The 69,348-nt window shown below is 55.6% G+C and overlaps 2 protein-coding genes across 4 annotated transcripts; one reads left to right on the top strand and one right to left on the bottom strand.

Annotated features, from left to right (window-relative positions):
• Nucleotides 1-17,108: 17,108 nt before the first annotated feature.
• Nucleotides 17,109-18,029, bottom strand: SPRY3 (sprouty RTK signaling antagonist 3; the record flags this gene model as incomplete). The annotated part of the gene is made up of 1 exon (XM_080624973.1): nt 17,109-18,029. The coding sequence occupies one exon, from the start codon at nt 18,027-18,029 to the stop codon at nt 17,109-17,111; it is 921 nt and encodes a 306-aa protein (XP_080481099.1).
• A 16,950-nt stretch (nt 18,030-34,979) lies between these two features.
• Nucleotides 34,980-52,256, top strand: LOC308224753 (trimethyllysine dioxygenase, mitochondrial). 3 transcript variants are annotated; one of them, XM_080624936.1, is made up of 9 exons: nt 34,980-35,018; nt 35,973-36,062; nt 39,314-39,488; nt 40,381-40,557; nt 41,288-41,567; nt 42,611-42,730; nt 45,400-45,636; nt 48,141-48,279; nt 49,433-52,256. In XM_080624936.1, exons 3-9 carry the CDS (start codon nt 39,320-39,322, stop codon nt 49,562-49,564), a joined length of 1,254 nt encoding a protein of 417 aa, XP_080481062.1. In that variant the 5' UTR covers nt 34,980-35,018; nt 35,973-36,062; nt 39,314-39,319; the 3' UTR covers nt 49,565-52,256. The 3 variants fall into 3 exon arrangements, with proteins under 3 accessions (XP_080481062.1, XP_080481061.1, XP_080481063.1); XM_080624935.1 differs by lacking the exon at nt 34,980-35,018 and adding an exon at nt 35,801-35,859; XM_080624937.1 differs by lacking the exons at nt 34,980-35,018; nt 35,973-36,062 and adding an exon at nt 36,576-36,655.
• The last annotated feature ends 17,092 nt before the right edge of the window (nt 52,257-69,348 follow it).

Below are 69,348 nucleotides of genomic sequence, written 5' to 3'. Positions count from 1 at the left end.
AAGGCAAATACCCACTTTGCTAAGGAGTTCTCCTAACACTTGGCACACCCCTGGGGAAAAGTGATGCTAATCCTGCCCCATGGGCTATTTCAGGCCAGGATGGCCTAGTTGCCATAGCTGCCCTTGCTGGTTCTAGATCTGGAGATGCTCTTATTCTTCCTTTGGTGCTCAGGAGAGGACAAATATCATACTGATCTCTAAGCCCTGCCCGTTCTGACCTGGATGCCTCCACAACGTGCAAGGCCACAAGTACTTTGGACATCCATACCCAGCTCCCAGGCTGCAAAGAGGCTTCTCCTGGCCAAGATTTGGGGAAACAGCATCCAGTGCTCCATCAGTAAGAGCCAAAAGGGTCCCTTCTCACATCCCCACCGGCACACAGCGGGGCTGAGCTTTCCCAGAGACACCAACAGCCCCAGTGTTGACCAGATGAGCCACCAATTCAAGGCAAGCTCTGAGCCTCCATCGTGGTGGAAGAGCAGAGCACCGTCTGCAGCACTCAGTCGTCCGGTGGTGAAGTCTGGCCAGGCTGTGAGGAGAAACCAAAGGGGACTTCAGACTAGAGCTTTGTCTTTCCATGGTGACCATCCTGACCCTGAAAGGTCCTGAAAGGGAGAGATGGATCAGGACATTCCTGGTGTGTTGGTTTTCCCTGCCAAAGGTCCATATCCCACATCACTGATATTCATGAGAATACAGCAGCATTTCAAAGTTTGAGAGACCAGGGCTTTTGCATCCCTACAGAATTCCACACGTACAAAGCTGCTGGGAATAACCAGGCACTGGTGATCTCCGCGTGCCATGAGGGCTTTGTGGAGCTGTGCTGCCAGCCATAAGGATGAGCACCAGCCCATTCCTGATGTGACCTAATGCTGTGGTGTTCTCCACTCATGTGACAAACAAGCTCTGGGCCCACAGTACTCCTCCATGTCGAAGGGGCCACTATCTTCTGCATCTCCTCAAGCGCTTCCCTGCTCCGGCCATGGGCAGGAAGAGGAGAAGAACACCACATCCATCTGCGAGCACACAGGAACTCAGAGAGAGCTGGAAAAGAGCTCTCCAGGCTGGACAGGCTGCAGGGCAGCAGGACACACACCCCTGTGCTCAGGAAAGGAGCCAGGGAAACTTTCATCCCCATGGCTGCCCTGGATCTCCATTTTACATCCCATCTAAGCAAAGACACTTCACCTTCCTCTTGGTCTGCTCTCACACACCCCACTCCCTCCAATATCAGCTGTGGCATATGGGAGTGGACTATTTAAGGAATATGCCCAATAACATTACAATTACTTACCATAAGAGCCTCATGCTTCCAATAATAGCCCAATGTTCCAGGCATCTGTCCAACACACTCAGAGGTTTCTTACCTGTCCACTGCAGCATTCGTATCCATCACACTTCCCAATGGATGTCTGGATGATCCACTGTAAAACTGCAAGGCTCTGAAGACCTAAAAAAGCTGCCACATCTGTCTGCAGACCCAGAAAAACTGCCACATCTGTCTGCAGAGGGGACAGTGGTGAGCAGGACCTTCCATCCCCACTGCAAGTCATTTGCAGGCATCTGCAGTGGGTTGAAAGCAATCAGTGTTTTTTGGGAGGCAACGGCAAGACCAGTTCACCTGGAGCCAAAGCAGCTTGGCTCTGGCTGGTGGCATCTGCCCAGCTTTGACTGCAGCCACTGCTCCAGCACGGTCTCTGGGTGGCACAGATGGGAGACGACAACGAAGGGACCCAACCAGATGCCACTCTCACCTCCTGACACTGTCACTCTGGTGCTGGAATGAGGCAGAAATGGACAAATGGAGTAAAACCAAAAGGGCTCATAAATGTTTTTCTTGGTCAGATCCCACGAGCCCCATTAGCAATATCCGCAATGGCTTTTACAGACCAGGCTGGGCAGCCTCATGTCTTTCAAGTGTTCCCAGGGAACAGCAAAACGTCATGAGCACAAGTATCCTGCTGAAAACAGACTCTCCGATAGGAAACCATGATTGTTCAGCATCAAAGTTACTTGTGGGCTTGGGAAACAGTTTCTGAGCAGAGGAGATGGTGCAACAGGATGTGGGCATCTCATCGTGCTGTACCAGTAGACAGTCATAAGCGCTGGCACATGCCCAGCAGTCAGCTCCAATTTGTTTGCACACAAGGTTTGCTGGAAAACTACATCCAGGCATCCAGTGAATAAAAATGATCCTGGCCCAGGATCACGGGCAGGGTTTGCTGAATGGCAGAGGGATGCTGAATTATTCACTCGGCACCAGCAGAGCCTCAGAGGTGGAGAATAGGGGAGGAGGATCACACTGCTGCTAGTCATGTTGTGCTGTCAGTTCTGAGCACTTCATTCTCAGGGCTGTGAGGCTCCATCTGCTACTAAATTTCCCACGAAAAAAGGGAAGGCAGCATTCCTGAGCACTGACTGCTCATGGTACAGCAGTGCTAGCACACATTCACTGACATTCATGAGAAGTACAAACCCAGGGGGAAGCGCAGAGTGGAAGGGATAAATTTCCATTTAGAGTGTTCCACCTACACAGATGTAGAAGAAAACAGATGAAGGCACAAAATCCCAGGCTGCTCAGCCTGTCTGGCACACTGGAGAGGTCAGTGCAGAGGGCAGATGTAGCATAACCTGCTAGATGTGTCACTGGACTCCACAGCCAGGCACTTCCCTGCTCTTCCAAGCATTCAGCAGCTCTCTTTCTCTCTCCTCTGTCTCAGTTGCTGAGCTGTCTCTCAGCCCACTTGAATTCTGGATGGTTTTAACCCTGGCAGCCAGGGAAATGACAGTGTCTGGAAGGTGATCAATGCTACAGAAGGTCCTTGTTCTTAGTAGGCAACTAGAAATGCTCAGAGAGAAGACGTGAAATTGCTGTTGGACATTCACAGTCAGATGCTTTGGTGTCCATGGTGGAAGTGTTTGTGTGGAACCACATGGTGACAAGGCTCTGGATGCATAGTCTGCATTTGGAAGCACACCCGGCCCTGCTGCAAACCACACCAAGCAATTCATTCTCTCAGGAAGCAAATGGAGGAGACACATTAAAAAGCAGAGAGGCACATATCCCCGCAGGCAGAGCTGGGGAAGAAGATAGAGCACCTTGGCTGGGTACGAAAGGCTCCAGGAGAACAAAGGAAAAGAAGGAGTCAATGAAAATCAGGTGGGAAAACAAGCTCATGGATTTGTCCATAGAGCCACAGGCTCCCAGCACTCAACCGTATGTATTTGGAGGGGGGGTTTAGTAAAGACAGAGGTGAGAGCACCATGCGTCCTTCTCTCCTTACATGGCCCATGCAGGAGAGAGGAACAAAGCTGCAGTACTGCCAAGTGGAGTCCCACAGGGCATTGCATTGCTGGGAAGAGCTGGAACAAGCACAGGATGCCTTGGGTAAATCCATTAACCAAGAGGCTTCTTCCTTTTCATACCTTTTTCCTTCAGGCCATGTACCTTTCACTCTCAGTACCGCTCTGGAGATCACAGAGGCTGCCATTCCATGTGGAGATGGTGAGGGAGCTTGAAAATCCAGTTTAAGGTCTTCAACCTGCTGTGGCTTGGACTTCTGACAGTCTCCTGTTCCTCTGGCAGACACCTAATGACTCCTTTAGCATGTGTCTGGAGCTGAGGACCCATGTACCACACACGCTACACAGAGTCAGCAGAAGCAAGGGATGAAACCCAGGCAAAACTATGAGGGAGAAGGGAAGTGACAGGGGCACAGAATCTCTCCTCTCAGGAGCCTGCCCCTCTTTGGGACAGTTGACAAAGCCCATAGGGCACTCTCCAGGTAAGGCACTCTCCAGCTAAGGCACTCTTGCCCTCAGCCCTAGACACAAACAGGGATATTTTCCCTGTCAGTTATTCTCCATGTCAGGCTCATCCACCCCATTTCTCTCCCTCTGAAACGCGGTTAGGTTTAGCCTGAGCATTGTGGGGTGTTTGATTTTTAGTGCTTATTTATCTCTGACTCGGCACAGGCCATCCCAGCATCCCTTTATCTGTGGTGCTCTTTGACCCCCGCGTGTCAGGGGTTCAATCTGGTACGTTCCACTCTTTGCCCCCACTTAATTCTTCTTTAGCTGCTCGCCTTTTGAAAGCTGGTGCCATATGCCAGCCCCAAAGAGCCCTGATCGATGCTGGGGGACCACGTCCCTGTGACCTCACAACCTGCACTGCAAAGGGCAGAGCAGAGCCTTGGCCATGTTTTCAGTGCGAGATTTCAGCTGCATGGCTGGAGGGGGAGGGAGAGCTTTTCTTTCTTACTTTTCTTTCTTACTTTTCTTTCTTACTTTTCTTTCTTGCTTTCTTTTCATGCAGCTCGGTCCAGGGGGACAGCAGAGCTCCTTCTGCCTGTCCACTCCTCTGCCTCCGTTAATGAGTGGGAGCAACAGAACCACTAAGAATTGGGATGCCCAAAAAGGTAACATAGAGCAGCAGCACAGCTCGGTATGAGACAGGAATTGTTCATGCCTGTCCCGGGACACCTGGTTTCTCTTCCCCAAACCTCAAGCCTCTGGCATGGCTGAGCCCCTGCCCTGGAGAAGGAGTCCCTGGGAAGGTGCTGCAGACTCATGGATGGGTGCACATCCCTGCCTTGCACCCCACGTCGCAGGCACAGTGGTGAGATCCCATACCCACCACACTGATGGGCTGTGTGAGCTCTGCCTTCACCAGCTAAGGGCCACTGGATATAAAGCCACTCTTTTCCCAGGCACAAACCTCCACTCCTCTGTGCAAAAGAGCTTTCTGCTCTGGTTGCTTTCATTTTTAGAGCTAGGAGAAGAACAGATGACAAGGGAAAAGCTTGTGGTGTCTCCTTGGGACAGCAGGGCTTTGCTGGTACTGCTTCCAAAGGCAGATTTAACGCAGATTAGCTTCAGCAGAGAGGAAAAGCCTGCAGTTAAGTCTAAGCCCAGATTCCTTCCCCAGTAATGACCAGCTAGCAAGGGTCTGCAGGATCTGCTTGGCTTGCTGCTGAGGGTCCTATCCCCATAGCATTTGGTGCTAAGTCCTGGCACAGCAAGGCTGCCAGGTACCCTGTGGCAGAGCCAGGCAGATGTCCTATCTCCCCATCCGGACACACCAACACGCTGTGTCCTTGGGCAGAGGTCATGCACAGTGTCATACCCATTGCTGGGAGAAAGCTATGCCCCAACACAAGCACCAGACCTCCAAGGGGTGCGGAAAAGAGCACGGCCAAGTCATCAGCCACTGTTGTGCAAGCCAGGTATCGCCTCATCAGCCAGTTCCTGGTAAACATCCTAGTTGCCCAAGGTGCTGAGCGCTTCCCAGGTGTCCGCAGGGGGAGGGGGGGATCAATCCACAGCATCCATAAGGAATGGAAAGGACCAGAGGGGTACTTTGATTGGTGTGGCTTTGGCTGCTGGCTGAAGAGTTTAATTCCTGGTGTCAGCACCAAACCCAAGCCAGTCCCATGCAGAGCTTTCACCTCACCTTTGCTTTCACCTCTCTCCACGGGGAGGCACAGTCCGTGCCAGGCTCTGTGAGCCTTATATGCCATCAGGAATAAAAGCACTTGAGAATGATCCTTGCACAGTGCCAGTGTGGGGTCAGTGGCTTGTATATGACCCTCTTAAAGGACTTTTGGGGGCATTTTTGAGCTGGGATGAGTTGCTGCCCCCACCCCTTACCCTAGCCACCCAAAGCTCCATGGAGTGAGAGCACCACATCCTGGATATCCCCAGTGTGTCCGGGTTTCTCCCTGAGGCTGGAGAGCCAGGAAAGCCCCACTTGTGTCAATCTGCAACCCAAGTGTTTGCCCAAGGGGAAGTGTGACAGGGCACCTTACCCTTGCAGGCAGTACCCACTGGTGGCGAGGGGAGCCCATACCCTACACAGAGGCCACTGCTGAGCACCAACTAATTAACCCTTCTGACAGCTCCCATTAAAAATAAAGGGGCCTCAGGTCCCTGCTGGAGTGGCCTATTTTACACTTACATCTCCTTGGCTGCGCCACGGCTGCTCAGAGGTGGTTATTTCAGGAAGGGAACGCTATAGATAACTGATCCACAGCCAGGTGTCACGTTCCTCATTTATTTCCAATTACCGTGTCTCCTGAGCTGCCTGGTGTCAATTCATTTGGTCACCTCCGTCCTGCCACTCCTCTCTGGGGCCTGTCTCTGCTGTGGTGTGATCTCTCCCCGGGGGCAGGCTGTTATACAACAGCTCTGCTTCTCCAGCTCCACCTTGTCCTTGTCTCCCCGGGACACCCCTAGCTTCATGCCCCTCATCCGAGTCACACAGAGTCTCTGGGAGCAGCCATGGTGTGAGAAGGCAAAGAGAATCCCAGGCTTTGGGGGGGGATCTGCTCCTCGGGATGCCCATTGCAGTGACAAGCAGAGGTAGCAGAAGTGCCCGGCACGCTCAGCCACAAAGGTTTCCTGCACACCTCCTTCCCAGGAGCATCTGGCAAGTGCAAGGCCCCTTGAGCTCCTCTGTTCCTTGGCTCATTGCTCTGAAGCTCATTTGCCCCCTCAGCTGCTGAACATGGGGGCAGTTTGGGTGTCTACATGTGCATACGTGGGAATCCAGAACCTCCTGGACCCTCATTTCAGTTTCCCTGTGCTTTGTGCACACACAGGGATGCCTCAGTCCCCTAGTGCAGAACTTGCTTCTCCTGGCCAAGACCTGTGGTCACCCTTTCATCTGGGGCAGCAATGTCCTGTTGGAGATGCACCCATAGATCCAGGCCAACACCACTCTGTAATCACCGGAGCACAAGAGCCTGGACAAGCATCCGGATAAGGTGGTTTGTGCTGGCTCATCTCATTCTCACTGTGGACTCTGCTGTCACCTTTTTTCTTCATCCTAGCACCACCACCGCGCTCTGCCCCTCCAGCAGCTCTCCCCACAGCCCACCCAGGGCTGCCTGCTGGCTTCCTGCCCCTCCATCCATGCCCACCCCAGTCCTGTCTCCCTGTAACAGAGGGGGAACAACTGCTGAGACAGACAGCACCCTGCAGAGAAATGGGGACACTCCTGACAGGAGACTCCAGCGGCATCAGATGTGTCTGGGAGAGACAGCCTGGCCCTCCTGCCTCTTGCCAGAGGATCCCACCCAGTGCTCTGTGATTTTATCCATCTGGACACCCCAGACATGTGCCAGAGATGGCAGAAAGCTTCAATGTGCAGAAAGGATCTTAACCTGGGGATGATGCACAGAGAGTAGGAGGGACAGGAGCTTCATTGTCCAGCTTTAGTCCAGTCACTGACATGCTCTTCCTGCTGGACATCTCACTTCATCCTTGGCAGCTACTGGGTGCTGATGCCCCAAGCTGCAGGGCTGCTGGTCTTCCTGGGGTTACTACCATCCCTTTACAAGCACAACCAGCAATGTGTCAGCCCCTGGCTCTGCAGCCAACTGCATTTTAAAGCTCTCCATTGGTGTCTGAAGAAGCAACACAACGGGCTGAACTCTTCAAATCCAAATCCACCTATGCCTAGGGCAAGTCCAGACCTGCAGTGTAAGTCTGATCTCTCCTCTAGCTGCACCTTCTCACAGAGGAGCACCTTTAGGATGAAGTATCTTCATGCTTCCACTTCTGGGCACCTTTTTACCTATCTGAGCTGCTCTCAAGTGTGCCCTGGCATGTCACTGCTCCTGCTGGCACTGTGGGGCTGGCAGGACTGGTGACACGGGCTTGCTGGTCTGCCTGCTCACTGTCAGCAGCGTGGCCAGCTCAGTGCTGCTGGTGGCAACAGCAGGAACCAAGAAGGGCATGATGTCATCCTCAGATCCATCGGGAAGTTTTCAGCAGTGATGGCTGGAAAAAACCAGCATTTTTCCTGTGAAAAAGGGCACATTTGCTCTGGTTTCAATGAGAAAGAAATAAATAGAAAGCCTGGTAGTGACTGTCCTTAATTGATTAGTCATTTCTGCAGATGATAATTGCACATCAAAAGACTGAGATCCTACTGTTTCATGCAAATGTCCTTATGAATAACAGCCAGGCACAGGGGAAGGGGATACAGGAAATAAATCCTCTAGAAGCCACCCAGGAGGATTTGGAGCTTGAGTTTCATTCCAGGAAAACAATTTTGCTCTGCAAAGAAATACCCTCAACATCAGCTACTTCCCAAGGTCCTAACACTGGAATGGACCTCCTGTTCCTCCCGCTCCCTGTGCATCATCCCCACTTCAAGATCCTTTCTGCCCATTGCAGCTTTCTGCCCTCTCTGGCACATATCAGGGTGTCCAGGCTGGGTGTTGGTCTCCAGGCTGTGATGTCTGGGGTTGAACCACCATCTCCTGGGCTCACATGAGAACCCCCGTGTTCACTGAATTACTTGAGCGTGGCTGCTAGCCCTGGTGTCTGGCAAAGGAGGCTTGTGAGCATGACTCAGTCAGCCTCCAAAAGCAGCCATGAAAAACAAGGACCTGCTGTGAGCTGCATTTTGATTTCTTAGCCAATCTCATGATGTTTTGCAGGGCCAAAGCATGGGGCTGTAAGATCAGGGCAGCCCCAGGAACTCCAAGCATTCCTGGGGGATTGGAGCAAACTGTCCATCTGGCAAAAGGAGATATTGCTGGGGTCATGGGGAGCCTCTTACCTGCAGAAACCAAGCCCCTGCATCTCCAGGGCTGCAGCCACAGCATGGATAACTCTTTTGCAGGTGTCACTTCTTGTTTGGGGGAGTTCAAAGGCTCCTCAAAGGCCACCCTCACATCTGCCCCCTCACTGGCACGGGTGAATCCCTCCAGGGCTCCATTTCTCAAACATCACTGAGCAGCTCAGAACAGAGGTAGCAAAGCAGACCCTGGGGTAACATCGGACTGTGCTCTTGTATCTGCCCAGAGCAGAGCAGCATTGGCTCCTTCAGGCCACATCAGTGGTCTGCAGAGCAATAAGCTGCCCTCAGCACTACAGGGAGGATGACTATCGCCAAGGGAGGAAGTGTTCATGGTTGTGGAAAAACCATTCTGTAAATCCCGCCAGCCTAAACTCCTGCTCTAAAGTCCCTACAGTGACAGCAGGGAACTAGATTTGACCTTCTTCTACCTGGTGCTACCCAACTTTGCACTCCCAGGTTCATCCATATCGTCTTCAGCGTGGGCTCAAAACCTGCTGGCATTTAATCATTCCTTCGTTTCCTTGTCACTGCTACTGATGAAGTCACTGACCAAAGAGCACTTTGGATCCTCAGGGTAGGCTGAATTTCCTTGCTCATCCTGCAGCAGCTGGGTTCAGATCCGCTACCTTCAGATGTCTCCCGTGTGGAGGGCTGTCAAGCTCCTTCCTTCCCTCTTTGTAGTCAGTGAGGAGAAATAGGCACTTTCAGGGCATGAGTCATCTGACCTATTTAGCCATCTTAGGGAGAGATGAATGAGTCCTTGAGAGGGCTTGTTTCTTTCCACTGTCTAGACAGCCAATCTCTCGACTGCAAACACCTACCCCTGCTCTCCTGGAGCACACCAAGCACCCTTCCCAGGCTGGTGAGGGGTGCTGGCTTCTGGTGGGCTTCCAGCACAGGCCCAGGGTTGGATCATACCTAGATAACCTCAGAGGAATGCTTGCTCTGAAGGCAAGGGAAGATCTCAACACCGTAAGAGTGGAAATCCAATTCTGGACAACCTTCTCTGCTACTAAGGGAGGATTTTGTGGAGCTGAGCTTGCCCTGACCACACTAGCCCTAGGACAGGATGCTCTGAATAACAGCTTGCTGTGTCAGCCAAAAAGGAACGGGGATTGTTATCCTAGTGCTGTCACCAGCTTACCTGGGGCCTCATGCTCTGCCATGGGGGCACAGTGTGCTAGCGCCTGCGACACCTCTGCCTGATCTTCATAAAAGTACAAAATCCCAGACTGGGTTGTGCTGAAGGGAGCTTAAAGCTCCTCCAGTTCCAACCCCTTCCACTGGAGCAGCTTGCTCCAAGCCCCTGTGTCCAACCTGGCCTTGAACACTGCCAGGGATGGGGCAGCCACAGCTTCTCTGGGCACCCTGTGCCAGCGCCTCAGCACCCTCACAGGGAAGCGCTTCTGCCTGAGACCTTAGGAGAAAGCCCAGTTACTGTCACTGTCTGAGATTCCTGGGACTGTAATGACATTTTTTACATAGAAGAAAAATGTCTAAGCAAGCAATTACCATCTCTTTTAGATAATCATGGCCCATAGACCACCTACCTGTGCTTCTCTGCTAATCTCACAAAACAGTTCAGCTCCTGAGCTCAACCTTTCTCTACAGGGCCACAGCTGATAAAGATCCATAGATGTCAGTAAGTTTCAGTGGCATGAACTGGTGAGGACAGGGAAGGCTTGGGGAGGTGGTATGACACAGACCAAAAGGCCTCTAACATAGAAGAAGGGTGTGCATCTGGGCATGAAACTGATTGGCTGTGTCCAAGAGAGGGACTTTGGCACTGAGAAGAGCCAGTGGGTGACAAATGGCCTAAAGTCATCTTCTGTTTGAAACGGAGGGGAGGAGTGAGTCACAGCAGGGGTTGGACTCACATCTGTACTCCACAACCCTGAGGCAGATCCTGAGCACTGGAACGCATTTTGGAAAGCATGCTCTGCTACCAGCAATGGCACAAACAGGACTCCAGAACCAGTAAAAACAGCCTGAGAAAGGGTTTGATGGTGACAGACAAGGAGAATGCATGTTTGTAACCAAGCACAAAGGTTGAGAGGGCTCCTGAGCACAGGTCTAGCTCAGAAAAAACAGCCTATGATGCAGCTGGAGGCAATGGGTTCAGACAGAGCCAAAGGGCTCAAAGGTGCAGGCAGCAAATTCAAATGGGAATAAGGGATGTGCCACTAACCATGGGGTTCATTGGCCACCAAAGCTGTGTGAAAAGACTTAATGCTCTGGAAGTGCTCTAATAAAGATCCCCCATCGTGAGGGAAGAGCTTTGGTGAACAGAAGACAACTTGAAGCCAAGAAGTTGTTACTGGGTACTCTATGTGCAGAAATGCATCAAACTGCCCTGTATTATGCACTGGGAGATCAGAGGCACCAGCCTGATCCAGGACCTATGGTGCTATGGCCCAAGTTCACCCTTCTGGGACTAAACACATGGCGGAAGTGGACGGAAGAGGCAGCAGTGCCCCCCCTGCAGCTCCTCCTGCGGACTTTGTCCATTTGCCTGTGGCATCACCCCACCTCTTCTGGCACAAGCAGAGGCTTTGGGAATGTGTTGGAATCTCTGGAGTGACTGAAATCCCCCAAATCTCTGGGATTTCTTACGTCAGCCACCCCCTGTTTGCTCCTGCCCTTCATTCCAGGAGCCTGCCCTTCCTTCGGGATCTGGGACCGCTGTAGCAGGGAAGCACATGCTGAGATGTTTGAAGCTTTCTGGAAGCATCAGGAGAGGGCTAGGAGTTCACACTGATCCTTCCACACCCCATCCCTGCCAGCAGCATCCTGCAGCCAGGAAGAGCCCGGCCAAAGCAGGAGCCTGGGTCCTGCCCCTGCCATCGCAGACACAAGAAGGAGACCACGTTCAAAATTAATATGTATTTTTATTGAATAGTTGCTCTAAGTGGGCTTGTGAAGCCACCATAGAATTACTTCTGTCATCTCAGCAGTGGTTCAGTAACAGTTATCAGCTTTGCGAGAGAAGAAAACCAAACAGAAGAGGGTGCATTAAAATAAATAGGTTATTTTTTTCTTATCTTTAAAATAAACTTTTCAAATAAATACTTTGGGTTGATCGGGTTGTGGGGTTTTTTGCTTTTTTTTTTTTTTGCTTTTTTTTTTTTTTTTTTGCTTTTTTTCCCTTAGAGAGTATTGTCAAAAAACAGCCATCAGGTTATAAACATATATTATACCTTATAGAAAGGAACCCAAGTGAAGACAGCAGGGAGGGATCTCTTTATACACTGTACAGAATGCCTTTGTACCAGTTCAGCGGAGGATTAGATCCTTCGGTTCTTGGTATGAGACTCTTCCTTGAAGCCAAGGGTGATCCATCTTCTAAGGAGAGCTTTGTGCTGAGGACACCTGTGGAGGCAGGAGGCAGCTTGGCCGCTGCTGGTCCACAGGGTATCAGAAAGGGCTGAGGAAGCTGACAGGAGATGATGGGCAGAGGGGAATGGGATGGGAAGTGGAAAGGGCTCTGCTGGGCCAGCTCTGGGATGACCACACACCTCCTGGCTGGAACAGAGGGTATAAGAAACCTCCTCTCCCCGTGCCCAGGCCAGCTCACCATGAGCGGTTTGGTCCTGCTTGTGCTGGAGCCCTTTGGGGTGCTGCAGGAAGGTGCAGTAGGACACAGGCCTAGCCAGAGGCTTGGCACTGCTCCCCCTTATCTGGTACTTGCACATTCACCCTGCCCCACGAGGTGTGTGATCTCTTCCCGTCCATTCATCCATCCATCCATCCATCCATCCATCCATCCATCCATCCATCCATCCCCCTCCTGCCACAAACGGGTGTTGGGGTGGCGTTCATCCTTCATCTACTTTCCTCACGTGCTGATCACAAGAAGTTAAACCTTCCAATATCTGAAGAGCTCCCAGTTTCCTCCACCCAAGGGCCAGAGATGGAGCAAACTAGCGAAGTGTGTGCTGCAGACAGCAAGTTGGGGGCACAGTGTGCTCCTCCCCTGTGCAAACTCCTCACCTCTCCCCTCATCCCTCTATTGCACTCAAGCAGCCATTTCTAAATGGTTATCCTGTGCTTTGGCATCTTTTGGTCAATGACACTTGCCCATAGTTTGGGATTCACACATGGGGATGTGGAAGAGCAAACTCAATGGGATTTTATGGGAATCTGAGAGTAGTGTCCCAAAGAACTTCCCTCCTGTTCTTTGAGGTACTTGGCTGGCACCGATGTTTCTCAGGGATGGGTAGACAGCAGCCCAAGGACCATTTCTGCCCTTCGACTAGGAGGGTTGAGGAGCTCGAAAGGGAGGGAGACTCCACCTTGGTCCCCAGTGACCCCTGATCACCAGTGCAGGGGCCAGTAAGGAAGGAGGGGAGAGCAACCAAGGGAAGCCCCAGAGAAAGCAAGCACCAGCAGGACTTCTTGTGCGGATGGAGCTTTGGAGATCTGGGCAGGAAAAGGAGGCTCCTGGATGGGGAGCAGAGCAGGGGGAGCGCAGGTCCTGCTCAGCACCTCCTGCCTCCTGCTCCTTTGGCACCCAAGTGTCCCTTTCCCCATCTAAATCCTCCCTACATCCCTGCATGTTTCCCAGCAGAGAAGCCCCCATCCATTAGAGACACACAACATGAGAGCCGTTCCCTGGCACAGTGGATCCATCCCTGTCAGCTCCCAGGGAAAAGGGAGGACTTGACACACGACTCTCCCAGAAGAAAACCAAGACAGACACGTCAGGACAGAGACAGACCCAAACTGCCAGGACAGGCAGCTGCAAACAAACAGCCAGAGCAGATGTGATGTGACTCACTGCAGGGTGGGGCAGGAAAGGGGCTCACAACCCCAACCAGAGCTGCAGTCCTCTCTGAAGGGAAACCAGACTCTGACAGCTGGAGATGGGGAGAGAGTGGGATGGATCTGTTCTGGAGGTGTTAGGAAAAGTTCAGGAGAAAAGGCACGATGAGAGGCTCACCACAGCATTCCTGACACCAGATGAGCTCTGTGAACCAGAGCTGGCCTCTGTGGAGAGCTTCTCCAAATCCTGAATTGCCCTTTCTGTCAAGAGCAAAGAATGGGAGCTGGATGAGACCCCTCCAGATGGAGTGGGAAGCAGTAACCCCCTGTGAAGCTACTGCCCCTGTGAGCAGGGTAGAAGCCAACAGCCCTAAACCTCTCTAGCCCATGCAACCACAAGTCCTGGATGTGGCTTTGCATTTTGAGCTCAACACAGCTAAACCAAAGCCCTGCGCTGATCTGACAGCCCTCAGTGCCCATCTTGGGCTCTCCTCCTCTCCAATTCCCCTCCTACATGGCCCCTATTTCATAATAGGTATCTCACAGGTTTTTCATTTCTTGGAGGTGAGACACTCGGGAGACGTGGTCGGACTGCTCAGCCCTGCATCCCGCTATGGCACCGTTCCCTAGGAGAACTGAGGCTTCTGCACTGGCCCAGGAAAGGCCCATTAGGTAGAAGGATACTGCAGGAATCCTGGCCTGAAGGTGAATGTGCTGCAGGAGCAGCACAGGGCTCGGCTGAGCAAAGCTCTGGGGAGTAGGTGTGTGGACACCCATCTCCTCATCCAGCAGCTCCAGCACCTGGGGGAGGTCACCCCATGCCTGCATGACTTGGGAGGCCATGAAAATGATGCAGCTTCACATGTTGAGTCATTGCACCATCAGGAGAGGAAGCAACGAATTGCAGAGATACAGAGGTGGTAACTAAATTTACAAGTAGGATCCATTTAAAAAGGAGGAGGAAAAAAACCCCCAACCATATATCAAAGTAGAACAAGTTGGAAAATTCTGTTCATTAGTTTTCTTCAGAAAGTTTCAATGAACCATTTCACATTCTCATTGGAGTGAGACAATTCCTCAAATCCTCAGTGAAAAAGGGACCTTTTATTTCCCTAAAACCAAAAGGTTTAATTCTTCTAGGAAGAAGGACTTGTATCAGCACAAGCAGAGAAGGGAACTGAGTGCTCAGGAGGAAGGGTGCCTCTTGGTAGAAGTCTCTCCCCCAGGCATCACTTGGAAGTGAAGAGCCAAGCAATTACTGGCATATGGATAAATATGACTGCAATATATAAGTGCTGCCACAGGGACATGGACTGAGCTTATGGGGGTCACACACCTACAGGACATCCTCTGAGAAGGTCATTGCCCTAAACCCCAACCCATTGCAGAGTTCAGGGCTGGCCACAGAGGGCATACAAACCACACAGATGTGGCCCTCTCTGTTCTTCATGCCAGGAGATCCTCACTACAACCTAGAGCATCATCCTGAATTTCCCACAGCTTATGGAAGTGGTCTCTCTCCATCTTTGGCCAAAGGAAGCATCTTTCAACGTTCGCCCTTGGGCTCCAGGTGAAACCAGGGTGAGGATTTCAGTCATGTCCCCAACATGCCTGAGACACAACCCCACACCAGGGCTGGGATTCATCTCTCCTTCCACAGGGAACCTCGACTTCCAGTATTTGGGTCCTGTTTAAGTTGAGGGAGACAGGCACCATCAGAACATCATTTAATGAATAATGTTTTCAAGGGGGATGAATCACTCTCTGAATCTGCTTTTCTCTGCAATGGAGGGAGCTTGGATCAGCCACAATTTTCAGACAGCAAATGTATGGGAAGAGGAATCCCATGATGAGAGCCTACTTCCTCGCCTCACCCCAGAGCCAGCAGTAAATCCTACCCTCTCCCTGCAAAGCAGACCCCCCCCCCCGGACAAGCTGTAAACCTCCTTTTCCCCCTGTCTCAACTACCTGGGAACTAGAAGTCTAGGATTAGCAAGAACCATACTGGGAAATCATCTTTCAGCATGCACAAGTGTACCAGGAAGCCAACCCTTGCATCTGTCACCGTTCACAGCAGTATCATGAATATTATTAGTAATAGACCTAGCCATCCTAACGTTATATTTCTATATACAAAAATAGATTCATAGAACTCTACGTGAAGAGGTTGCTGAGGGAAGGCAACGGATGAGCCCGGGGTGGCAAGGACTTGGAGGAAGCCAAGGGACATGTTGCATATATTTCTCCAGGGAATCTGTTTGCGTCCCTCTACTCTCACACCCTTTGGAGGAGGGACCAGCAGGAAGAGCTGAGCACTGGGACATCCTCCCAGCTTCAGCTCCCCTGGCCAATGGGCTGGTGGCAGCAGGGTCACTCCCGACAGCTGGCAAGCAGAGATGGGGCTCAGATCAGCCTTGGGGTCCAGGACCAGGAGGAGCTCCCTGTAACTGCAGCAACGGGCTGGGCTTCTTATCCTCACAGCAAGCAAAGCACGAAGCACTGACCCTGAGTCAAGTTTCCTCCTGGTCTGCAGATGGCCCAGCCCCAGGACTTAGTTCAGCCCCATCTCTGGTTTGCCACAGGAACACCCTCAGCAATGCCTCCAGGGTTTGCTCACCAGCATCACACTGGTGTTGGTTTTGGTGTGACACTGTGCAGCAAAAAAAGTGAGGGGAGGACTAAAAGGCAACTTCAGGGAGGCAAAGTTGGGCTCCCATCTTCCAGGCCCCATTTTTGCCCTCTGCTTCCCTCCAGCCCAAAGCAGGAGGTGCCAGAGTCCCCCCTAGGCTGTCCCCCAAGGCAGGTGCTATCCAATGGGGCTGGCAGCGCAAGCACAGGGTGCATGCTTGTGTTTGTGATCTTCATTTTGTTTAAAGTGAATTCAGTGCTGGTGGAAGGTACCAGATCGGGGCTCTCCGTGCCTGTGGCATCGATGGAGCGGGGCAGCAGCTCCCATCGCACCGGGGTTTGCACCCTGGAGGCAGCCCTTCAAGGCATTGAGAAATGAATGGCAATTTCAACCCAGCTTCTTGTTCTCTGCCAAATCCCATAGGGGACCTTTCCCTCACTGCAGTCGGGCAGAAGCGAGTGGGCTGGGCTGCCTCCTATAGCTCCTTCCCCTGCCAGAAGGTTTCTAAAGCTTCCCACACCTTCCCTTCCTCTTTGAGACAGAAAAATACGATGCCACCTCATTTTGAAGCTAGCTTTCTTCTCTCAGAGGCTTCCAAGCACAGATGGAAGTAGCTGCCATTGACGGGACCCTGCCTCACCCCAGCCCTTGGGGAAAGCAGATCTCTAGCCACGTGAGAGCAGAGAGGCCACCCAAAAAAGTGCTGGAGAAGGAGGAAGACAAAGAAGAGGAGGTCTGGCTCCTGGAGGACTCTTGCACAGGGCATGCATTGACCTGACTTGACCCACATCGGGAAGGACCTCACCATGGGGCAGTGGCAGCTCTGAAAACCCTCCCAGAGCAGAGTCCTGAGGACACCCACACACACACCCTCAGTCTTCCTTCTCTTTTCCTTTCCTGGTCCCTCCCCCGCATGTGCAAAACCACCACTGCTCCCCGGCAGGTGCCAGCTCCTCCGGGCACCCCTCTGTGGGGCCCCCAGCTCACCAGTCTTATTCCCAAGGGGTTATGGTGGGTAGGGGGGGAGCGCTGCAGAACAGAGGGGTGCTGGAAGAGGAGGGGGATGGCGAGGAGAGGAGGAGGATGAGGAGGAAGAGGAATAAAGCCTGCTTCTCCTCCCCGGGAGGGTCATACCGGCTTATCCAGCGTCTTAGGGAAAGGTGTGCCGCTGGAGGAAGAGATCTTCCTGCAGACCGTGTTAGTGTGGCTCTGGCAGCGGCAGCCGGGTCGTTTCAGGCCGTCGTAACCCCGCTGGCAAAGTTTGAGGCACCCCAGGGTAGGAAAGTAGCAGCAGAGGCAGGGCATGAGGATGGAGAGGAAGCTCATGGCAGCCCAGCGGGTGCAGCAGGACCCCGGCCCGCAGGAGCAGGGGTCATCGGCGCAGGTGTCCTCGTCATCAGTGGAGCAGTGGTAGAAGAGACCCTTGACGCAACAGAGGCAAGTCCCGTAGTCGAGGAGGCTCTCCGGGGAGCAGAGGCAGCGCTGGTTGCAGAGCCAGCAGGAGGGGAGGCTGCGGGCGGCCGTGCAGCGTCCGCACTTGCAGCGCCCACACTCCTCGCAGAGGAAGAGGTGCCCAGGATGCAGGGGGGGCTTCTCCACCACCCCCTTCAGCGGAGACTCCTCCGCTTTCAGCTCCCCAGCCCGCGGCTGCGTCCGGATCAGGGAGTGCCCAGAGTGGGAAGGCGTGAGGCTGCTCAGGAGGCGCTGGTCGGAAGCCGTGGTGCTTTGGGAGACAGAGCTGGCCGTGCTGGAGTGGCTCATGTGCTGTTGCAAAGGTGGTATCTGGTGCTGTTGGCTGTGGCTGCGGTGCAGGTCCTGGAAGGTGGAAGACACCAGGCGGTCCTGGGACCACTCTTGCTTGTGCGGAAGCTGGGACAGGGATGGGTTGGAGTGGGCTTGCTGGAAGCACACAGCCGGTCTCTCCACGTAGTTGTTGCTGGCACGGATGGAGCGGATTTGGTCAATGGACAGGACCTGCTGGAAGTCCTCCACGGGTGGGTCCATCGTCTCGTCACAGCTGAGTTCAGCCACACTGGAAGAGAGCTGCATTTCCAGGAGTGAGGAGTCCCTGCGGCATCAGGGCACATCTACAAATCCTAAAGGATGGGGCAGGAAGACAGAGAAAACATTTGTGTTACATTCTATAACAGATCCATCCACACAAAGCCGGAAGCAAAGGCTGGCTGGAAAACTCCTAATGAAGTTATTTCCAACAGTCAGACACCAAGTACTTCTGTGCCTGGGGACACTCAGGCTGGACACAGCCAAAATCTGTTCCTTGACCCAGGCGGTCACAGCATCTCCTCAGGTGTCTCATGTCCTTCCAGAGGATTTGCCACCCCTTGCCAGCACTGATGGACCCCATCCATCCTTCCTCTCCTTCCCAGGGGAAATGCCAGCCCTCTCTGGAGGACGAAAACTTGAATCTGTGACTTATCCAGAGCCACTGAGAATTGGGAACAGCATCTCCTCCAGAGCAGGAGATTTTTTGGGGGTTTCCCAGTGCACCCGGAGCAGCCTCCCAGTGCTGTGCATAGGGTTGGAGGGGAGCTGGACACTGATTTCAGGCAGTTATCAGCAACAAATTGCAACTAATGTGACACGTGTTGGGCCAGAGACAAGCCAACCCCACAGCTCCCACTGCAGCATCCCGCTTTCCCATGCACACCCAGGAGCCAAGTCACCCCCTCAGGAACCCCGGGAAGGACAGGGTTTGGTTTCTCCTTCACCCCAGCACAAGCAGAGGGGAAGCAGGGAAAGCAGCGCTGTCAGCAGGCAAGCCCCAGCCTGCTCCCTGCCCCGAGGCTGCCGTGTGTCTGCTGCTGTGCTCAGGAAACTGCACTTCCTGAGTCTGCAGCACCGGCAGGCGCCTGCTTTATCCCAGAGGGAAGGTCCGGACTCCCCGAGGGCAGTAGGGCTGGGGCAGGGAGCACCCCCGTGTCCTACAACTCCCCCCACAGCAGGTTTGACCTGATGGCGTCGGACCCATCACCAAACCTGGGCTGCCACCAGACCTCTCCGCTGGCGTCTGGTGAAGCCTCAGTGGGGCTGAGTGAGGAGAGGGGCAGAAGGGCTCTCAGTGGAGCCACCTCTCTCCCCTTAGGATGGATGGAGGGAGAAGCTTGTGCTGCCCACAAAACAAGGCAACCAGAGCACACGGAGGATGGAGCCATTCTGCATTCCAGACCAGCCCCCCAGCACTTCCAGCCCAGATCTCAGTGTCGGATCCCTGCTCTCCGGGCACAGCCAGTTTCCCCAGGACAAAGCCATTCTCCTCTGGCAGATCAGATGAGTGATCCCTCAGTGACACGGACACCTCTTGGTGCCCGGGCCTGCAGGAAGACGCTGTTTCCCTGAGGAAGCTCCCCATGATCAGGCAGTGCTGGAGCCTTTCAAGTAGGTGAGGGGCCACAGGTAGAATCTGCTCATGCAGCAGAGAAAGGCAGAGGGAAGATTGATTTTCATTAGCCAGGCTGACCTTGAGAAGCAGGCAAAAGCAAAGGCAACTTACTTTGACTGTTCAAGCAAGATCTCATCTCTCCCATTCCCCTCCCAGGAAAGAAAAAGCAATGGATCTGCTGAGATTTGGGATTTTCCTGTGCCTGAAGCCCACCTGTGCCCCTCCCTTTGTGATTCAAATGAGATGCTCACCCCATCCAAGGAGAGGCAGGCAGGCAGGGAATTAGTAGGTCTCCTGGGACACCCACAATAGATTTGGATGCTGATTTCTTTACCACTAATACCAAGGTGAATTGTGAGGGCAGAGCTGACCCGGGTTGTGAGCACACTGACAGGATGGGAATGGGCCATGAAGGAAAAACACCCTCCTGTGAGTTGCTACCTGCTGCCACTGAGCTCCTCACCTGGTCTTACTAAGGCACAGGCTGGTGACCTGAAGTCCCCTGGATCCCTGAAGGGATATGACCCATCTTCATCTGCAGCTAGGACTACGCAGGGGGGAGCAGAGAGCAGCCTCCAAGGGTTCCCAGGTCCCTCATGACCCAGATCCCACCTCGGGGTGGGATCGTGTGGAGGAAGATGCTGATTCTACCCACAGAGGAGCTGCTCACAGCTGGGTGTCCGTCCCCTCTAACCTGTGCAATGAGATTCGGCAGCACTTGGGCATTAGGGCTCTGGCAGCAAAGCCCCATGAGGCTTCCGTGTTGGGTCTGAACCAAAGTGTGACCCAAGAGGCTAGACTGAGGGTCCTGAGATAAAAATCAGCCCGAGGGCAGAGCCACCACAGCCACCCCCAGCCCTCTGTGCAAGACCTGGAGCTCAGGACACATGCGGACACCCATGAGCTGGGCTTAGAAGGAAGTGCACAGGGGACACTGTGGGGAGGAACAGAGCCCGGGAACAGCAGGCAGACAGAGCTGGCAGTCGGGCCATGTAGTGTCTGCCAACCCTGACACTTAGGATCTGAGCTTGGACGGGTCCTGGGCAAGACAGGTCCTGGGAGGACCCGCAGCACTGAACCAGGGCCCAAATGCTCCTGGACCTCCAATTTCCACGTGCAAGGTTTGGACATGGACCCAGATTTGCTGGCTCAGGGAGGCAAAAGTCCCCGAGACCCAAGAGGACGTGAACCAGAGGATCTCTGGGTCCTCCAGTCCAGTGGAATGGAGGGAAGACAGAGTGAATACCGGAGCGGGGACCCCACTGCTGCCTTTAACCCCGGGAGCCCAGTGGCCCCCAATTGCTCCCTGCTCCAACCAGTCCATATCCCAGTTCCCAGTGGGAAAGCCACCCCCGGGGCACTAATGCACCCCCGGCTGCCTTGCTGCCATCTGAGGAGGCCGGGGCAGCGTGTCCCCAGCCTCCTCCTCCTCACACCCTGCCTGCCAGGGTCTTGCCAGCCCGGAAACCGGGCGAGCTTTATGGCCGCTGCAGCCCAACACATATAATAAGTTCGTATGATAGTGGCCAGAGCAGGGATCGTAAAAGCAAATGATTTACAGGCTGGGGTGGCTGCGAGCCGGGGACGAGGGGCACAGGGCGCCCAGGTGTGAGGAAAGGAAAGGGATTTTTCCCTCCGGAGGGACTGGCAGGACCATCCCAGTGTTGCGGGGAGCAGTGGGGCGGTGGCAGGACGATGATGCCCCAGCCCCGGTTTGCAGCAGCCCACGCGTGGGTCGTATCCGGCGGCAATCCCCGAGCCCAGCCCCTCCGTATGCGGGCCCTACAGCCCCTCCGAGCAGCTCCGCACAGCACAGCCCCGCACAGCACAGCCCACCTCGCGCAGGAGTCGGACCCGCAGCCCCCGGCACCTCCTTTCACGCAGCCCCCGCCGTCCCCGGACCCCCGTCCCCGCCGTGCCCGCACCCCACTCGCGCTCGGGACGCCCCAGCCCCGCTGCCCGCTCGACCCACGCCTGACTCCGACCCACGCTCGCTGCCAGCCCCAGCACGGACACCCCACTCGTGCCCCGTGCCCCCACCTGCACCTCACCCCCACAGCCCCACTCGCGTCCGCTCCAGCGCCCACCGCAGGCCGCCCGTGCCCAGCCCCACGCGTGTCTGCGCGGGCGAACTCACCCCGCTGCCGTCGCCGGGGCCGCCGCCGGTCCACGCGCCCGCGGAGCGCCGAGCGCTGCCGGGGCAGCCCCGGCGCTGCTTAGGGCTGGGGGCTCGGGGCCCCTTCGCCGCGCCGAGCTCCGCGCCCCGGGCACCGGGATCGGGGCCGGCAGAGCCCTGGCGGACGGCTCTGACTCGTCCCCAGCGCCGGCTGCGAACAGGGGAGCGCGGAGGACGGGACGGAGGGAGGGATCCACATCTCTCCCTCGCTCCGCCGCTGCCTTCCCGGAGCTGGAGCTCTTAGCGCTTACCTAAGTGGCGTCATCCCGCTGGAATGGCACCGGCCCATTAGCAGTCCCACAGAGCCCCGGCATCCGCTCCCCAGATAATGGCTGAGCGGAGCCGGGAACAACGCGGAGCCTGCAGGCACTATTTAAACATTTCCGTCTGCCTCGGGCTCCGCTTCCCCCCACCCCGGACCCGCCGCCCCCTGGCCCCTTGGGACATCCGTGGGGCCAGCGCTGGCTCAGGAGGCTTCGTGGGCATTGAAGCTTGGTCCAGCCCGATGGGGTGGGCAGAGGTGTGGGGAGCAGGTTTGGGTGCCCAGGGTCAGCATCTGCTGTTGGACGCTGTCACCTTGAGGAATCATTTGATCCGCACATAGGGGGGGAATGGGGGCAGCCACCATCACCCCTCACCCTTCCCGGGCATCTCAAGAGGCATCAGTGGGAGCTCAGACGTTGCCCACCCCCCATGCGATCAGACAGCCTGACTTACACCAGAACCACCTCCTCTGACAGAAGCTGAGGTGGAAAAGGGGCTGTTCTGCACTGAGACCCACAGAACTATCCCACACGCATCCCATTCTCCCAGAAACAAACTCCCTGGACTGAAGGTCCAAACTGGACTTGGATATTCTGTCCCAGACATCTTGCTGTGCTGCTGTGCACGCCCACCTTCCGCTGCTTTCTCTCTTCTCTAAGGCAATAACCGCTGCTTGGGAGCACCAAGGATCCTTGTGACCTCCCTCAGCCCCATCCATAAATAAATGGGACCTGGTCTGATGATCCCAAAGACTCAAGGCCTCTCCTTGATGACACTGGACATTGGCATGGACTCCACTTGAGCTCCCACCCTCACCTCTGGCAGCATTTCCAGATTGGTCACCCATCCTTTCTGGCAGCATTCACTGGGTGAGCAAAGCGATGTTACCAGCTCAGGACAGGTTCAGAACCTGCCTTGAGAAGCGAAGCTGAAGCCATCAAGCCCTCACCCACCCCAGTAAGTCCCCCCCAGCACAGGACCCGGCTCCTCAGGGCCTGGCCATGCGTTGTCAGTGTTGGTTGCCGATGAGCAGCACAGGGGCTGGGTGCATGAAGGCAGGGAAGGGATGAGGAGCCTGAACAAGGGTGACAAAACCAGTTCTGCCACTTTTTGCTCCACCGAATGGGTACAAACCAGGGTGATCCCACTGGGCTCAGCAGCTCCCTCCCAGCCGATGCCAGCAGAAGCACTAGAGTCCTCCCCAGCAGGGGCCAGCGACTCCACTCTCCTTCACGGTGCCCAGCAAAGCCCTTCCAGGCTCATCTTTTAGGCATTTCTGGGCTGGGCAGCTCTCCATCTCCCTTGGATCCCACCAGAGATGCTCCTCCAGGAGTTTCTCCAAGAGGAACGCATCCCTGAGAGCATGCCTCAGCCTCAGCTACAGCCCAGAGCCTTCATGCCGCATCTCTGTGCTCCCACGAGCCCCTCCTCTTCTCCCCATCGCTTTCAGCTTCATCTTTAAAGGTGCAGAAAGGAGCCGAGTTGCCCAATTCCCAGCGGCTGCCAGCTGGTTACGAGCACCTGACTCCCAAAACCCATGTGTGACGTCCTTCCCTTATCCCAGCTCAATTCCCAGCCCAAATCCATCACTCCCACCTTGAGGTGCCGGTGATTCAGGCTTTCCTTGGCGGGCTCACAGCATCCCCGGCGCAGCCTGCGTCGTGCTCAGCCAGCGCTGCTTTATTCCTCACCCGCTGCCGAGGGAGGGCCAGAAAGGCATGAATGCAGAGATACCGAGACAAGTGGGAGGGTGGGAAGCAGAGGGAGAATAGCAGCCTCCTGGTGAGTTATTGACCGCAGCATCCCTGAGGAGGAGGGCTGGAAACCTGAATGCATTTGCAAAGCAGAAAAGTTCAGACACGCTTCCAAAGGAAGGGTCTGGGATGGAGCCTCCAGCCGGTGTTTGGAGGGTTTGGGGCTGTTGGAAGAGGGATGTGGTGTCCTGCACAGCTGTATATGTTGGAGGAAAGTGTGAGGCTACATGAGATTCCCGATAACCTCTCCCTGCAGGAGCGATCATCCAGCCCTAAGCAGGGATTCAACATCCTTCCGCAGCTCTGGGACACCTCCAGGCATCCATCCTGCCTCTGCCCCTTCCCAGCCACCTCCACCTGAGCCAGCTCCTCTGGACTGGCCTTTTGAACCTGTTCCACTCCTCTTCCCAGCGTGAATCCACCACTTCTTAACCCCTCAAGCACCCCTGGGGTCCCGTCCATAGCAGCTCCCCAGAGTCCCACCCTTTGCCCTTACTCTAGGGGCTGTCAGCTCATTTCTTACCTGGGGCTGCTGATAGCACTGAGATACAGGCACTGAGAGGGCAGAGCATCCTGGTGTTCCCAGCTCCTGTTGCAGATCTCTGCCCTGAGGAGCCCTCATCCCTGTCAATTCCCACCAATTCCTCCCTGCCCTGCTCCTTTCTCTCCTCCTGCAGATGCCCAACACTGCAGAAACCATCTGGGGAGTCACCACCTTCCTTCCCCTCCTCAGCACACGTTTCTCTGGATACACACACACATTCACAAACCAGAAAGCGCTCACTCTGGAGCCTAGAGAACTTCAGTTGCTTTTTTAAGCAACCAGGAGAGCTCAGCACTGTTTTCCAGCCCTCTCCAAGCCCGAGCACCCCTGATCCCACCAATGAACCACTGTGGATGGGGAGGAGAATATCCCAGTGTGAGGCTGAGATGTCTGCTCCTTCTGATGCTATTTGACAACCCTGGGCACTGGGTGAGGGAGAACTCACCTTCAGCTAAAGATGATGCAGGGAGGGGAGAGAGAAAAGGGGAGGATAAAGAGAACATGTGATTCCCCTGACTCAATCAGCCAGAAGCAATGAGGTGCTGGTGCTCTCTAATTTTTAGATTCACACATTTGAGGGCCAGAGGGGACCATGATGCTCATCTGGCCTGACAGTCTGTATTATGTAAAAGCCACTTGAAGCCAGACAGTGCCACCAGCTTTTTAGAAGCAACAGCAAGCACTGGGGAACTTATAACGACTGTGATTCTCCCAAGGTAGAGGGATGTGTGAATCCCAGCACATCCCAGGTATAGAGGAGGTCAGACACATCCACCCCAGCAGGTTCCAGCTGAACAGGCAGCAGCACTGGGGGAAAGAAAACATTATTTTCCCTTCTGTACCAGGCAATTCCTCTGCCCAGCAAAGAGGGGTAAGCAAGCATGGAGGAAAAAAAAAAAAAGTCACCCCTTCCTTGTGATTTTCTTTTGAACCTTGCCTGGAAAGGGGATCCCAGCCCCGGGGTGTCTCTTGGCTGCTTTGGTGTAGAACACCACAGTTTGCAGCTGTGCAGCCTTTCAGCAATGGGAGCTGTGCCCAGCCCTGAGCCAGATCCTGAGCTCCTCACTCAGCCTGCAGCACCGCGGAGGTGTAGTCATTGACTGCAATGTGAGTTATTTCTCTGAAGATGGAGCCAGGCAGCATAAAACATCAATAAAGAGCTCAGGATGCATCCCTTTAATGAGCTGAGATTGTAACACGCTGACGGAGCTTGCCAGAAGCTGCCCATTCTGTCAGGAGGAGGAGATCCTGCTGGAGAAGTGTTAAGTGGGTCCTGCTGACTCATTGATGCAGATGGCTCGGGCCCCACACCAGCCAGGAGGGGGAGAGCATCCAGCACAGGGGCTGAGCTGCTGCCCCGGCACGAGAACGCAATGGACGGGGCACATCAAACCGGGTTTCACTTCATTCTCCATGTCTCATTGAGTACAGTGAGCACCAGACATTGGGCAAAGCTGAGGTGCACCCACAGGCTCTCTGTGCTCCCACGACAGCTCTTCTTTGACAAAACACATTTATCCCTGCAAGATGCCCTCCCCAAACCCACATCAATGTCCCAGCAGAGGAATCAGAGCAAAGGTGTGACTCAAGCAGCAAGTGTGGCTCCAAACACGAGGCGGAGACCTCAGACCTGAGCTCCTGGGGAACCAGAGCATGGAGATAAAGCTGGATGGGGCACTGGGGGCCTGCCATTAACGTGTTTCATAGAACTACAGGCTGGTTTGGGTTGAAGGGATCTTACAGCTCATCCAGTTCCAACCCCCTGCCACAGGCAGGGACACCTTCCACTAGAGCAGCTTGCTCCAGGCCCCATCCAGCCTGGCCTTGAGCAGGCAGACAGCTCTGGTGATGGATCCATCACAGCCATCCAGCTGCCTGGAGTCCTTCCTTTGGGAGGCAGAGGGCACAGAGCTGAAAGCTTCTCATTCCCATTAGGAGCAGGTTGCCTTTGCTGAGCCAAAGCCTGAGGTCTGTGCAGGGTGCTATGGGTAGGGATGTGTATTTCCCCATGCAAACCCCACTGCGGCACCCACCATGGAACCAAGTACCAAAGGGTTTGAACCCTCTGGACCCTGAGCACTCCCAGAAAGCCCGTGGAGTACCTGTCCCTCTTGCCAGGCCTGACCCTAAGTCCACAGGACACAAGCTTTTCATCCACCCTTTGTCTGTAGAGCACCTCCAATCCCCAGCACGATGGGATGGGATGCTCCCATCACTCTCTTCTGTCCCCAAACCCTCAGAATCATCTCTCTCCCTGGCTTCCATAGTCCATGCTCCCTGGGATGCTTCTGCACTACCCCGATCTTTCCTGGGAGCAGTCACCAACTGCTGTTCCAGGTCTTCCTTGGGCTTCCCAGAGAGGTCCCAGCCTGCGCTTCACCACATGCGTTCTCCTACTCGGCTCCCCACAGACCAGCCAGTCCATGCCCCCAGCAACAAATGTACCTGACCCGAGCATCCTCCCTCACCTGGGTACCACCTTCCTGCCCCCACCGAGCCCTCTCATGTGCACTGAGCATCACCCATTCCCTGCGGATGGAGGTGGCGGATGGGGAGGGGTCAGCTCCCCCCATGGGCACTTTGGGTTCCCATTTCAATGTCACTTTAACTGGAGCGGGTGTGCAGGGATGAAAGGCTCCGTATTAAATTGCCAATCTGATCACATGCTGCTGGGATGTGGCCGTAGCTAAGCAGCACCACCCCCACAGCCACTTTTTTGGCTGGTGACTCCTCTGCTCAGCGTAAGGCAGAGCCGCGAAAAATGGGAGAAACCGGGGAGGAGGGAGGGGAAGAAATGAAATAAATAAATAAAAGCCTAAGGTGAGTCCTTGTGAATGTCAGGAGCTCTTCGGTGTGACAGTGATTCTCCCCCTCCAAACTCACTCCGGGTGAGAGCCAGAGAGAGGGTTTCATTAGGATCTGGTAGCAGGCTATTTTCAGAGCTGACATCCTACCCACGGCTAAAAATAGCAGGTCCCCTCCACGCAAAGCAGGGTTTCTTCTCAGTTAAACTTTAATAAACCCCAGCAAGCCTCAGACCTTGCCTTCACCCCACACTTTGCTCCCTGAGTTGCTCCAACCCCTTCCATCCTCCCTTGATTCCCCACTTCGCCATCCCTCATTTCCCAGCCTGCAGGGGCCAGAGCAGATGTCACCATGGCAGGGGTGGTGGAGTAGAGGGACAAGGTCCCCTCTGAGCCAAGCACAGCATCAGAGGGTCCCAGCCTGGTCTGGGTTGGAAGGGACCTTAAAGCTCCTCCACTTCCAACCCCTGCCACGGGCAGGGACACCTTCCACGGGCAGGGACCCCTTCCACTGGAGCAGCTTGCTCCAAGCCCCTGTGTCCAACCTGGCCTTGAACACTGCCGGGGATGGGGCAGCCACAGCTTCTCTGGGCACCCTGTGCCAGCGCCTCAGCACCCTCACAGGGAAGAGCTTCTGCCTGAGAGCTCATCTCAGTCTCCTCTTTGGCACCTGATCCTGCACACAGCTCCAGGGGCTTGGGGTGTTCAAGCAAAGAGCAAGAGCTTGAGGTCCCCGAGCTGCTGCCAGCACAGGCAGGGAGCCTTGAGCATCCCCCTGGAGCCCAACCCATTCCTGGCTGCTCCTTGGAGTGCCCCAAAAGGAGGGAGCAACCACCCACAGCACCCCAGGAAGGGTGAGGGGCAGAGCCAGCCCTGCACAGCCCAGGGCATCACCCCACTAAAGGCTTTGGTACTCCATGCCCAGCTTGGGGGGGTTACAGCATGAAGCTGTCCCATCTGCAGATGCCCCCAGTACTTGAGAGCCAACACACATTTACCTCCATTCTGTGCTCCTCCTGACCCCAAATCTTCCCTTTTCTGGTCCCAGCACAGCTGAGTCCCAGCAGAGGGTGCAGCCAGTCTGAGCTCTGCTGCTCTTAGAATGGAGCCGAGGTTCATCCATAGATTTCTTCCCGGCTCATCCCAGCTCCCAGAGCAGCCGGGAATGGAGCATCTGGGAGCATTCCCTGCACTGCACCCCTGCGGGGCACAGCCTGGCCCACCACCGGGACACGCAGGGTGATGGGGACCGGTCTCACCGGCTCAGCCCAGTGCCCACCAGCACCACGGGCTCCGTCTGCCTTCCCCTCGGCCCCGCGCCGGCCCTTCGGAGGCGCTGGCCGGCGGCCAGGCAGCCATTTCCTGGTAATCTAATAGCTGCAGCAGATGAACTGGAAATGCATTTCCTGCCACCCTGCTCTAAAGTTGTTATTAATGTAAGGGGAGAAGCAGAGCTGGCTCATGGGGACCACAGCGGTGCCTCACTCGGGCTGCAGGGAGCTGGAGAGGTGGGATGGGGAAACTGAGGCACAGGCAAGTGAAGTGCCTCATATGGAACAGCAGTTCCAAGAGGCTTTGCCTCAGGACAAAGAACCACTACGGGTGGCTTTGGGAAGGTGGGCTGCTGGGGATGGGGATGGAGCAGGGTGAGAGGAGCCCTGGGAGATGGACACTGCAGTGGGGACCTGACCCATGCTCCTGCCTGCCCTCCATATGGCACCTCATCCACCTCCTGCCTGGCTCCGTGGCCTGGGCTGATCCCTTCCCAGCTGGCAAAGGGGTGGCCCTGTCAAAACCCCCGATTCAGGTGCTCCAGGGTAAGGAACAGCCTTGAGCAGGCAGGGGACAGTGACACTGCTGCAGTGCCCAGGGGGGAGCAGGATGCTTCCCAGGGAGGAGCTGCATCCGGAACACGCGTGTCCTCATGGCTCCATCTCAGCAGCAGTTCCCGTGTCCACACACAATCCACGACCCTCAGAAGCTTTACAAAGGACCCACAGGGCTCAGCATCCCCAAACAGCATCCCACTTATTCTCAGCCCAAACATCGCACTCAGACCATGCCACCAGCCCAGTGGGTGACATCCCTGCAGCCGGGGCTGGAGCTGTCTGCACAAGCCTACTCCCACTCAGAGCCTGCTCTCTGCACCAAGGCAGAGCCAAATTGGAGAAGCACACACAATGACCTCTTGTGGAATGTAGTATGAATATTTGATAGGGCTAATGTAATCATATCCAATCGATACAGGCAGGAATATCTCTCCCCCGCCCCGTGCTCTCCCTCTGCCCTGTCCCTTCCTCTCTCCCCCTCTCTCCCTTGTTCTCTCTTTCATTAATGCATTCTCCACTTTCCATTATTTATTAACTTCCTTCCTTTGTTTTATTTAGAAAAAACAAATTAAATAACAGTGGTTACGTGGAGCTCAGCCCCTCCTGCCCCAGCGCTTTGGGCCAGGCTAAAACTTCCCTGACCTTCTCTCACCTCCTTCTCTTCCTCAGCTGAGGCAGAGGCTCTACCCCATGGCTGCAACCCCCCCCGACACCCCTCACTGCCCCCAGCACATCCCACCTCCCCATTAGTGCTTGCTCTGCACGGCCACCCAGTGCATGGCACAGGAGACATGCCCAAAATGAAGCCCCCAAGCTGCAAGTGATGCCTCGGAGGTGGAGGGACTCCATGTCTGGTCCCAGCTCCAGCACAGCCAGAGGGTTTCCCCAGGCAGAGCCAGCGGGGTGGGGGAGTGATGCTCAGACTCGTGGTGAGCAGATGCTCTGCTGCAGGTCTCACAAACCCTCATCCATCCCTTGCCGTGGTCCCCCAAAAGAGCTGACAAGAAACCTGGAGAGGGGCTTTGGACAAGGGCCTGTAGGGACAGGACAAAGGGAATGGCTTTAACCTGCCAGAGGAGAGACTGAGATGAGCTCTGAGGCAGAAGCTCTTCCCTGTGAGGGTGCTGAGGCGCTGGCACAGGGTGCCCAGAGAAGCTGTGGCTGCCCCATCCCTGGCAGTGTTCAAGGCCAGGTTGGACACAGGGGCTTGGAGCAAGCTGCTCCAGTGGAAGGTGTCACTGCTCATGGCTGGGGTTGGGACTGGATGAGCTTTAAGCTCCCTTCAACCAAACCAGGCTGGGGCTCCGCGATTCCCAGAGTAGTCAGGTATGTCCCGGCAGCCCAGGGATGCTCCCCACAGCTGCTGCTGGTCCATGCTGCCCTGCCAGGCTGGGCTGAGCTCAGGGGCTTGCCTGGATGGGGACAACCCCAGTGTCTGCCTTTGTGCCAAGGCATCCTGACCCCAACACCCCTCCAGGGTCACTCACTGGGACAAAGAGCCCCCAGGCTGCTGAGCCACATTCCTCTGCTCCAAGCGGGACCCAAGGGGCCACGGAAAGGCTGGGGCAGGGCCACGCTGTGCTGCAGGCAGTGGGAAAGTCGGGTTGGAAGGGGAAAGGGGCTGTGCAGCAGCCAAAGCAGTGACCCTGGGGTGAAGGGTATTCCTGGGGCAGGGGGGAGCTGAGGGGAGACCCCAGGGATGCCCAAGGGGGACGGAGCCGGGAGCAGGCAGAGCTCCAGAATTCCTGCTCCATGAAGGAGCCATAGGAGAGCTGGGGACATGAGACATGGGTCACAGTGAGACTCCAACCCTCAGCTCAGACTCAGGGAGCCACTGAGGTCCTGGGTTGAATGGGCCAGTCTCTGTGTGGCTCCCACCTGAATCACCACCTCCTTCCACTCATCCCAGGGAGCCCCTCTCCCCCTTCCCAGATTGCTGCCCTGGGCAGGAGGAGCATTCACCCAGCACAGGGGGAGGCATTGGCTGTGTCCAGGCTCGCCTGCCCCTGTCCCCATGGAGGGAAGGGGACGGTGCAGATGCTGCCCCATCACAGAGTGTCTGTCCCTCCAGGGACACCCCATTCTCATTTTCCCAGGGGGGGTGATATGAGGCTGGAGGTGTTATCATTCCCAGGAGCGGAGGGTGGGAGAGCAGGCTGGGACAGCCCCCACTGCCCTACAGCAAACGGAGAAGCCAAAGGAAGGGCTTGTCTTGCCCACACTGGCCACCTCCTCCCTTCTTGGAGGACATCCCCAAGCACACATTCATGGACACCAGCTCAGAGTTCCTGACTCAGTTTACCACTTCTGATCAGTGAAATGGCTTAACCTCAGTCTGCAGTGAATTGGGAAGGATCCTTTCTGCTCCCATGCTGTGGGACATGTGGAAGACCCCCCAGGAATGGCCAGAGGAGGAGGCCATCCAAGACCATGATCCAAAGCACGTTCATGGGGTGGCATCACTGAGCAGACTGGAGGGAGGGCGATGATCCAGCCTCAATATTGGCTGTATTGGGCTGCTGCATGCAGGGTCCTGGCAGGGACCCGGCATCAAGCAGAGCCCGGGGACTCTCCAAGCACCTCTCCAGCTCCCAACTCCACAGGGGAGGCTGCCCGGATCATGGGAAGGCTGTGCCAAACACCCAGGGCTGGGAGAAGGGAGCCAGAGCTGAAGCCAACCAAGTGGTGCTGGGACTGTGGAAAGGCAGGAGACATTGTGCTGAGGGATGGACAGAGAGATCCTCCTCCTCGGCCACTTGTGCTCTTCTCACTGGACCCAGATGCCCACAGGGGTGTTCTGCATCATTTGAGCGATTCGTTCTTGCTTCCCATGACACTGAGATGCTGGAACAGATGGGGGAATTTGCTGCAAACCAAAGGCCACTGGGAACAAATGCTCCAGGCGCTGGCACAGGGTGCCCAGAGAAGCTGTGGCTGCCCCATCCCTGGCAGTGTTCAAGGCCAGGCTAAACACAGGGGCTTGGAGCAAGCTGCTCCAGTGGAAGGGGTCCCTGCCCGTGGCAGGCATTGGGACTGGAAGAGCTTTAAGGCCCCTCCAACCCAACCCAGGCTGTGGCTCGATGCAGGTGTCCCACGAGCTGGGACAGGGGCAGATGCTGCCGCTCCGAGGGCAGCGCTGGAACGGAGCAGTCGTGGCTCCAGGCTGGGCCCACGCTGACGCAAGGGCGAGGGAAGCGGGTCCCGGCCTTTCCCAGGCTCCACTGTGCTCCTGCTCCCGCTCCCTGCCAGTGGATCGGCCACTGGAGTGTGACCAAGGGAGCAGCGGCCAGGACACAGCAAACAAACATCCGAGTCCGGGCCTGCTTCTTTCCTTCCCTTGAATAACCAGAGAAAAAAGAGACAGAGGGGGAATTAAAAATTAAAAATAATGATAATAATTAAACAAGTGACATAAAGAAGCATTTGTGTTTCCATGGGGAGGTGACGAATCCTTGGGATTGGGAGCGTGGCCTCAGGGAAGAGTAACACCAGAGCAGGGAAGCCAGCAATACAGCCAGCAGCACCATGGGCACCCGGCACAGGTCCCCCAGCTTCAATAGCCCTTAGATCAAGCTCTGCACTGCCACAGCAAGGATCAGAGCCACTCCAGGACTTAGATCCTTTGGATTTTCCTCCGATCTTCACAGAATCCCAGCCTGGGTTGGGTTGGAAGGGACCTTTAAGCTTCTCCAGCTCCAAACCCCCTGCCACAGGCAGGGATCCCTTCCACTGGAGCAGCTTGCTCCAAGCCCCTGTGTCCAACCTGGCCTTGAGCACTGCCAGGGATGGGGCAGCCACAGCTTCTCTGGGCACCCTGTGCCAGCGCCTCAGCACCCTCACAGGGAAGAACTTGTGCCTAAGAGCTCATCTCAGTCTCTTGTGGCAGCACATCTCGCCGTGCTGCGTCTCCCAGGCCGGGTTGTGTGGAGCTGTGTTCTTGTTTGGGTGGTGCTGGACAGTGACATTCAGGTTGGGCCAAACCGGAGCAGCTCCTTCCCCCCCCCCCCCCCAGTTTAACACACGTTTTATCCCACAAACCACCCTCAGACGCCCCCCCCGTTCAGCCGCGCTCTGCTCTCGCTGCTCCCGAGGCGATCCCGCGGTTCCCGGCACCTGCGGATTCCCTGTGGGAACATCTCCCGGTCTCTGCCCGCGTAGGAGCCGCGTGGGGAGAGAACCCCGCGTGCACGGAGCGAGCACCGCCCGGGCCCGGCGAGACCCAGGGGCGGGAACGCGGGCACAGGATCCTCGCCTGCAGCCGCTGCCGGGCACAGGCTGATGCCGCTCCTCCAGCCGGGTGCGGGACCCCGTCCCCGGCACTCCTCGAACACGGGAGGAGCACTGAGCGGCCGCTGCCTGTTTAAACCCCCCGATCCCGGCTCTTCCCCAGCAGATGGGCTCCTCCGTGCTGAGCCAAGCTGCGGGTGCGAGCGGAACGCGCCGGGTGCTGAGGGAGATGGGGGCTGCCTGCCCCCGCCCCGAAAGCGGTGCACAGGCCATAAACCTAGTGAGCCCCACAGACCCCACCCCTGCCAGTGTTCAAGGCCAGGCTGGACACAGGGGCTTGGAGCAAGCTGCTCTAGTGGAAGGTGTCCCTGCCCGTGGCAGGGGGTTGGAGCTGGATGAGCTTTAAGCTCCCTTCAACCCGAACCAGTCTGGGATTCTATGACCATGCTCCACACCCCAAGGGGTGGCACCGCCGCGCTCGGTCCCGCACCACCGCTCCCGGTGCGGCCCCGCGGGATCCGCGCCCGAAGGCAACGGGCCCCGAGGATGCTGGAGCGGAAGCGGAGCTGCCGCGTGTTCGGGCCGGAGCAGGGAGCGCCGCGCCTCAGCCCCGCGGCACGAACAGATCCGGTGCCTCTGGATGAACCCAGCGGTTACTGCCCAAAGGCGTGCTCGGCTCCGCAGCGCTGGCTCGGACCAGGCACCCCCGCGCGCAGACAGCAGCCACGGCGCAGGAACAGCGAAGGGGCGGGGCGAGCGGCTCCGCCCGAGCTGGGGACCGGCAGCGCGGAGCCACCGGCCGCCTCGTGTCCCCCGCAGTGCGCGTGCGCCGCCCGCAGGTGAGCACGGAGCCGGGCTCCTCGCTATGAAAACACCCCCCGGGCAGTGGCGACGCGTGCCCGCGGGACAGAGCGGCCCCGAGCGGAGAAACCACGGAGAGACCGCGCTGCCAGCACAGCGCCCGGCTCGGAGGTGCCGGCGGCTCTAGGGCCGGCTTTCTGTGGTACATGTGCGACGCTCTGGCCGCCAGCCTGCGTCTCTACGGTATGTCTGCCACTCTAGTCACCTTCTGTGGTAGGCGTGCGACGTTCTGGCCACAGGAGTCTGTATGCTATGTGTGCCGGTTGAGCCATCTCTCTGGTACACGTGAGACGCTCTGGCTGCAGGCCTGCGTCTCTATGGTAGAAGGGATTCTCTAGCCTCCCCTCTATGGTACATCTGCGACGCTCTGGCTATAGTTTTCCATCTCTATGGTACAAGAAGTGCTATAGCCACCTCTCTATGGTACACTTGCGACGCTGTAGCCAGAGCCTTGCATCTCTATGGTACAAGGGGCACTATAGCCGCGAATGTACACGTGCGACGCTCTAGCCACAGGCCTGCCTCTCTATGGTACAAGGGGTACTCTAGAGGCCGCTGTATCTCATATGTGCGATGCTGTGGCCACAGGCCTGAGTCTCTATGCTACACGGGGTGCTCTGTGGATCTTCCTATGGTTTCCAGGACGCTCTAGCCTCCTTTCTGTTGTCGGGAATCGCTCTGTCTTCCACTCTGTGTTACACGCCGCCCCGCTCTCTATGGCTCCCGGGCGGAGTTTTGTAGCGCGTCGCTGTCCCGGGCGGGTCCGGCGGCTGCCGCCGCGCTCGGGTCCCCTGCCGCTGGTGGCGCCGCTCTGCCCAGCGCTCCTCTTCCGGCGGGCGCTGCCGCTCGTGCTCGGTGACGGCTCCTCCCCGGGGCGGGCCCGACCCGGCCCCGCCCCGCCGCCTTCCGCGACTCGAGGCGGGCAGCCGTGCGTTCCGCGCCCGGGGCTCGCAGCCGCCGCAGGGCCCGGAGCTCGGGGCGCGGTGGCGTCGCCGCTGGTCCCGCGCTTTGCGCCGCTCGAGACCGGGGGAACCCGCCCCGGAGGCTCCGGCGCCGCCTCGGGTGTTGCGCAGGCGCTCCTGAGTAGCGCGTGCGCTCCGGTGGCGCCGGGACCGACCGGGAGGAGCCGCGGAGCGCCCCTGGGACCGCTGCAGCCGCCCAGGTCCCGCCGCGGCGCAGGTAACAGCCGTGTCCCGGGCGCACGCGGGGCTCGAGGCTTCAGCCCCTGCCGGGCAGGGACCGGAGCTTTCGGCCGCGGCAGCTCCAGCGGAGCCGCTGTGCTCCCGCCCGCAGCAAAGACAACCCCTGCGGGGCGGGGCAGGGCAGGGCCGGTCCGGGGCAGTGGCCGCGAAGAGGAGCGAGCTGCGGGAGGTGTCCGGGGCAGGTGCCCCGAGGGCCGGCTGTTTGCGGAGAAGGAAACGACGCGGAGGTTGCTCGCGTTCGGCTGCGCCCACGAAGGCTTCGCTGGAGGCAGCGGAGGAGCTCCGAGCAGGAGGCTGCGGGAAGCGGAGGGAAGCGGGGTCTGGAGCCGGCGCTCGCTGCTGAGCCTCGGGCGAGCAGGTTCTTCCCTTCGCTGCCAGGGCAGCGCGGCGGCTGTGGATGGAGCTGCCGGGTCTGGGGTGCCTTCAACGGCTTCTGAGTTTCCGAGCGGCGCCCGCGGGGGAGGGCTGGAGGGGACTCTGGGTCCTGAGCGCTCAGCCCTAACGCGGTGGCTGCAGCAGCAGCAGCAGCCTGCGGGGGGGCAGGAGCCTCTGTCAGCGGAGCACAGCCGCTGCCGCAGCTGCGTGGGGAGCGGGGGCAGCTCGGGCTGCGGCCCCTCTCGCTCTGCCGGCAGCCCAGCGCCTGTGCCCAGGAGCTGCTTCCCAGCGCGGGGCTCAGCTCCTGGCTCGGGCCCTTTGCTCCTCCTGGACAGCAGCTCTGTGCCAGCCTCTGCAGCGCTCTGCTCTTCGGCTGCTTTCCCCGCTGCTGCAGTAGCGGCGCTCTCTGGTGTCAGCCGTGGCCTCGGCACTGCTGGGGATGGGTTCGGTCTGAGGATCTTAAAGGTCTTTTCCGAGCTGCCCTTCCTGAGGGTTCCACACTGTTCCTCAGGCTGCCTCGACAAAACAATGGATTCCTCTCTTCTCTCTCTTTCAGAAGCCCAAGGCCTGTTGTGCTGCTGAAATCTCGTGCTGCTGGTGGATCAGAACCCTTTGCTTTAGCCAGAGGCTCCAGCGGTGGACAAGGGTGCGTGAGTGTCAGCAGCTGAGCGCTCAGGAATGCTCCGTGAGAAACAGGGAATTCTTTCTGGGATGCTGAAGGAGCCTGGAAGCCAGGCTAGCCATGCTGCCACAGGTCAGGCCTGTTCACAGCACCAGCACAGGTCAGGCCTCAGAGCAGCTTCCCCAGCACCAGCTGCCTGGTTCCTGGCAGGCTTTGGCTGCAAGCTGGCCCTAGACCACAGAGTGTGGGGCTTCTCCTTCCATGTGTGTTGGCATTGCTGAACCAGCTGGTTCCTGGTTTTTCCAGCTCAGTGTTCTCCTTTGCTCACAGGGAGAATTGTGGGGTTTAGCAGAGCTCGAGGAACCAGCACTTGTGGCAGCAGTGGGATGCTGCTGAAGAGCAGGTGGGAAGTCCCCTGGACATGAGCCCCTCCTGAGGCCTCTCATCTTTCCTGCTCCCCTCACAACCTGTCTCTTGGCCTCCCTCTCAAGGGAATTCCTCAGCTCACAACACATTGGAATGTTTCCTCCTGCTCACGGGGGGTCTGAGCCTGCTCCTGGCTTTCATCCACTGCCTGGTGGGCTGTGAGGCAGGATCAAGGTGATAGAAGCATAAAGGTGAGGGGAAGAGCTGGCTGTTCCCATACCTGATTCCAGCCAGGAGAGCTCTTGGCTCTGACTGAACATGAAGGCAGAATGTAAACCCTCTCTGATCATAGGGGTTGGTGCAGCTCCTCTCAGGTTTAGGATCTCTTGGGAAGATTTCATTCAAGGCTTCTCTGTGTGCTGTTGGTGGTGTCTGTTTCCAGCAAGGACAGCAGAGGAGCAGGAGGTCTCACTGATGAGGTTCAGTATCTGGGTCACTCACCATTGCCTCTGTGTGTTCTCTGGTGAGTTCTGATACTAGGAGAGGATGAGATAAAAGGAACATGTGCAGAAAGATGGAACCAGGGCTGAGCTGCTCCGGACAAAGGCCACTTGCTAAAGGGATTTGGAGGTGAGCTCTGGGTCCTGTGTGAGGACGCCAGGCGTGGGTAAACAAGGTGGCTGCTCTATTCCTTTCTCTCTTGGGGTTTCTTGATACCAAAACCTGGGCAGAGGCTCCCCTCTTGTGCTTCCTAAAGAACAGGCTGATGCTCTGTGAGTCATAGTGCTTGGTTCAGGGACTTTAAGTCATTTCTTTAATTTCCAAAGCCAATACACATCATAGTCAAGTTCTGCTTTTCTCTGGCTGTGGCTTTTCTTCACTTGGTGGAGCTTGCACATCAGAAGTGGAGAGTTCCTTTTCCTGTATTGACTTTTCAGTGCGTGTGCTGGAAAGTGTTCTTCCAGCTGTTCTACAAAACCTCATCTTCTGTCTGGCTGGAGACCACCAAAGGGAAGAGCAAGTGCTGTGGTGTGTCTTCAGGTGCCTGCTGGTAATTCTGGCTTGGGCTGTGTAAGCTCTCTGGTGGCCCAGTTCCTCTGTCTGTAGCGAGAATCCGGGAGTCTTTCAGGGTGTTTGCAGCTCAGTCAGCATCTGTAAGGAGTTTCATGGGCTTCACAGCAGTGTTTGGTCTCTTCTCACAAGGAACAAGTGACAGGACAAGAGGAAACAGCTTCAGGTTGCACTAGGGCAGGTTTAGACTGGAGATAGGAGCAGTTGTTCACTGAAGGGGCTGTCAAGCGTGGAACAGGCTGCCCAGGGCAGTGGTGGAGTCTCCGTCCCTGCAGGGGTTGAACAGATGTGTAGATGTGGCACCTGGGGACTGGGTTTAGCGATGGCCTCGGCAGCGCTGGGTTAATGTTGGACTTAATGGTCTCAGAGGTTCATGTCCGTGACTTGGCGGCTGATTCCTGCAGCTGCCAGCAGCCAGGGTTGCATTTTGGCAGCTGCAGATCCGGCACTTCCAAGTTGGAATCTTTGTGCAGCGCTGAAGCTGCTGGTGACTCGAGGCCAGGAACCTCGTGAGCCTTTGCTGAAGGGGCACGTCCCCACCTCAGACCATGTTCTGTTAGAAAACTGTTTCCAGGCTTTTCCCCCAGAGCTGCCTCTGGTTTAGTTCCTGCCCAGCGAGTTGTTGTCTGAGAACATGGAATAGCTGATTTTATTGTTACTGCCAACTTCGAGAGCTCTGCAATCTTCAGCTCTGGAGTGGAGAAGCAGGTGGGGCAGCCACAGCTCCAGTGTTGAGAAAGCATGGAGGAAAATCACAAGTCTTTGATAAGGAAAGCTCCCCGAGTCTGTGTCTCCCCAGTGGTGCCACATTTCTGTGCATTTGAGACCAAAGCACTGTTAAATCCTGCTGGGTTGAGACCTGCCCTCCAGGAATGGATGACCAGGACAGGGTGCTCTGTGTGGCTTCGCATCTTAATGCTTGGAAGGTTTTGCCCTTGAATTGAGGAGTCGTTACAGATCTCCCTCTGAGAAATGGTCCCATGATCTCCAGGCAAAGATTAACCCTGGTTGGATTCTGTTCCGTGCTGGTGGTGTCCTTCAGCAGCAGCAGAGATCCTCCTCCTCCTCCTCCTCAGTGCTTTGGTGCTCTTCTAGAACTGACCTAATCCCTGGATTCCTCCAGTTCCTGTGCCTCTACCCAAGGTCACTTTTCCCTCTGTCCTATAGCTCTGTAGTTCTGGTCAGGAATGGGGAATTCAAAGTGGGGAGGCCAGAGAGAGGCTGAGACCTGCAGCAGATGAGGCTTTGGCAGCACGTTGCGGTCCCTTCTGGAATTGCTTTGCCTGGTAAATCCTGGGCGTTCATTTGTTTCCCAGGACCGTTTTCTGCTGTGATTTATGGGAGTCACAAAGCAGGAGACACCCTGTGTCTGTTGCTGCTGCATTGGATGGGCTGAGGTTGATGAGAGAGCTCCCTGAGCCCCTGACAGTTCATTGCTGTCGGTGAGTGATGGGCAGGAGCTGGGGGCAAGCAGGGCTCACGTGCAGCACCAGCTTCCCTCCTGCTCCTCTCCTGCCCTTATCCCAGAAACGGGGGGGAGGCCAACAAGAGAGAAGAGCCTGAAAATGGATCTCCCAGCCCTCGTCAGCCTTTCCTTTGATCCCACCCACTTCTCCCCTCCTCAGTGCACGAGCTCTCTCTCACCTCTTGTGTCCATCAGTGGTGATTGTGGGGATGAGTCCGGCTTTCCCAGAGTGCTGCCAGTGCCTGGCATGGGGATGTGGGGCTGGGGGCCAGGCTGGGCAGCAGCAGCAACCTCCGTGTGTGTGTGTCCCTGTGTGTGTGTCACCCCCTGTGTGTCACCAGTGTCACCAGTTCTGTCCCATCTCTCCCAGCAGCTCAGGATGTGGCGTCAGAGGCTGGTGGGGCTTCTCCGGCTGTGTGGCAGCTCCAGCCCTGCCTTGCTGCGGCCGCCCGGTGACACCAGGCCCGTCCTCGCTGCTGGCACTCGCTGCCACCACACGGAGCCAGAGTCCCTCAAGTGTGCCTGGCAGTTACACCACGACCACCTCGGTACGTGCTGGCTCCCGTGTCCCTGCTCCCAGCCAGTCCCTGGGAGTGATTTCAGTTACCTGTGTTCTTCTGAAATGGGCTGTGCTAGAGGGGTGCACGCTGGTCTCTGTGTTCCATGTTCCTTCTGGGAATTCCCAAAGGCAGGACTGACTTTTGTCCTGGGTTTGGAGGTGACTTGGCAACCGAGGCACAGACTTCCCCAGGACCTGTTTGGTCCAGCCTCTGTCTGCTGAGGCCAGTTAGATGTTGGTACTTGGGTCACTCAGAAGCAAGGGGAATTGTTTGTTCTTTTATCCCACACAGTGTCCCCAAGAAAGGATATTGTTGCTTTCCCACTGCAAAGTGACCTTGGATACTTGGATTCAGAGCTGAGTGGGACTCGAGCAGGAAGCGCTCTCCTCTTTTCTCTGCTGGCTCCCCCTTCTGAAGGGCTTTGAGCATTCCCAAGCTGTCCTGGAATGGAACGAGGAGGAGAGGCTTTAACACTAAATGGATATGAAGGCCTTGCCTCAAGGTCTTGGTGGGGTTTGTAGCCTTTGTGTAGCTTGGATGTTGGGGTGATTATTTGTTTGACTCTTACCTGTATTACTGTACTGGGATCTGCAGCTAGGTTATGTACAGCTCTGAATTTACTACTTGCAGAGAAATGAAAGAGGTAATTACGTGAGCAGCATGTTAGCTCTACTCCTTCCTGCTGCAGGGTGAGCTAGGTAAGAAGGGAGCCCATGGTGAGCTCAGTGACAGCCAGGCCTTCCATGAAGACACTGCGTAGTGTGACAAACCAGCTGTGCATCCCCTGTCAGTCAGTGGGATCCTAACCTGTGGGCTCAGTTCTGGGTGATGGTTCCGCCTGTTGGCACCAGTGCAGCTCTGAGCCCGGCCTCCTCTGCAGAGCTCAGGTACGCCAACACGCTGATGCGGTTGGACTTCGTGTGGCTGCGGGACCACTGCCGCTCCGCCTCCTGCTACAATGCCAAGACCAACCAGCGCAGCCTGGACACAGCCAGCGTGGACCTGGCCATCAAACCTAAGGCTGTGCGAGTGGATGAGACCACGCTCTTCCTCACCTGTAGGTAGCAAAGTGCCTGCTCCATGGGTTCTGGGCCACCAGCCCTGCTTGGAGGGAGCCTCGGTGATGGATCCTGGTCTTAGGTGTGCTGGGAGAGGACAGCCTTGTCTCTAAATCAGTAGCTGTTTTGGGAAGAGATCTGGCCCTAAGCAGATTTTAAACAGTTGGGGTTGCTGTAACATGTCTCGGTCTTAAATGTGTGGCTGTGTTTTCCTCCCCCTCCTCACCAGCCGTTTTTGGGTAGAGATGTGAGTATCTTCAGTGTCTGGTGTTTCACTGGTTGGTTTGAACCCAGCAGCAATGCAGGGAGTGAGCAGACTGGTCAAGAAACGGTTGGGTTCCTTTTCCCTGCTGTTTGAGCTGGTATCCCTGGTCAGAACTCACGTTTTCTGTCCGTCCTTCTCAGTTGCTCTCTCCCTTCTGTTGTAACTTACCCTTAGTTATGGGCTGGTCTTCAGTGCTCAACTTCCTCATGGAGTTCTGTCAGCAAAGCCCAGAACCACTGAAGTTGAGGCCCTTGGCTCTGAATTTGGCTCCTTGCAGCAACAGTGATGCTTTCAGGACTTGTAGCCTGAACCAGACATTAGTGTGGGTGGCATCAGAGTGCAAAGAGTCTGTCACCAGACAAATTAACAGGGTGAGGACTGTCTGAGGCTGGGGGGTGTGCTGATCATGACCTGGGGCTGTGGCATGCACTGGTGGTGACTGTGACTCTGGTCCCTCACCTCAGGGCCGGATGGGCACGTGACGCGCTATGGGCTGGAGTGGCTGGTGAAGAACAGCTACGAGGGGCAGAAGCAGCAGGTGATGCAGCCCCGCATCCTCTGGAATGCTGAAATCTACCGGCAGGCCCAGGTGCCCTCCGTGGACCGCCGGAGCTTCCTGGAGACAGATGCGGGGCTGAAGGAATTCCTGCAGAACTTCCTGCTTTATGGCATCGCTTTTGTGGAGAATGTTGCGCCCACCAAAGAGGACACAGAAATCGTGGCAGAAAGGATCAGCTTGATCAGGTAACAGGGGCTGCCCTGGGAATGCCAGTGACAGCTTTGTCAGGAGCTGTGAAGGGCAGACTGCTCAGCTGGTTGGGAAGGTGCTGCTGCCTTGTCCTGTGTGTCGTGCAGTGTGGCCTGGTTTGCAAAGCAAACGTCTGGGTCTTCCACAGCCTTGGCCACTGTGCTGGAACCGAGCTGGAGTGTTGCACTGTGGGATCTGCCTCTTCCTGGGTGAGAGCTGGATCATGAGGCTGTGCAGCTGCCTCGGGAGCGTGTGGTGACTTTTGTGACAGTGGGGCTGTGCACAGAGAGGAGGAACTGGAGGAAGTGGCCTGTTTGGGAAGAGCAGAGCTTTGCCCAGAGAAGCATTTCCTGTTATGACTTGGAAGGTCAGGAGGGCAGCCCTGGCCCTGGGAGCCAGGGAGATCAGAACCAGTTTGTAGCTCTCACTGAAGAAAATCAGTGAGAAATGTTTCTGCTGTGTTTAAAACAGCCCAACAGCATGGCAGGACAGGGTTTGTGTTTCAACTCTTGTCCAAGCCGCAGAAACACTTTGACTTGCCTTACGCTGCTGGGAGAGGAGGGATTGCTTCTAATGAGTAGAAATAAATAGAAATGAGGGGTTCCAAGGAATATGCAGGCAGCTTTTTGCTCCAGGTACCCTCCCCCTTAGCCCCTGAGCACCGTTTGTCCCTCTGTCTGTCTCCTTCTGTGCATGTTGTAGGGGGGAAGGTGGCAGAAAACACAAGATCCTGAGAACAGAAGCAGGCTTGGTGGTGGGTGGGTGCAGGCAGGGGCTGGCTGTGCCCTGGCAGCTCCTCGTGCCGCTCAGGGGCTTCCTTGGTTTGACAGTTCCCATCAGTCTTTTGGGGAGGAGAGTGAGAAGTTGAACACTGGAGGAGGCACAAGAAGCACCAGCTCTTGGCAATGTGAATGTTGTTGTTCTGCTTTAATTTCCTCTGTGCAGAGGCAGGAGGGGAGTGACCTCAAAGCAGGAGGGGATCTGCTTTCCCACCCGCTGCTCCCTCAGCCCATGCTGTAACTGCCTGTCCCTTTTGCAGGGAGACCATTTATGGTAGGATGTGGTACTTCACCTCGGACTTCTCCCGGGGAGACACTGCCTACACCAAGCTGGCTCTGGATCGTCACACAGACACAACCTACTTCCAGGAGCCCTGTGGGTGAGTGCTTCTGCTGGGGCTGTGCTGTCTCCAGTGCTGATGCTGGGATGTACTTGTGCTGGTCACTCAGCAATTCCAGGTCGTGTCTGATCCCTGTGCAGTGGCGGAAGTCTGTAGGTCACTTTTCCCTATGCTTGGAACTTCTGGGGCTTCCAGAATGCAGGCAGTGAAGGACTTGGCTGTTAGATAGTGACTGCAGCTTGGTATTGCTGTGGTTCAAGTAGCCCTTGTAGTCACAAAGGCGGCTGAATGCTGTGGTCGTTCCTGTGCCTCCCTGAAGCTTCTCTCACAGTCTCTTCTCAGAGCCTCTGAGGTGCCACACAGCATTTGTGGGGGTGAGCAGCTGGGTTGAGGTGTCTTTTGGGTACATGTGGCAAAGCAGAGCTTCCCCTGCAGCAAGCACCCCTCATGAGCTGCTGCACAAAGCTGCTGCTGGACAGGTTTGCTTTGCCTTACCCCTTCTGATTGGGGCGAACCCTCCTCACCCTCATCGGGCCAGCTGTGCGGGCTGAGGAGCTTTGGGAGAGGAGGGAGAGCAGCTCCCCTTGGCACAGCGTGGAGAGGTACCTCAGAGGCCCTGCTCACCTTGCTCTGCACCAGTTCACGCAGGTTGGGGGCTGCATTTTGGCAGGGGTGCAGCCCTGCAGGTGGGCAGAAGCCAGGCTCCCCCAGCTCACACCCTTCTGTGCTTTAAAAAGCGTTTTGTAGCTGCAGCATTGGTTCACAAATGCTGTTCTGCAAACTGCTCTTCTGGTACAGCCTTTGGGTGTGAGTTTGATACGCAGCTGGAGGTGGAAAGGCAGCAGATCATGGCTCAGGGGGAAGTGCAAGAGACTTCAGGCTTAATTTCTAGCCTGAGTAGTGTTTTTGTCTGCTTTTATCTGAGTCAAGAGGGGAATAGCCTGGGGGAGATGTGTGGAGGTAATGTGATCTCCTGCAAATGAGGCTGCAAAGAGAAGTCACCCAGTCCACACCTCCTGCCCCGGGGCAGGATCAGCTCTTCCCAAGTGAGGCTGTAACTTGCTAAACACCCGAATGGGAAAGGTCTGCAGTGCAGAGCTGGGAAAGCAGAGGGGGACTAAGGGGGGAGATGTGTTGACTGCAGGTGGATCTCAGAGCAGCCTGAGCCCCGTCTGTGCCCTGCCGGGCAGGAAGCTTTTGGGAAGCAGCTCGATGTCAGGAGCAAAGTCAGTGGATTTGATTGTGCTCTGTGCAGCTGAAGTACACAGAGCACAGGTGCTGCCCCACACTGCATGTGGTTGGCTTCTCTGTTTCCAGTTAACAGCTGAGTGCAGAACCCATGGTTTGCAGAGACCTGCTTGGTGTGACCTGCTTGGCTGACTTGGTTTAGGAGCTCACAAAATCTCCCCCAACATCAAATAAGACCAGCACTTCAACCTTCAAAAGGGCTTTGATGTGACTGCTCGGTGCCAGAACTATAGAGCTCATTAGCTCTTTTTGTATCTTTCCTTTCCACTTGGAAGGGTTCCTTTCAGGTAGGGAACCTTCCATCTGCAGCCAGCTGAAGTGCATCAAGCAAGGGCAACATGGGCTTAATTAGTAGAGCTAACCATTGATGCTTGTAGTTCTGCAAAGCCAGAGTTGTGCAGGAAGAACATGAATTTTTGGCTTTCCTGATCCCCCATCTCTGCCAGAAATCCTTTCTTCCCAGCCTCTTCCAGACTTGCTGCCAAAACGCTTGAGTCTTTGACCTGCTTCTGAGTGAAATGAGGTGTTTTTCAAGAAAGATGGGTTCATTTCAATGTCTGCTTCCTCCCCACTGCTTTGGCTGAGACCTGACAAGTCTCAGGTTAAGTTTTACAAAGGGTAGAGGATAGAAAATCCCCAAGCTATGGGAAAGACTGCAGCTTACTATCCAGCTCCTCAGGTACCAAAGAGCCTGCCCAGAGAAGAGGCTTCTTCAGAGCCCTGAGCTGCAGGAGGAGGTTGTTGCCTTTGAGGCACAGAGTGGCCTTTGCTCCAGTGCTCCTGCACTGACTTTGTAAAGGGTGAATAGAGCACCCAGGTGAAAAGGTGTCGGTGAGTGTGGAGCTGGGAGGTGCTGCCCCATCCCCTGCTGTGGGACTGGGTTCAGAGGCCCTGAAGGGAGAGCAGAAGGTAAAGGCTTTCCCAGAAGGTAACAGTTCATTTTCTAACAAGGGGAGGTGGCTGGAGGCAGCTCCTGGGTGTTTGCTCCTAACAGCGCAATGCCCACCTTGCTTGGACAGAGGAAAAGGGAAGCTTCAGAGAAGTAATGGAAGGACAGAAGCTGAGTTGGACGGTTTCCCACTAGGGAGGGATGTGCCTGTAGGTAAGATGCTCGCTGGGGACTCCTCCAGGCTTTCCAAAGGGTCTTTAATGTGTTGCCTTGTGGGAGACCATAATGTTTGTGCCTTTGAATGAGAGTCACCCTGGACACCCTCGTACTTCCTGACAACTCCAAGAGTACAACCAGCATTTCTTCACTGTCCTCTTGTTCTGAGTTGGTGTAGATTAGGCCTTAAGAACCGGCAGGCACAGCTGTTAATTGCTGGTCTGTCTCCATTCCCTGGCAGGCCTCAGTGAAACCAGAAGGGTGGCTGCATCCACCTACACCTGATGAGGAGCACTTTGGCCACGGGACAGGCAGCCAAGGGGTCTTCATGCTCTGGTTTCTCTTGCCCATGCAGCATCCAAGTGTTCCACTGCCTGAAGCACGAGGGCACAGGTGGGCGGACGCTGCTGGTGGATGGTTTCTATGCGGCAGAGCGGGTTCTCCAGCGCGCCCCAGACCAATTTGAGCTGCTCACCAAGGTCCCGCTGAAGCACGAGTATGTGGAGAATGTGGGAGACTGCCACAACCACATGATTGGAATTGGGCCAGTTCTCAATGTCTACCCCTGGAACAATGAGCTTTATCTCATCAGGTAACACCCATGTGAGGCCTCTTGCTAATGGGGAGGCGAGGGGATTGTGGTAGACAGGGGAGGGGTTTCAAGAGGTATCCTAAACTGACACCTTCTAATGGAAGGTGCCCCTGCCCAGGACAGGGGTTGGAACTGCATGAAATTTAAGGTGCTTTCCAACCCAAACCAGCCTGTGGTTCTATGAAAAACCAATCTATACCTGAGGGGCAGGGGTGAAGCCACAGGGACAGCTCATGTTTCCTCCTGGGCTGTACACGGCTGCTTTAGAGAAGGTGTCAGAACCACCCAGACAAGGATGGGTGTCAGTGCTGCGCTCTGGCTTTTCACTCCTCTCATCCTCCCTTCAGCTCCATGCCCCCATCTCTTTTCATTTGAGAGGCAGTAGGACTCAGCCCTTCTTTGAAAAAGCCTCTAGGAATCAGCCTGGCATACAGGGAGAGTGTGGACTGCGCCGCTTCCAAAGGAAATTTGGGCTGCTTTCTGGAATGCCAGCCTGGCTGAGTGCAGGAGCCTGTCCAGCACTGCTTTGCACTCTTATTCTGACAGCCTGTGGCCTCGTCCTGTGCTGCGGTACATCCTTCATAGAATCTTAGAATCATAGAATAGTTAGGGTTGGAAAGGACCTTAAGATCATCAAGTTCCAACCCCCCTGCCATGGGCAGGGACATCCCACACTAAACCATATCACCCAAGGCCTCATCCAACCTGGCCTTGAACACCGCCAAGGATGAAGCATTCACAACCTCCCTGGGCAACCCATTCCAGTGCCTCACCACCCTCTCAGTAAAGAATTTCTTCCATATATACAATCTAAACTTCCCCTGTTTAAGTTTGAACCCGTTACCCCTTGTCCTGTCACTACAGTCCCTGATGAACAGTCCATCCCCAGCATCCTTGTAGGCCCCCTTCAGATACTGGAAGGCTGCTCTGAGGTCTCCATGCAGCCTTCTCTTCTCCAGGCTGAACAGCCCCAAATTTCTCAGCCTGTCTCCATATAGGAGGTGCTCCAGTCCCCTGATCATCCTCATGGCCTTCTCTGGACTTGTTCCAACAGTTCCATGTCCTTTTTATGTTGAGGACACCAGAACTGCACACAATGCTCCAAGTGAGGTCTCACGAGAGCAGAGTAGAGGTGCAGGATCACCTCCTTCAACCTGCTGGTCACGCTGCTCTTGATGCAGCCCAGGATACTGTTGGCTTCCTGGGCTGTGAGTGCCCACTGCAGCCGGCTCATGTTCATTTTCTCATCGACCAACACCCCCAAGTCCTTCTCCTTGGGCTGCTCTGAATCTCTTCTCTGCCCAACCTGTAGCTGTGCCTGGGATTGCTGCGACCCAGGTGTAGGACCTTGCACTTGGCATGGTTAAACTCCATAAGGTTGGCATCAGCCCACCTCACAAGCGTGTCGAGGTCCCTCTGGATGGCATCCCTTCCCTCCGGCGTATCAACCGAACCACACAGCTTGGTGTCATCGGCAAACTTGCTGAGGGCGCACTCAATCCCACTGTCCATGTCGCTGACAAAGATGTTGAACAAGACCGGTCCCAACACCCATCCCTGAGGGACACCACTCGTTACTGGTCTCCAGCCGGACATCGAGCCATTGACCACAACTCTTTGCGTGCGGCCATCCAGCCAGTTCTTTAGCCACCGAGTGGTCCACCCATCAAATTGATGTCTCTCCAATTTAGAGACAAGGATGTCGTGTGGGACAGTGTCGAACGCTTTGCACAAGTCCAGGTAGATGACATCAACTGCTCTGCCCCCGTCCATCAGTTCCGTAGCCCCATCATAGAAGGCCACCAAATTGGTCAAGCAGGATTTCCCCTCAGTGAAGCCATGCTGGCTGTCACCAAGCACCTTGTTGTTTTTCATGTGCCTTAGCATGCCTTCCAGGAGAATCTGCTCCAAGAGTTTGCCAGGCACAGAGGTGAGACTGACTGCTCTGTAATCCCCTGGGTCATCCATTTTCCCCTTCTTGAAAACGGGGGTTATATTTCCCTTTTTCCAGTCGTCGGGAACTTCACCTGACTGCCATGACTTTTCAAATATGATGGCCAGTGGCTTAGCAACTTCATTCGCCAGCTCCTTCAGGACTCGCGGATGGATTTCATCAGGTCCCATGGACTTGTGCACATTTAGGTTTTTAAGATGGTCTCGAACCAGGTTCTCTCCTACAGTGGGCCTAGGGTCTTCATTCTCACAGTCCATGCGTCTGCCTTCCAAGACTTGGGTGGTGCAGTCAGAGATTTTGCCAGTGAAGACTGAGGCATCCTTCCATAGGACACCAGCAAGAACAGTTTTACACTTGATAGTAAGCTCCTTGCTCCCAGTGCTGGGTATTCTCCTGCCAGTCCTGCACTTGCAGTGTAACCTCTCATGTCGTCTCTCTGGCCTCCCTTAAATACTGCCTGGTCCCCCAGGCTCCTGCGGTTCCCTGTGCGAATACCTGGCTGTGCTCGTGGAGCCATATGGGCTGTCTCTGACCTCTTCTTTGCTTGTAGATACAACAACTATGATCGTGCCGTCATCAACACGGTGCCGCACGATGTTGTGCACCGCTGGTACGCTGCTCACCGCACCCTCACCACTGAGCTCCGGAGGCCAGAGAACGAGCTCTGGGTCAAACTGAAGCCAGGCAAGGTAGGGCTTGGAGCTGGGAGACTCGCCTGGGTTTTGTGCAGGGAGGGAAGCATGGTCCTTTGGATGTGCTTGCTGCCACTAAGGTGACTGCTTCAGGCAAGCTCCACATACTGCAGCTTTCTTTGCAACTCTTCTAAGGTGACCTGTATTACAGTGCTGGCATCTGTTGCGGGGGGATGTGTTCCTCGTGTTCTAAAAGAATATGAGCTTCCAGGTAAGGTGGAAATGTTTAGTTCAAACCCTGCCTCAGGGCAAAGTTGGGCCCAGCTAGAGGAGAGGAGAAAGATCTTCTCAGTCACTGCAGTGAGGATCCTCAGAAGCAGAGGGGCTGGGAACACCTGGTGTTCAACCTCAGACTTCTTCCAGAAGAAACTTCCAGTGTGATGGAAATACAGAGGTGTAGGAAGCTGAATTTACTTCAGCTCTGAGGTTATCTTTGAACCCTCACATTGGCAGTGAGTCACAGGAGAGCTGGGCAGTGTCCCAGAAGCAGCTAAGATGCCTTAGCACACCTTGGTATTGGAAGGAAAAAGCTCTGCCCTGTGCTTTGAAAGGCTGATGCTGGGTTCAGCATTGGAAGAGCTTGAAGAGCTGGAGCCAAGGTTGTAGACCTGAAGGTGTTGCAGTGCATAGCTTCTTCATTCAGCTGTGTGTGCTTGAAGGGGTTTTATTCCTTCAGGCCTAGATTCAGCCTGAGCCCAGGGCCCCAGAAATGAGAGGATCCAGCAGGGAAACGGATGATCTTAGAACTGCCCCCCCCTTCCGTTCCTGTTGATGCTGGGGGGAAGTGACACTCTAGAGGCAGGAGATGGCCCCTCTGTTGCTGATGAACTACTGCCCAGCCTCTCCAGTAGAAAAGCAAAGAAACAGCCCGGAATGTGACTCTGTGCTTTGCTAGCCCTTGTGTTTTAACTCCTGGTGAGCAGCAGAGCAGAACTGCTGCTTCAGGTAGAGAGCTGTGCTAGATCCCATGAAACATCTGGCTGTGGTCTTGTGCTGTGTGACAGTGATGAGCAGGAGTGGACATGCCCACCCTGGCAAACCCTCACCTGCTCTTCCAGTCTTGAGGGGCCTCCAGCTTTCAGACCTGTCCTGCCAGAGGGTGCTGGCCGTGGTGGCTGCCCTGCTGATGGCCTCCTCTCTGCTCCTGCAGGCCCTGTTCATAGACAACTGGCGTGTCCTGCACGGGCGGGAGGCGTTCACCGGGTACCGCCAGCTCTGCGGCTGCTACCTGACGAGGGACGATGTGCTCAACACCGCGCGCCTGCTGGGACTGCAGGCTTAGCCCGGCCACGTGCACGGGGCCCTGCTGGTGTCACCCCGGCGATGTTGCACATACCTCAAAGCCCTCCAGCCTCTCTGAGCCATTCCCGGTGCCTGCTCAGGAGAGGGAGCAAGTGGAAGCCAAAGGAAGTTGTGGGAGCTCTGCGGGACCCTGTTCTGCCTTTGAGCACAGCCACCTCTTGCTGTCTGCACCCAGCCTGCTTGCTCCAGCCCCTCAGACTGTCTTGGCTCTGCCCAGGAAGGGCTAATCATTCCACGGGAAGTGCTCCTCCAACCAAGTGCCTTCAGGATCTGGACTCTTTGCATTTATCCCTGCTGTTCAGCCTACTGCCAGCTGGAGTTCCAGGTTTCTGGGTTGTTTTCTTCAGCAGAGCAGAATGGAAATCTCTGGGGCTTTGTCTCACCCCAGGCTGGACTTCAGCTCTTCTAGAGAAAAGGAAAACCTGGCCCCTGTTTGATGTGAACGTGCCACTACTCAAACTGAGGGGTGCTGGCAAATTTCAGTGGCTTCTTAAACATACCACATACCCCAAGAGCAGTGACTGATACAAGCCATGCTGCTGGAGAGGTGGCCTGCAAAGGGAGAACCCCCTCTTGGGAGGGTTTTTCTGAAGAGCTTTAGGTTAGAAGGAACAGGGGAAGTAGCAAGAGCTGCATGTTGGGAAGGAGAGCTGTGTTAGATGAGGGATGTAGGTCTCGTGTTTCCTTGACTTCCAGTAACGCCATATGTGTGTTCTTGTGCTTGAATTGAGGGCGAAGGCTCAGCAGCCACAGGATTTGCTGTCAGATCTCCCCCTGTGCCTGCTCCTTCACCTTTCCTGAAGAAAGGCTTTGTGTAAGGTTGTCATTTCACCAGCTGCTGGATGGGGCTGACCAGTTTGGGTGGTGTTTTCACCAGATCCTCCTGCGTATGGAGGCAGCGAACACAGAGGTGCCTTTTGGCTCCGGCTAGCTGGGAGATAAACTGGTCTGGCACATCAGAGGGATGCAGTGTAAAGAAAAAGGGCAGATCCTCCTGTTATTAGAAACAGCGGAATGCTAGAAACATGGGAATTTAAGAACCAAGAGGGGATTTTAGGATTTGTGTCTTTGGAGGTGTCTGCTCTGCTATACTAGACCTTAAACCAGGGCTGGTCCCTTTCACCCCTGGCCCTCCTGTGCAAGCAGGATGCTCTTGTGTCCAGGGTACAAGTGCTGCCTTTGCTGCCTTCGTTTAATCTAAACACTGACTGTATAGATTCTAGTGCTGAGAGACCCGTGCAAGTGTGGCCTGAGCTGCCTGAGGCTGACTTTCACAGTATTTCCCAGTGCCGCAGGCACCAGGAGCTTCCCAGTGAAAGCTTGGCAGGGAGCTGTGGATCAGAGGGTAGAGGGGTGAGGAAGGGAAACATGAGCCATGGTGGCTGGTAACAGCAGCCTGAAGTGAGCTGGTTCTGTGAGGTTCATCTCTCCAGGATGGGTTCCCATCTCTGTGAACAGCAGCCTAGGGCACAGGCAGGAATTGAGTATTCCTCTAGGCTGAGGCAGTGAATTCCCTGAGCAGCCTGCAGCATCCAGTCTGTTACTTTCTTTGCCAGGTTCTCCTTGGGTGCCAGTTACACCAGCGCAATGCAGCTGGGGCGTTTCACACATCTTCATTGATGGTGTGGAAGTAGCAGCAAACCCAGTGGTTCCATACACGGTCCCACTCTGGTGCTCCGGGGGTGGCTTTCCCCTGTGCTGCTGGGTGAATCCATGGCTGGGAGTGTGGTGGTGACAGCAAACCATCTCTGTGTTCTGAACCAAAGGATCTCTATTGGAAAGCCTGGAGTGGTGAGGTCCTCTCACAAGTTATTTGGTGGTACCGAGGGTTCCTGAGCTCTTTTTGCCTCCGTGTGCCTCCAGGATATGAGGGGAATACTGTGGACATCAGCTTTACCTGCCGCTGCCCTGAGCTGGAGCGGGCAGGTCTGGGGCTGGCACAAGTGTGTTGGTGACGGGTCATGGTGACATAGGTGCCTTCCTGCCAGGGAACGTGGTGGCTGTCATTGGTCACCCTGCTGCTGCCGAGGGCTGTGCTCTTCAGACGTCAGCCTCCTCTTAAGAGCCAAGCCCAGGCCACACTCCTTGGAGGGCTGGAGTAACCTCTCTGGGGGCAATTGCTTATGGTGAATGTAGAAGAACACATTTCCTCATCGGTGTTACTCTAATGTAGCCACTCCAGCACTAAACCATGGAGTGGAGAGGGCTTTGTTTAAATCCTGAGCTCCATCTCCCCCTACTTCCCATGAGGGCTAAATTCTCCCTGTGCAGCTTTTTCTGGAGGCCCAGGGCTTTTTGGCAGTCAGTGCCTGGTGAGCCGGGCACTTGCTGTGCGTGTCAGGGGACAGGCTCTCTCTGCTCTAATGCTACCGGGTCAGGTTTTGTAATCGAGTTCTTTCAGCCAATAAATGATGAACTGCTTCCTTCTCCTTCCCCTTCCCTGGTGATCCAATGGATGTGTTTAAGGCCTTTTCCAAAGCTAAGCACCAAGTCTCTAGATAAATTATTTATAAAGTGATCATCTTAACAAAATACCCGTTTCAAGCAATTAGGAGCTTGAAACTAAGTCTGTATTGCCCATCAACGTGGAATAAACGTGAGGAGCAGTAACCAAGGCAGCTCGGTTGCATTCTCACCGTTCGTTCTTGCATTGGCCACAAGGTGGCAGAAGAGGCACGAAATTGTCCTCCCGACGTGGGTTTGGGATTAGCGGTGCCCCTTTGAATCGCAGCCTGGTTTGGGAGGAAGGGACCTTAAAGCCCATCCAGTTCAGCCCCAGCACTGGTGTTTTGTCTCCTCCGGATGCCCTTGGGACCCTTCCCTCTTGGCTGTGCAGCCAGCCCCTCATTCAGCGCTCGGTGCTCCCAGAGTGCTCGATGTGGTGAAACCAGAGCCCCCCATTTACGTGCTGTTCACATCAGGAACCCCATTTGCCCCCAGTACACCTCAGAGCTTCCTGTTTCCCCCACAGTGTGCCCCAGAGCCCCCAGCTCCCCTGCGGGTCACAGGGCTGCGCTGGTGCATCCCCCACCTCAGTCCTCCCCGTTAGCTCTTGGGTCCCACCGAAGGCTTTCCGTGGGGAAGAGAAGCACAGGGGGCTGTGCACAAAAGGAATGGGAGGTGAGGGGGTTGGGAAGGGGTGTCTTTGTGAGCAGTGAGAGCTCACTGGGCTCTCTGATGGGGTGGGGGATTTTTGAGGAGGAAGCCAGCAGGAGCCTGCTGCCTGTCCCATTTACGTGCTCCTCATAGGAAAAGGTACCATTGTTATCTTTGATTGCTGGCTGTTTCCAGGCTCAAAGGAAAAGGAAGGGACTTCACTCTTTCCAGTTTGTCCTTCCCCAAAACTGGGTGTTTTTTGAGACCTTCAGCTTTCCCTGAGCAGGGAAAATCCTATGGAACCATGGAGGTGTCCAGGGGTTGTTCTGCCCACGCTGAGCTGCATCCTGCATCCTGAGAGAGGAAGATGCCTGGTGCTGGCTCCCAGCTCCTTCCCGGGCCCTGCAGAGCAGCTTCCACCCTTGAGACCGTGCCCTGGGCCAGGAGATGTGGGCACTTCCCACGGGGATGGCCGCTTGCTCCATCCCACTCCTCCCCAGTAAGCCCAGGAGGGTCTGAGCGCAGGGCTGGGGACCAAAGGATGCTGAGAAGAGGGTGGGTGTTCAAAGAGGCCTCTCTGCAGCACCTGTGCCCTGGGGTTTGGGGGCTATTCCTGGGCATGGGAAGGGAGGCATTTCCTGCTGGGAAGAGTTCTCTTGTGCTGTGCTTTCATGAAAGCAAGCACCTCACTGGCTGTTTGCCTTTAGGTATTAGAGAAGTGGGTGGTTTCCCTGGGCTGGAGGAAAGATGGATTGGTTTTGGCCATGCAAAGCTCTTCCCTGAGAACAGGTCCCTTCTGCTGCTCACAGACAGCGTCACCTTCAGGTGCAAACCCAGACAGGACACATCATCCAGCCAAGTGCAGGCGACGTGAGTGGAGGCAGCAGTAATTGGGCTGAGAGCGATGGCCCTGGCCATGCTCATGGGCAGGAAGGAAGGGGTGAGAGCTGGGACGTGTTGTGTTCGCCTGTAGGTGGTGGGCTCTGCTATGAAGGTTGGTGATTCACGGTGTCATGGGCATTGCTTATATAGTTGCATTTTACCATTTATGCACTTTTACTCCCTGTTTGTTACTCTTGGTGCTTTGCAAATCCTCATCACAGTTCTCTTAGGGCTTCTGAAGCCCTGCTGGAGCTGGAGGAATGCTTAAATCCTTCACCTTCCCAATGAGCCTTGTCCTGCCTTGGCTGCGGGTGCTCAAGGTCCCCATCTCAGAGCCGGGGGGGAGGCTTCCCCTGCTGCTGATGGGTGATGCTGCTTTAGCAGCGCTGAGCCCTGGTGCTCTCACCTCCTGCCCTGGCGTCACTCGAGGCTCTAAAATAAGATCACAGAAGGGTCACAGACCCTCCCCCTCTTCCCCAGGTCCCACCACCAGCAGTTGTAGCAGCCCCTGAGCTGAGGCAGGAAGAAAAGCTGGGCCCACAACGAACCCCTGCGCTGCACCAGGGCCCGAGGAAGAGTCGCCAGCTTCCTCCCTGGCTGAGCTGACAGCCCTGGCACCGAGCAGAGGTGTGGTGACCATCAGCCCGAGCTTCAGCTCCTCTGCTGTGACCCAGAGATGCTGTCGTCCGGCCGGCACTGATGGAGCCTCGGCTCCATTCTGCTGCTCCTTGGTGAGTCTGGGCTGGGCTGGGGATCCCATGGGATGGGCTGTGCTGCCGGGAGCAGCCCAGCGGAGGGGTGACACTGGTGGGGCTCCTTGGCTGGGTGACAGCGACAGCTCAGTGGTGACCCCAAGACTGCCATTCCCATGAGGTTTGCCCTTGGGGACCTGCCCTGGCTTCAGTCCCAGCAGGGTCATGGTGGCAGCGCCTGCTCCATCCACTGGTAGATGAAGAGCAGGAGCGGGGTTTGCTTTTGCCTTCCCACTTCCTGTTGGAGCACAAGGACTGAGAGCTCCTTCACGTGTAGGCGGCCAGAGGGACAAACCTGGCTGTGGAACGGTGCAGTGCAGTGCAGTGCCAGGGGACAGATAACACTGAGAGTTGAATGATCAGAGCTTGTGTCTCAGCCCTCTCTGGGGCACTGCCATGGTTCACAGCCAGCTCCCTGGAGAGGCAGACCCCTTTGCTGCCAGAGCTTGGGTCCCCTATAAAGCATCGAACCACAGGGTGGTTTGTGTTGGAAGGGACCTTCAAGCTCCTTCAGCTCCAACCCCTGCCACAGGCAGGGACACCTTCCACTGGAGCAGCTTGCTCCAACCCCTGTGTCCAGCCTGGCCTTGAACACTGCCAGGGATGGGGCAGCCACAGCTTCTCTGGGCACCCTGTGCCAGCGCCTCAGCACCCTCACAGGGAAGAGCTTCTGCCTAAGAGCTCATCCCTCTCTGCTTCCCGGTCTCATGAATTTGTGTGAAGCACTTCCTCCAGGCTGGGTGTACCTGATGGGCTGAGCCGGTTTTGCATCCATGGGGTGCTGGCACCAGTGTTCCCCCACCACTATGGTGGGTAAAGCCATTACGCAGCTGCTGCCTCTGCCAGCTCTTTGTTGCATGCAGATGGTCAGCAGCTCTGGACCCCTCCTGATCCCAATACGACCTCTGGAGAAGTCCCACCTTTGGTGTTTTCTTTGTACTTCTCTAGGCCTTGCATGTGGAGGAGTCTCACGTGGAAAGCATGGAGGTGGAGGATGTGGTGAGCATTTGCATCCGAATTGGAGGCAGTGTTGACCAGCCGCAGCTGAGGGTGACACCAGAGGTCATGTATGCACCCATCAAGGCATCCTGATCCACCAGACCCAGGCACTGGACCTCCCACCTCCTGCTGTGACTGTGGAAGCTGCCTCGAGCAGGAGCCTTGCAGAGCATCCTTGTGCCTCCAAGCAGAGAGGATGTCTTTGTTGCTTATGCTGCACCCCCAGGGCTCCCCCTCCAGCAGCTACACATGCTGAGCCTTGGCTGGAAAGGATTTGGAGCAACAGGAATGCATTAGTTTGCCTGGAAAGTCCCTCTCGAATTTGAAGGATGAGCTGGTTTCAGCTTCTCCTTGAGACTTCCTGGGAATACAGAGTCACCCAAAGGAAAAGAAAGATGCTGAAGGCAAATCAATGGGAGCTTGCGGCCACAGACTCCCCTTAGTTACAGGGTAACAGAGAACATTACATGGATTTTAATCATGAGTCCCGGGTTCACTACCCCAAGCCTTGTCATTAAAAGAATATATGAAGATCCTTTGTCCTGAGAAGTTGTCTGTATTTTTGTAAGTATGTGAGTAATTGCTGAGTAATGCAGTTTGCTTGAGTTCACAATCCCGGGGCAACAGTTCCTGTGTTGTTCTGAAATGTCCCCATTGTAGCACAAGCAGATGGGGCTTTCTGTGCAGTGGAGTTCCTGGCACATAATGCCACTTGCTCAGAAGGGTGGGATGCACGTGTGGAAGGCAGCTGAGCCACGTAATTCCACTTTAAAGGGCTGCATCTCCCTCAGCAGCACCAGGATTTTCAGGCATCTTTAAAAATGCAGGGAGGGCACACATGGAGTTTTGTTTCCCTCTGGCTTTCAGGGAAAGCCAGGCACTATGTACCCTGCATGCTATGGAAGGGTGAGAGCCTTGGGCATCTCCTGACCACAGCTGCTCTTGGCACATGCTGTGATGGAGAGGGCTGATGGGCACAGGTTACTGCTGGGGAGGTCCCAGCTGGACACAAGAGGAACGTGTTTCACCATGAGAACTATCAGCCATTGAATCACCTCCCATGGAAGAGGTGAGAGGAGCCGAGGCTGCCCCATGTGCTCCACAGCGCTCCCTGGTCCCTCCTGCTTCCACCTTCTCTTCTCCACTTCTCTGCCCAGCCCCCCGGCTCCCACCACAGAAGATGTCGCCTTCACCTACACTGTGCCCCCCACCTGTGTGTTTAACCCAGGCTGCAGCCATACCAGCTGCCTCTGCTCTGTCACTTCCTTCTCTGAGCAGCTCCTTGCAGGGCTTGCCCTGCCCTGGCCCTTTTTTGCTCTTTGGAGCTCTTAAAAGTCAGTGTGGCTTTCCTTGTGGCTGCAAATGGCTCGGTGCTGGTGGAGATCAGGCCCTCTCTGGCTGCATCTCAAAGCAATCTCCCTCTCTGGAGAACTGTAGCTTTGTATCTGAGACCTCAAGTGTCACCCTGGTTCTCTCATGGCCTTGCTGCTTGTCATTGTTTATTCCTCCCCATTCATCCATCCGTCCATCCCAGGTGCCTGAGTATCATCCTTTGAAGCTAGTGCTGAATGGGGGGGAGACCCGGAGACAAAGGACGTGGTCAAGGCACCCCATGTCTTCACCTCGGCTTTTACCAGCGAGACTGGCCTTCAGAGAGCACCCACAGCATGGAGAGCTCCCTCAGTAGGACGGGATCAGGTCAGGATCAGCAGAGGACATGCCAGTGGGCCCTGAGGGGATGTGCCCCTCGGTGCTGAGGGAGCTGACAGCACCGTGAGACCGCTCCTGGTAACCTCTGAAAGGAGGTGGGAGACACTCAGGGGCTGCAGCAGCGTGGGAGGGGGAAGAGAGAAGGGCTCACGCTCATCAGCTTCACATCTGCTGATGGTCACCTGCTCCTCTCACCTCTCCCCAACCACAAGAAGCTGCTGGCCCCAAGCAGCAGGCGAGCAAACGCTTTCTGGCAGCTGCTGTGAGCAGGTTGGTGCTGCTTTATCTGTTGTTGGTTGGGCTCTCCCAGCCCCTCAGAAGGTGCAACACAAGAGCCAGGAAAGCTTTTAATGTACTTGTGAGAGGAGTTAACCACGAGCAGGAACCTGCCCTGGTCTGGCTTGTAGCTCTTCTGAGATGAAGAGGGAACATGGTCTTAGAGTTTCCTTCCAGCAGCCTGGAAGGATTAATGTGGCCGGAGCGGCCTGACTGACAGAAACTGCTCCTTGGAGCAGTCAAATTAAGAGGGGGACATGGGTGATGGCAACATGGGAGGTGGGCAGCGCTCATCTACGCCAGCTCATCCTGCCTGCAAGCAAGTGAACGATGAGCCTGGAGAGCCAAAGCTTCACCCTTCAGTGTCTTTCTGAAGACACCTCTGAGTGAATGCTTACCCTGAACGTTGCTGTTGCCCGGTGGTGCATCCATTGCTGCTGCCAAGGGATACCCAAGAAATGTGCTACTTCCAGGGAGGGGACAGGGCTGTTCCTTTTCACATGTCCTGCTCGTGTGCCCAACTTCCAGTTGCTTTTAACTCAGTTACTGCATGCAGAACGTGACATGTGATATGACCCTGCAAGAACCTGGCACTGCACTGAGGAACCACGTGCATGGGAATAGAGAACCTGCTGGGCACGGGGAAGAGAGGTTAAAACAGAAATGAGAGTGCCCAGCTGGCCACAGCCAAGGGGAGAGGCAGGGTCTGAGTGGAGCATCCTCCCCTTTAACACCAACCCCTCTTCCAAAAAAGTGTTGCCCTCTTTGTACTGGGCCAATTGCAAGCTCCACTCACCTTAAAGGTCATTGTCCTTCCACCAGTGACTGCCTCAGGCCAAGCAGCCTGGCCAGGGACCAGGAACCTACTGAGACACAGACGTGGCAGGTTACAGCATGAGGATCACCAGACCTCAGAGCTGGTGTGAGAGGTGTGGATGGGTTTCACCGGGGCCGAGGTGGGGAAATGACAACCAACCAAACTTCTCAGGCACCCACAGGGAGCATTGGGGACCTCTTGCAAAGCCAATAGCTAAGACCGAGCTTGGCAATACCAGCTAAAGCTGCGACTGGCTGGGTAATGGTGTCAGGACAAGGGGAATGGCTTGAACCTGCCAGAGGGGAGACTGAGATGAGCTCTGAGGCAGAAGCTCTTCCCTGTGAGGGTGCTGAGGCGCTGGCACAGGGTGCCCAGAGAAGCTGTGGCTGCCCCATCCCTGGCAGTGTTCAAGGCCAGGTTGGACACAGGGGCTTGGAGCAAGCTGCTCCAGTGGAAGGTGTCACTGCCCATGGCAAGGGCTGGAACTGGAGGAGCTTTAAGGTCCCTTCCAGTCCAAACCAGGCTGGGATTCTGTGCTTTCTCATGCCACGGGTGCTCATTTGACCTCAGGGCAGGGCAGTGATCGGGGACATCACCTGTAATCTCTATTGCTGCAAGAACTGGAATAGGCACCTCTCCTGGAAGCAGGTGGGTTATTCTCCTTGCTTTGGCCTCGTCAATCAAGCTCAGCATTTCCTTCAGCGGGGGCTGCTCCCAGGGCTTCCCTGATCAATAGGGAGAGCCTTGGGATCTGCTCACCGGGAGCTGCGGCTCCCCGTTGCCGTGTATCACAGTATCACAGTATGTTAGAGATTGGAAGGGACCTCAAAAGATCATCTAGTCCAATCCCCCTGCCAGAGCAGGAACACCTAGATAAGGTTACACAGGAATGTGTCCAGGCGGGTTTTGAATGTCTCCAGAGAAGGAGACTCCACAACCTCCCTGGGCAGCCTGTTCCAGTGTTCTGTCACCCTCACTGAGAAGAAGTTTCTTCTCAAGTTTAAGTGGAACCTGTTGTGTTCCAGTTTGTACCCATTACCCCTTGTCCTATCATTGTTTGCCACTGAGAAGAGCCTGGCTCCATCCTCATGACACTCCCCCTTTATATATTTATATACACTAATAAGGTACCCCCGCAGTCTCCTCTTCTCCAAACTATAGAGACCCAGCTCCCTCAGCCTTTCCTCATAAGGGAGATGCTCCACTCCCTTAATCATCTTTGTCGCCCTGCGCTGGACTCTCTCCAGCAGGTCCCTGTCCTTCTTGAACTGAGGGGCCCAGAACTGGACACAATATTCCAGATGCGGTCTCACCAGGGCAGAGTAGAGGGGAAGGAGGACATCTCTCGACCTACTGACCACCCCCCTTCTAATACACCCTAGGATGCCATTGGCCTTCTTGGCTTGTGGGCAGGGATCAGGCAGCTCTGCTTTCCCACTTGCAGCAGCATCAGAGGACGCAGGGGCAAGAGCCGGGAGCTGCCACTGGGAAGGCTCCGGGAAGAGTCCCCAGGCAGAGGAACGGGAGAGGAGGCGGCAGGGGAGGAGAGGAGCAGTCGTCAGGAAAACAGGCTGGGATTACCTCCAGCGCTGCATCAGGAGCACCGGACCTCCTCTCCCGGTACAGCCTGAGCTGTTCTCACAGCGGGCACTCCTGAAGGGCTGTTGGGAAAGCAGGGCAGTTCTGAGCCATGTTTCCCTGGCAGATGCTGACGTGTCATCCCACGGAGCTGCTGGGGGCCGGCTGGGTGCTCCTTGCAGGTAAGCAGTCCGCAGGCTGGGCTGGGTGCTGATGCTGTCTGCGTCCAGATCCTTGCCTGGTGCAAGCCCACGGAGAGCCTGAGGCTTCAGCAGAGCTTTGCAGATGAGCAGGGGGATGTGCGGTCAATAGGAGGCTTTTTAGAGGGGGCAAATGCTTCACCTGAAAGGGAAGGATGTCTGCTTCACTGTGCAAAGACAGAGAAGGCAGAAGCAGCCCAAGAACCAAGTGCAGTGCCAAGGCTAGAAGCCTGCTGCAGATTTATGCTGGGGCTGATGTATGTAATAACACAACATTTATTGCAGTTTTACTTATGTGAGAAGCCTCAGTGTGGGCCTTATATACGCAGTGGCTGCCTTGAAGTGCACAGGCACAAAGAGTTTTCAGGGTGAGCATCTAAAAGAGAAAAGAAGCCTGTTAGAATGTACATAGATTTCCGATGCTGTGGTGTTAGTGAGCTCCAAGTGCCTATTGGATGAGCTTCGGATATTGCAGTTGTGAAAGCTGCCTGCCATGAAGTGTTTCCTCTTCCCTTCTGCTGGTGCCGCATGTTCTGTATGAAGAGTGTTTTCCTAGAGTGAGGGGACCTTTAGCCATGAGGCTGTTTCTTCCTCTCAGGCTGGGTAACAGCGGGTAGCGGCAGGAGCCGTCTCTCGATGCTGTGGGGATGAGAGATGGAAGGCATCAGGTGAGCTGGATTCACTGGTTCCTTTCCCACCTGCAGAGCTGCCGGGAGCAGCAGCAGGACGCAGGGGCCGCTCTCGGGCTGTCTGCACGGGCAGCAAACACTCGTGAGCATCCACTGATGAGGCGGAAACGGGGGCACCGGGAAGCAAACAGGGTGTGTGGGGAGCCAGGGCGCCGTGCCCCAGCGGCCCAGCGTCCCAGCGCTGCTGGAGCCTGTGTCCCGGCGGGAAGGCTGGCTGCGGGGTTGGGGCTGGGGCTGGGACGGGCTGATGCTGGTCCCTGTCTCTGTGAGCCTCGGAGCTGATGCTCCCGTGGAGCAGTTACACGGAAGAGGAGGAGCTTTAGGAGAAATCCTGGCACTCCAACAGAGCAGCCCCCCAGGAGCACCAGGAACATTGCTAGCAAGTAGCTGGACCACTGCCTGTGCAGATAAACACCTTTCCTTCTGCTTCCTCTGCTTGGGGCTGGCTCCTTGCTTTAAACCCTTTACATTCACCCTTTAAAACATGCATGTTTTTAAAACTCCGCTTCCCAAACCAGAGCTTTAGTTGTGATTCTGCCTGGCGTTTCTAGAAAGCTCTGGTTTTTTGGTGTTTTTTTTTTTTTTTGGGGGGGGGGCAAGAAACGAAGTGGGGGACACTATGACTTACCCTCCTCCTGAAGTCCCCAGGTGCCTCTTAGAGCCCAAGTCACGACAAGCCCAGAAATCACCCTGTGATGTGGGGGAGGCAGCTCTTCTGGGAGTGGATGGACACCTTCAGCCTCAAAGAGGCTGGGGATTGGGAATGAACCATGGAAACTAGGCCAGAATTAGAAAATTTGTTTTTGGCATGGACTGGGAGGGAACTCCACCTAAAACACACACAAAAGTGGAGTAGAACAAGCTTATAGCGCTGCAAGCAGAGAGCTCCAAGCATCCTGGGCTGTGTTTCGGCATCTGTATGTGCTCCAGCTGGAATGTTTCCCTGCCTGGAAGTGTGATGGGAGATGGCTTTGTGAGAGGCTGTGACCAAGCAGTCCAGGTACCACGTGTGTGCCCCTGGCATCCGGGTACCAAAGCCTCTCCTCAGCCATGCCAACCTGCTCCATCTCCCCGGCTCATCTTCTCTTCTCCCGCACTCCAGGGCTGCTGGTGCCTTTGCAACAGGCTGCAGAAGTCTTGGAACCCTTCCAGAGTAAAGGTGCTGCTGTGGGATCACCAGTGCTGCTTCCTGGGCTGGGTAACATCACACAGGTCTACTCCATGCAGTGGGAATACCTCAATGGCACCAGCTCCCACACCATCCTGCAGTACTACAGGGGGTCCCACAGCCCAGCCATCCACGTGCCCTACGCAGGACGAGCTGTTTTCCGTCCATCCAATGGATCCCTCCTGCTAGAGGGTGTCCAGGAAAGTGACAGTGGCATCTACAAAGCGACTGTCAACATGGGAGACAGGGAGAGCCTGAAAATGCTGCTGGAAGTCCTCAGTAAGTGGTGAGCATGGGAGGAAAGACCAGGGTAATGGGTGCAAGCAGGGCAGGGGCGTTACCTAGAATCATAGAATAGTTAGGGTTGGAAAGGACCTTAAGATCATCCAGTTCCAACCCCCCTGCCATGGGCAGGGACAGCTCACACTAAACCATGCCACCCAAGGCTCTGTTTAACCTGGCCTTGAACACCGCCAGGGATGGAGCATTCACAACCTCCCTGGGCAACCCATTCCAGTGCCTCACCACCCTCACAGTAAAGAATTTCTTCCTTAGATCCAATCTAAACTTCCCCTGTTTAAGTTTGAACCTGTTACCCCTTGTCCTGTCACTACAGTCCCTGATGAACAGTCCATTCCCAGCATCCTTGTAGGCTCCCTTCAGATACTGGAAGGCTGCTCTGAGGTCTCCACGCAGCCTTCTCTTCTCCAGGCTGAACAGCCCCAAATTTCTCAGCCTATCTCCATACAGGAGGTGCTCCAGCCCCTGATCATCCTCGTGGCCTCCTCTGGACTTGTTCCAACAGTTCCATGTCCTTTTTATGTTGAGGACACCAGAACTGCACACAATGCTCCAAGTGAGGTCTCACGAGAGCAGAGTAGAGGGGCAGGATCACCTCCTTCGACCTGCTGGTCACGCTCCTCTTGATGCAGCCCAGGATACGGTTGCTTTCTGGGCTGCGAGCGCACACTGCAGCCGGCTCATGTTCATTTTCTCATCAACCAGCACCCCCAAGTCCTTCTCCTTGGGCTGCTCTGAATCTCTTCTCTGCCCAACCTGTAGCTGTGCCTGGGATTGCTGCGACCCAGGTGTAGGACCTTGCACTTGGCATGGTTAAACTTCATAAGGTTGGCATCAGCCCACCTCACAAGCATTTCAAGGTCCCTCTGGATGGCATCCCTTCCCTCCGGCGTATCAACCAAACCACACAGCTTGGTGTCATCGGCAAACTTGCTGAGGGTGCACTCAATCCCACTGTCCATGTCACCGACAAAGATGTTGAACAAGACCGGTCCCAACGCCCATCCCTGAGGGACACCACTCGTTACCAGTCTCCAGCCGGACACTGAGCCATTGACCACAACTCTTTGCAGCCATCCAGACAGTTCTTTAGCCACCGAGTGGTCCACCCATCAAATTGATGTCTCTCCAATTTAGAGACAAGGATGTCGCGTGGGACATGAATGCTTTGCACAAGTCCAGGTAGATGACATCAACTGCTCTGCCCCTGTCCCTCAGTTCTGTAGCCCCATCATAGAAGGCCACCAAATTGGTCAGGCAGGATTTCCCCTTAGTGAAGCCATGCTGGCTGTCACCAAGCACCTTGTTGTTTTTCATGTGCCTTAGCATGCCTTCCAGGAGAATCTGCTCCAAGAGTTTGCCAGGCACAGAGGTGAGACTGACTGCTCTGTAATCCCCTGGGTCATCCATTTTCCCCTTCTTGAAAATGGGGGTTATATTGCCCTTCTTCCAGTCGTTGGGAACTTCACCTGACTGCCATGATTTTTCAAATACGATGGACGAACTGATACCTGACTGTTTATGGACTATCAGCCTGTCATGCATGGAGACATCACCAGGGAGACTCTGGGAAGAGGTTCCCAACATGTCCTAGGGGAGCAGATTTGGTGATGCTGCCCAAGGAGACCTTCCAGGCTGTGACAGAGGGCTGGGCTCCATCCTGGAAACACAATTCCCGCCCTTTCTTTCTATTCTCAGTGCAAGGAGGGAGGGACTTGGGGGGTGCTGTGTGTCAGTGCCTGCTGCAGAGGGTACCTCCAGCACTTCTGGAGGGCAGACCAGGATGAGCCCATGGAGCTTTATGGAGAAGACAGGACAAAGTCCTCGGCCTCAGGCCGCGCTGTCTGATGGTCTGTTTGCAAACTGCAGGTGCCAGATGCTGCTGCAGAGATAAGAGCAGACTTGAAGTAACACAGAAGTTCCTCCTCGATATCACTCCCAGCAATTTCTTTCATTTACTTTGGCATTATCCCTTCACTGCTGTCATAATGCTGCTGCCATAATGCTACCACAGCCCTTCACCACCCACTTCTTCCAACCACACATAAATTGGAATGGGATCAGCATCTTTTTCCTGTTTTTTTTTTTTGCCCTCATTTCCTGACGTGTTTTAAAATGCCCTTTATTTACCCAGATGCAATAAAAGCAATGACTCAGCTAGCAATAAACCAGCCCAAACCCATGAGCATGGCAGCCCCAGGGGCTCCCAAGGAAAATGCACCCGTGGCTGCACTGCTGCAGGCACACGGATGCTGCGGTGACAATCGCAGCCCATCACCGATGCTCCAGGTGATGTCTGAGAGAGGTTCTGGTATTCCTGTCCCCTTCCCAGAGCCCGTGTCTCGCCCCCAGCTCCGGAGCAGTGCTCTCATGGCCCAGGCCACCGGCGAGGTGCTGTGTGAGGTGGCAGAGGGGAGGGTGGACACCATCACCTGGAAGAAGGACGGGCAGCCCCTGCCCCCGGACAGAGGCTTCCTCCTCTCCAGCAGCCGCAGCGTTCTGTACCTGAGGTCGGCGGGGAAATCGGACTGCAGCTCCTACTCCTGCAACGCCAGCAACAGGATAAGCTGGGAAGAAACCTCCCTGAACATCATGGTTACAGGTGATGGCTGCTGTGGTTTCGCCTCCCATCACTCTTCCTTCTCTCACCCTTCCCTGGGGATCCCTGGGTGGTTTCATCCCATGCCTCTGCCTCCACCCCCCAAGGTTCAGCTGCCCTCTCATGAGGTTGTGCCCCACGTGCTGTTAACAGGAGCTCCCCATGGTAGGATGATCAGCAGCAATTCCCAGTCCCTGATCCCACCAAAGCACAATCCTTGGCAGCACGGATGGCAGGAGATTGGCTGCTCCCTCTCAGAGAAGGTCCCAGGTTGATGGCCCTTGGCCAAGGTGATGGTGAGCAGAACATGGGGTGTGAGGGGGGGTGGCCAAGAAAGCCTGTGGGCAACACTTGTCCCAGGTTGGACATTCCATGGATCACAGCCTGCAGCACAAAGCGCTGATTCGACACCAGGTGGCAAATGAATTGAATGTGTCCTGGTGACAGAGAAGCCCCATGGCCCACCAGAGCCACCCTTGCTGGGCCCAGCGATGGTTGCAGTCCCAACTCCTCGGGTTTGTGTTTTCCAGGTCTCTCCCCTCCCTTGCAGGATGTGCTGAGGATCGCGGTGGTTGCTGTGGTCTTTGCTGCTGCCTCAGCATGGGGACTGATCATTCCCGTCTGCCAGTCTGAAAAGCTCCGGATAAGTGAGTCCAGTCAGGGCAACTGAACCCTCATGTGGTTTGTGTTGGAAGGGACCTTCAAGCTCATCCAGTTCCAATCCCCTGCCATGGGCAGGGACACCTTCCACTGGAGCAGCTTGCTCCAAGCCCCTGTGTCCAACCTGGCTTTGAACACTGCCAGGGATGGGGCAGCCACAGCTTCTCTGGGCACCCTGTGCCAGCGCCTCAGCACCCTCACAGGGAAGAAGCCCTTCACCGCAGCCCTTTGGATTTCAGCCATGCTGTGGGTGCCTTTGGGCTCAGCCAGCTTTCTGAGGGAATGCCCGTGGGGCACCACAACCTCATGGACCTCAGGCAACTTCTCTTTGTCCAAGCCAAAACCATCCTGAGATACAGTGGAACCAGTATCGCACCCACAGCCATTTGTAGGGTCTTGTTCTGTCTTTGGGCCATGCAAGGTTTGGCACAGAGAGAGGCCACCGCAGCCCTCGCTTCTGCCAGGAGTGTGGGGCACCAGAGCCCCTGGCTCCAGAGACGCTCAACACCTTCCTCCTCCTCTCCCTTCCAGGTCCTTTGAAATGTCCCAGCGCAGCAGCAAGGATGCTCTTTCCACCCATTAGAGGTGGGTCTGGGTGTTTCTCACTTGGCTGAGTCAACCCCATCTTCCTCCCAGGTTTAATAGGCTCTCAGTTTCAGTGGATTTCAGCCTCTGGGATGCCTGCAATAAATGGCAATGAAATGAACTCATTTCTGCCTTTTGTTTTGAATAACACACAACCAGGGGAGGCCAATTGCACTTTTCTCCCTTTCTTTCTCTTTAAAAGCAGCCCCTAAGTAGAGAAGAGCCATCAGGAATAGGTGCAGGACTCACCCGACCCTTCCCACTTTTCTCCCTGCTCCCCGGTGCAGATAATTTCAGTGCATGGGGGTTTTTTTGGGAGGGTGTTGGGGAGTGTCAGGTTCTTTCCCCCTGAATCCACAGGCCTATGTGCTGCATGCCCCCATTAGCACAGGGCAGCATCCCCAGGGGACTGCTGTCCTCCAGATATGAGGCTGGGGGGATGGGGGGGCAGCAGCTGATTTGAGCCTTCTCTTTAACCATGCAAATCCCCCTGGGCAGCCCTGGCCTGTGCTGGGTGCTCTGGCATCATCTCCTGCCAGGAGGGGCTCTGCAGTGGAGGGGAATTGCGGTGCCAGGGGGGGTAGGGTTTGGATGCTGCCTGTGGCTGGGTGGGGAGGGCTCACTCTTTGGGCTCAGCAGGAAACTGAAACCTTATGAACTCTATTGTGGTCCTTGTTTTTTTTCCTGTCTGAAAAGGCAGAGCCACATCCACACCCCAGCGCTGCCTCCCTGCGCACCGAGAGAAGCATTACTGCTGGGTGCCAAAAAGGGCCGACATGGGCTCAGTCAGCACCTCAGCACCACACAGCCATTTGCTCACCCCTTCATGTTCCTTGCCCGCTTCTGATAAGAAAAGTCCGATAAATAAAGTATAAGACTACTACTAACGATAAGGGAAATAACAGGAGGAGAGAATACAAAACTAAAAGGGCAAAGGAAAAAAACAATCCAAACAAGTGATGCACAGTACAACTACTCAGCACCCGCCGACCCATACCCAGCCCGACCCAAGCAGCAGTTAGTCCCTTACAGGTAATTCCCCCCAGTTTCTATACTGGGCATGATGTGCTGTGGTATGGAATATCCCTTTGGCTAATTTGGGTCAGGTGTCCTGTCTCTGCTCCCTCCTGGCTTCTTGGGCCCCTCCTGGCTGGCAGAGCATGAGACTGAAAAGTCCTTGATCAGGATAAGGGCTAATGAGCAGCAACTGTGTGTTATCAGTGTTATCTGTGTTATCAGACTGAAGCCCAAACAAAGCACTGCACCAGATACAAGGAAAGAGAAAAAAATAACTGTTTCAGCTGAACCCAGGAGCCAGAGGTCCAGAGGATGGGGATGGGCTGGAGATGCTTCCTAGAGCTGAACTGTGTCTCATGGAGTGGAAAGCTGAAGGTCCAGGTGGCTGCAGCAGCAGGTGCAGAGGGAGCATCTCTGTGGGTGGTGGTCCCATTGCTGAGGCTGCGGGTGAGCCACGGGACAGAAACGGGATCACCGCAGCTTCCCGAGTGAAGCCAGCGGAGGGAGCGCGGAGGCTGCAGGGGGCATGGAGCAGGGTGGTCCCTTCACACACACGGCGGGAGCCAGACGCAGGCTCCCCGCCCGCTTCCGCTCGCCGCAGAAGCGGCGGCACAGTCCGGGCGCTGCAGTCAGTGTTGTGCCGTGTGGCAGGGGTTGGCTCCGGGCTGCAGGCCCAGGGGAGGAGGGGCCGGTGGCCGGTGGGGTGGTGGAAACAGCGGCTGCACCTGTGGGGCTGGATATTGGACCCGTGGGGCCGGGGACTGGGGCGGTGGGGATGGGAACTGCAGCGATAGGGATGCCGACTGACGCAGTGGGCACCGAGGGATCTCCCCCTCACCCCCCTGCTCCCTGCCAGGAGCTGCTCTCTGCTGCCCAGGCACAGCTTCCCCCTCCTACCCCGTCCCAGAAACATGAACTCAAAGGCAGGCAGACAGAGTCATCGTAGGCCCTCAAGGTACTGTTCACACAGCTCCTAAAGAGCCCCCATTCTCCCCTCCCCAGCCCTTGGGCGGGGTAGCCTTTGCACGTGTAGTTTGGGGTACTCAGTCCCAGGGCTCTGGTGAGCTCCATTCACCCTTTACTGCAGGATGGGGAGAGCATCAGGCAAGGCCAGGGCGAGGTCACAGAAGCCTCTGAATTAGCTCCTTATTGGTCTATGAGGAAGGTGGTTTTCTTGGTTTGCTCATTTATCCCTGACAGTTCAGGGCCAGGTTGGATGGGGCTTGGAGCAAGCTGCTCTAGTGGAAGGTGTCCCTGCCTGTGGCAGGGGTTGGAGCTTGGAGGAGCTTTAAGGTCCCTTTCAACCCAAACCATTCTATGGTTCTATCATGATTCTACAGCTGTGATGGTTTCCCCAAGCTGTTCTCCAAGCAACCTTTTTGCTCAGCCTGTGCTGCTGGTGGAGATGCCAGTGCTGTGGGGACATGTGCAGAAGGTTGGGGGTTCCCCCATCGCTGCACCAAGCAGCCTTCACCTTTCCCAATCCCTGTGTAGCAGATGCCAACGGTGAACCCCTGTGAAGCAGATGCCTTTCACGCTGTCTTTCAGAGACCCAGCCACAGCAAGATGTGTCTGGAGCAGCCACAGCAAGAGCCCCTCAGTGCAGAGAGCGTTCATCCCTTATGCTGGTCTGAAGGAGCTTTCAGGGCTTCACCATGTTACCCTGCCTGCTGGTGGACATCATGTGCTGTGAGTATGAAAAGGGACTTGTGTGGGGCTTGCACTGGCCATGCACCAACTTGGAGAGCTCATCCTTGCAGCATTCCTGTGCTTTCCTTCCCTCCCTGCTCCATCCAGGCTGTGGCAGTGCTGGTGAAGGTTTCTCCTTTGGGGAGCCATCCTGGTGAGTGCCTCCTTCCTCCAGTGCCGTACCTGGGTACCACCACCTCTTAAAGCAGCTTTCATCCACTTCATCCTTAAGGATTGCTCCCTGTGAGTCTGTTCTCTGCTCTCAGACCTTGCCTTGAGCTTCTTCACCTCCTCTCCGTCATCTTCCCTCTTTGCTTAGACTAGTTTTCCTTTTGGTTTCTGCTCTTTTCGCTTGTTTACTCTTCAGGAACCAGCACAGCCTTTTTTAACATGCTAAAAATATCTCCAAGGTGACGGTTCTGTCAGATTTAGGGGCTGGAAATATTAGATGTGACTTTCCTCTTGGTAAGTCCTTTTCTGCCAGTGGGGCTACAACAGGGTTCTCATGCCTGGGTTTTGTACAGCGCATTTCAGGGTTGCACTTGCAGCCTGGCCCTGATGCATAAGGTCACTGGGCATGTAGCTAAGTGGGAGCAGCAGCTTTGCAGGGTTTAACCTCTTCTCGAGGAGGGGGGTGGGACACACAGGCTGACTATGCCTGCTGGTTCTAGCAGTGTTCAGACAGGTCAGCTCTCACACACCAAGACTGTCAGCAGACTTATTTAGCAGCCAGGACTACAGAATCCC

The sequence above is a fragment of the Psittacula echo genome (assembly GCF_963264785.1).
Source record: "Psittacula echo genome assembly, chromosome: 8".
In the NCBI taxonomy this organism is placed as follows: Eukaryota; Metazoa; Chordata; class Aves; order Psittaciformes; family Psittacidae; genus Psittacula; species Psittacula echo.
The sequence above is the reverse complement of the archived record's forward strand: the minus strand, read 5'-3'. Positions and strand labels throughout refer to the sequence as shown.

Coding starts and splice junctions, on each gene's coding strand:
- LOC308224753 (XM_080624936.1), top strand. CDS start 39,320: ATGTGGCGTCAGAGGCTGGTGGGGCTTCTCCGGCTGTGTGGCAGCTCC. Junction 40,558..41,287: donor GACCACGCTCTTCCTCACCT/GTAGGTAGCAAA, acceptor CCCTCACCTCAG/GGCCGGATGGGCACGTGACG. Junction 48,280..49,432: donor TCAAACTGAAGCCAGGCAAG/GTAGGGCTTGGA, acceptor CTGCTCCTGCAG/GCCCTGTTCATAGACAACTG.